The following is a 64,307-nucleotide window of genomic DNA, read 5'->3' as shown; positions in this document are numbered from 1 at the left end:
CTCTGTTTTTTTGCATTGGTTTAGGTATCAATGCCACATTTGTTTTATGTAAAGAGTTTGGTAACACTCCTTCTTTGCCTATTATTCTAAATGATTTATTTAATATTGAAATTAGTTGGTCTTTTAATGTTTGATAGAATTCACTTGAAAATTCATCTGTTCCTGATGCTTTTTTCTTAGGAACTCATTTATGGCCTGTTCAATTTCTTTTTCAAAAATGTATTTATTTAGACATTCTATTTCCTCTTCTATTAATCTAGGTAGTTTGTATTTTTTATAAATATTCTTCCATTTCACTTAGATTGTTAAATTTGTTGGCATATAATTGGGCAAAATAACTCCTTATAATTGCTTTGATTTCATCATCACTAGTGCTATATTCACCCTTTTCATTTTTAATAGTAATGATTTGGTTTTCTTCTCCCTCTTTTTAAAAATTATATTAACACTGGTTTATCTGTTTTATTAGTTTTTTCATAAAAACAACTCCTAGTTTTATTTATTAATTTGTTTAATTTGGGATTTGTTTTTTTAGTTTTTTTTGTAATTAAATACCAAATTCATTGGTCTGCTCATTCTCTATTTTATTTATATAAGCTTTTAGAGATGTAAATTTTCCTGTAATTACTACTTTTGCTGCATCCCATAGGTTTTAGTATGTTGCCTCATTATTGTCATTGTCCTTAATGAAATTATTATTTTCTATGATTTGTTCTTTAACCCACTCATTGAGATAAAGTTAGTCTCCAATTAATTTTTCATCTGTTTTTCCATGGTCCTTAACTGAATATAGTTTTTATTGCATTATAAACTAAAAAGAATGTATTTAATATTTCTTTTTCTGCACTTAATTATAAAATTTTTATGCCCTAATATATGGTCAGTTTTTGTAAATGTACCATGTATCTCATTCAGTTCTCTGCAGATATCTGTTATATCTAGATTATCGAAGATTTTATTCACCTCTTTAACTTTTTATTTATTTTTTTGGTTAGATTTATCTAATTCTGAGATGACACTATTAAAGTCCCCTACTATTAGAGTATTACCATCTTTTTCTACCTGTAATTCATTTAACTTTTCCCTTAAAAATTTAGATGCTATAGTATTACCAGCCTTCCACACTTACCTTCTTCTCCTGTAGCATTTCTTCCATCCACACCTCCAATAATTGCTCCATTTTATCTTTCCCTACCTACTTTTATTTTTTAGAATCATTCCATATACTCATCTCAACCCCAACCCTGCTATGTGTGATCTTTCAAACTATCCCAGTAATGATAACATTCCTAAGAGTGTAGATAACATTTTCCCATATAATAAATAAACAGTTTGACCTCATTGAATCCCTTTAATTGGATTTTAATGTTTACTTTATGTTTCTTATTTGTCATATTTTTCATTGAGTTCTGGTCTCTTTGTCACAAATACCTGAAAGTCTTTTAATTCATTAAATTTCCATTTTTTCCCCTTTTAGGATTATACTCAGATTTGCTGAGTAAGTTATTCTTGGTTGCAAACTCAGCTCCTTTGTTCTTCAGAATATCATGTTCCATGCCTTTCAGTCTTTTAATATGAAAGCTGCTGGATCTTGTGTTATCTTGATTATAGCTCCACAGTATTTAATTTTTTTTCTTTTTGCTTGCAGTTATTTTCTCCTTAACTTGGGAACTTTGTAACTTGACTATGATGTTCCTGTGAGTTTTTATCTTGGGATCTCTTTCAGGTGATAATGAGTGGATTTTTTCAATTTCTATTTTACCCTGTGTTCTAAAACTTTGGGGTAATCTTCCTTAATGATTTCTTCAAGTATGGTGCCTAATCTCTCTTATTTTTAAAATCATAACTTTCAGGTAGTCCAACAATTCTCATATTGTCTCTCCTTGGTCTGTTTTCTAGGTCAGTTGTTTTTTCTAATGAGGTATTTCACATTCTTTTCAAATTTTTCATTTTGAAAACAATTGTCTTAGCAATTTTGTGTCTTATAACATAATTAGCTTCCCCTTGCCCAATTCTAATTTTTTTCCCATTCTAATTTTTAAAGAGTTATTTTTTTTCTTTAAGTTTTTGGATCTCTTTTTCCAATTGCTTGATTTTCTTTTCATAATTTTAAAAATTTTCTTGGATTGCTCTTATTTTTTTCCCTTATTTTTCCTCAACATCTCGCATTTGATTTTTAAAGTTCTTTTTAAGCTTTTCCAAGAACTCTTTTTGGCCTTGTGACCATTTGACATTTTTCTTAGATGTAGGATTGGCTTTTTAAGCTTCATTATTTTCTTCTCTATCCCACAGTAGTATGGTTGGGTTCTTTCTCCTTTGCTTACTTATTATTATTATTTTTAGTGGCTTTTTACTATATTCACATTCTAGTTCCAAGGTATGGGGGGGACATGCCTCAGGCTTCAGGTTTTTTTTTACTTTTGTTTTCTAAGCATTGTCTGGGGGCCCTTCCTCAGGCACTATTTTTTGCCCCTGAGTCATGGCTCAGGCCCCCAGCCAGGCTGTCACTCTTACTCCCTGCCATCCCCTCCAAGACTGTAAACTTCAGCTCTCTTTTCTGCCTTGGAACAGAAACTAGGAACTCTGTTCTCCTGCAAGTGCCCATAGTCAATGGAGTCCCTCTCTGCTATTACATTCACTTGGCATGAGCTCATTCCTCCTTGCCCACAGCTGCAGCCCAGTTCCACTGTCTGGTCAGTGCAACTGGGCCTGGTATCCTGAGACAGTGGACAGTCCTTTAATCTTCCCCTACTTAGCTGTCCAACCCCTACACTGTTCCAGAGGTGAAAATTCCTAACTGGCAGAGAAGGAGGTGCAGCTGCCCACAGGGCTTGTGGAGTCAGTGGAGTCCACCTGGAGGTGTTTGCACTTCAGTCTGGTCAAAACTCCACCACCAGAGGTTGAACCCTTCTTAAAGTCCTCTTAAGACTTAAGAGGACATCTGCTTTACTCCAACTTTTAATGATTTCTGCCTCTCAAAGTTTAATTTGAAGTGATATTTTGTCTGTTTTGTGAGAAATTTGGAGAGGCTCTTTTCCTTTCTTATTCCATTATCTTGCCAGAATACTCTCAGCTATTCATTTGTGCTAGTACCTAGTATTCAGTCAGTCAATCAACAAATATTTATTAATTACCTGCAATGTTCCAGACACTGAAATGATCCTTATTTGCAAATAGTTTTCTTTCTTTTGAGGAACAGTCCATATTCGTTGCTTTCTACTTTCCTCCAAATTCATTTCTAGTGTCCATAATCACTTGGTAACTATTTGATATTTATATGTGCACATATCTTCCAAATAAAGTCCTTAAGAGTAGGAATTGTTTTACTCTTGTATTTGTATCACTGAAGCTTAGCACAGAGCCCGGTACATAGTGAGTCCTTCAGAAATGCTTGTTGATAGGATACTAGGATACTATTCAACACTCATTTATCATTTAAAGTCTTTGAGCTCAAGTTTGGACTCATACTTTTCTTACTAGTTTTTTCTCCCATTCTTGCTTTGTTTCAAGGATTTCAATTGCTTCTCTTCAATATCTTCAAGGAGAAAGTGGAAGGAGTCCTGACTTCCCTCCTGGAGGAACTGAATCTTTGCTTTGCCACTTGGGTGACCTTGGTCAAGTACTTTTTCTCTTTGTACCTCAGTTTTCTTGTCTATAAATGAGAGGCTTGGATTAGATAACTTCCAAGATACCGCCCACTTTGAACTCTGTTATCACTGACATCCAGCTTTTTTAGGTGTGGTACTGCAATACATACTTATTTCCTGGTTTGCTTTAGTTCCAAGATTCTGTGATAAAACTCTTGAGAAGGGCTTTCCCTTTACTCACTTCTCACACAGTAAGATACACGGGCTTTTGAAAGAATAGGTAGAGATGGAAATGAAAAGTCAGCTGTTTAGAAAAGTAAATAGTAGTTAAACAATTTTTAATAACTGTTGAAATGTAAATAATTTGCATAGGAGGAGGCTCAAAGACTTCACTAAAATGAACATGAGATGGTTGAAAAGATAATTGGAGAGAAAAAAAATACTATGAAAGCCAAATTACAAAATCCCTGAATTAAAAGCACCCTTTAATTAACTCAGAGGCTGCTTGTGATAGTTAATAGTTCTGTTGTTACCCATGTGGTGACACTCTCCATTTGATTAGAAATGTGCGCAGAAAAAAATAAGTTATAAAACAATTTCAACTCTAACAGAAACTGGACTCTGCATCCCATTCTCTGAATGACTTCTAATGTATTACAGACTTGATTGACTGGTGGCCACTTGTGGAGTGCCCTGGTTATCTCTTCCTCCTTGCTGTTTCTTCCAGCCATCTAGCTATTTTTTACTTGATGATTCCTCATGTCACTCTGTTGTCAGTGGCTTGAGGAACTGAGTACACTATCAATTTAGAAACAGTTACCTTTTCTGATTTATTAAGGTAAGCAGTGGATGAAAAATAAAAGGGCAGTAGTGTAAGTTATTTCTCTATTCCACTCAAAATGAAGACATACTTAGTGCTACTCTAAGGGGGCAGGAAAGATAATTTTTAGGCTTTTGCTTTCATCTTCACTAATCACTGTCATCATCATTATTTTTCATGTTCAGTATTACTAGAGATTCTGAGTAGATGAGTTTAATGCCCTAAATATTAAATAGGGGCAGCTGATGTAGGGCATTATATTTACTATTAGGAATCCTTCCTGTTCTTCTAGTCTGAGGAGAAATTTTAAAGTAGAAATTTTAGTAGAAAGTTTTCTCTCTAATGTTACTAATGGTCTCTTAACTGTTAGATCATGGTTAGCCACCTTTCTTCTGGACAGTCTCTTCTTATTTAATTTCCTTGACAATTCTCTCCCAAGGTCTTCTACCTTTCTGATCACTACTCATTTTAATTTGTTGGATCATATCCATCTGCCTCAATGTTCTCCCTGGATTCTCTCCAGGATCTCATCATCTCTTAAAGAGTTTAATTATCATGACTAGTCTGATAACTTTCATATCTATATATTCAACTTCAATCTCTTTAAACAAACAAGCAAAAAGTCCCACATAGCCAAATTCATAATAGCCAAATAGCTTTACCTGACTGTCCCATATTCATCTCAAATTCAATATGTTCAAAACCAAACTCAAAATTTCCTCTAACTGTATCCCTCTTCCAAATTTCCAAATTTATATTGAAGGCACCACCATCCTTCCTTTTATCTAAGTTTCAGATTCATTCTTGGCTCTTCCCTTCTTCTCACTATTCTGCTCTCGCATGTCTCCCCTTGCCCACTGAATCAACTGCCAGATCTTGTACATTCTACCTCCATGATATTTTTTTCATTTTGTCCCTTCTGTCCATTCACACAGCCGCTACTCAGGTTCAGTCTCTTATTACTCCTCTCCTGGACTATTGTAATATCCTCTTTGGAACAACATGTCTGAGCAGGCTGGTTTCATAACCCAAGTTTAGTATTAGAAGAGAAAAGGAGACAATCATAGTAGAACTACATGATGGCCATCAGATTAGGATCTTTTGCTGTTTTTGTTTTACTAAATGTGCCTCTGATTGAATAATGGATGAAAGCAGATCTTACTGACCCATTAATGGACCTGGCCATTTAGGAGAGTTTGATTAAGGAAGATTTGTAGGAACACCCACAGCTTTTGTTAATGAGGCACTGGTTCTCAAGGGTTGGGATGCCCTCTGGCTCTCAAAAAGGTATAAATACTCTGAGGGTGAGGTTTTACTTTGGGGCTTAGTTTTTGTAATAAGGTTTTCATGTCAGATGAGGACTCTGAGAAGCTACTAAGGAGCCCCCCAGCTTTGACAACCCAGATGTCTTGCTTCCCTCTCTGGTAACTATGGTCAGACAGTTGGGGTCCAATTGTCTGTTGAATTTGGGCAGAAGAAGTCATATCTGTTGATCTTTTGATTTCTCGGTATTTTCTTTGAAATTCAGGGTGCTGACACCCTGAACTAGCTGAATGATATATGTACTTGGTTAAAGGAATGATTCATGTGCTTGATTAAAGTGATTGTTAACCCCTCAAAAGTTGCCTTTCCTTTTACCAATGCAGATCTAAGAACCTGTGTAGCAGACCCCCCTGTGTATGTTGGGGTGCTTACTGATACATTATAGCATAAATTAAAAGGAAAGTATGGGGTTTTGTGAGACTGGGAAAATTGTCTGTTGTTTCTCAGTTCTGGTGACTATTGTTCTGTGGAGCTACAGGAAGTAGGGAGGGCCAGAGACAGGGCCCAGCTCCTTACTCTGCTGGAGGAGTGAAGGCCCTGGAAGTGTATTGTATTCAGAAACCAGACCAGAGTAGTAAGAGCTTGGAATGGAGCCCTGGAACCCTGCCAGAAACCTGTGTACTGAACCACCCAGCAGAAGTGAAGAAAGGTCAGTATGCTGACTTTGGTGAGGTGAGAGGAATGGAAATGCAGGGCTGCCTGCATACAGACTGGGGCAGGAGCTGAGTGGGTGGTTCTTGCTGGAGGAGGAGGAACCCAGGAACTCAGAGTTCAGCCCTGGGGCAAGATTGGGAATGCTCAGCCTGGCACTGAATGTGCCTTTTTTCTGTGTTCTCCTGTGACAATTTGGGACCCAGGGGGTGAAGTTGTCTATGGTAGGTGGGGGAAAGTGCCATATACCTCCAACAACTCCACCCCTTAGGACTTGGAAGCGGGCTCATTAAGCCTACTGCTGAGAGTACAGGGTGAGGAGGACAAGCCCCCAAGAGGACTTTGCTTGGACATTTCTGTTTGGGATTGAGGAAGGAGGAGCTGATTGCTCTCTCCTCAGAGCTGGTGATAGTGATGGTGGAGATTTTGGGTTCTTCCCTACAATGTTTGCTTCCCAGGATAATGGCAAGACCAACTAGACTATTTGCTATTTCCCAAATTCAACATGCCAGCTTTTGCAGAACTGTCACCATGCTTAGAATACATTCTCCTTTCACTCTCTTAAGACATAGCATCCCTAGCTTCCTTCCAGGCTCAGCTCAAGTGCCATAGCCTCCTTTAAGCTCTTCTTATTTGTCCCAGTTGTCTGTGCTCTCTTCCTCTTGAAATTATTTTGTATTTGCTTATCTGTGTATCTGTTATACCCTCCAGTAGAATATAAATTCCTTGATGACAGAGATTTTTTCATTCCCTACGTCCTCCTGTTTCTACACTCTATCACAGATAGTAGATGATTAGTAATTATTATTATTTTTTCAAATAACAGGAGAGATGGTGTGGTAGAAAGCATAGAGATCTGATCTTGGAGTCACAAAAATTTGACTTCACGTCCCACTTCATACACACACATACACACATACATATACATACATACATACATAGATACATATATATATTCTGACTGTGTGACTCTGGGCAAATTCCTTAACTTCTCAGTGCACTAGATAACTCTCTTAATATTGTAGTTTCAGAGAAGGTACCAATCTGCTTTGGTAGAGAGAGTTTCCTCATCTGGAAGTTCCTTCTACCAATGATGATGCAAGTCAGGTCCCTATCTTAAACTGACAGAATTCCCGCCAAAATAGAATCTAGTCAGAAGGATAAGACAAATATACCAATATGATTTTCTGTGGAATCTAAAATGAAATGTGAAGGCCAGGTTTTATATATGAAATGGTGAATTGAGATAATTATATTTACTATTCAGCCTGATTGCTCTCTCCAGAAGAAGATATGTACCTGCACTTGCATTATTGAGGCTATGGTATATTTGTTAAATTTGCATTTTTTCTGATGTCTTTATGTAGAATGATGATGATGATGATGGGATGACATATCTAGAGTTGGAAGGGACCATCTGGTCTGATACCCTCATTTTAAAACTGAGGAAATGAAAGTTTATGGAAGTTGAGTGACTTGCCCAAGGTCACAAAGAAAGCAAGAATTGGAGGTAAGATTTAACCCTAACCTTTTCTCCTTCCACTGTACCAGAATGTACTGCTAAGCTGGCCCCCTCCTAAGTGTTGATCCATAGTACTTCTCATTCCAAAATGATTCTGGATCATAAATAGCTTAAATAGCTGCCTGAAGGTAGGGAAGATCAGCTTGTAGCTTGTGACAGGAGGCAGAATGGCCCTCTAGACTTTTCTCCCTTGCCATGTACAGTTTTCCTACTACCACTGGAATGGCTGGAAACTACATTCTTACATCGTTGTGGATTGACCTCCAGGTTGTTGATTTCTCAACAGTTTCTGCAGTGTGATTAGAGGCCCCACAAGTTTTCCAGAGAGCATCACATAACATCTATACCCCAAAGCAGAACTTGTTTCTGCCAGAAGACCCAGTCTTAGTGCCTACTTGCATTTCAGTGGCTGTAGTCATACTGTAGACAAAATGGCCCCATTCCAGGTTAATTACATAGGGCTTACAAATTCAGAATAATTGGAAGAACTGATGCATTGCTAGTGTGAGTCAAATGATAGCTCCAGAGTTCTTTGAGCAACTTGGAAGAGGAAAGTTGGCAAAAAGAATTCTGTTCTATTGGTTGCATGATTTTTAAGTACATTTTCTCTCATAGTAGCTAACTAGATAAATACTGAGAGAATGGTTTCTTCTATGTTTTTTTGTAGTGAAAAGGATGCCATTGGTGTATGATAAACACTAAATCATTGTCATCCTAAATCATAAAGATTGCTTGGAGCCAGAATTCTCTCAGCTTTCTGGATTTGCACAGTTCAGTTAGCTTCTACTAGATCAAGTCCTAAGCACTTAAGCACACAATAAACCAGAAAATTAGTCCATAAATGGTACCCTTTACAAATAATCATGAGTATATAGTGTTGCTAGGTTTAATCAACTGTGTAATGTTTTTAAAAAATTGCCTCTTTTAGTTGATAAACTGAAATGGCTATGGGGCTTCATTCCAGCCTACAGGGTACACAATATGCATTTATAAATTCGTAATTAGGTGGTTCTTAAAGCCAAATTTGCTACAGCCACAGTCAAAACATGGCCAGCATCATAAGTACAAAATCTCTTTTGTTGTTTGTTTGTTTTGTCTCTTTTTCTTGGTGATGTTATTAAATCTGAGTAGCACAACTCAAACTTGGAAGATGGGTAACCTTAGGAGAGAATTTTGGGTTTCAGATAATTGCTTTCTTTATGTAATATTTTTCTAGAATGATCTGCTAAGAAGTAGTCTTTAAAAAAATGTCATTTAGCAGTTAATTTGCACATATTTGCTTACATGACAGGAATCTATGATTTTGTCAGCTTAAAGAATTTTTGGTGTGGGAGCTCTTTCTATGAATATAGATGGCAACCAATTTATGACTTAGTAGATGAGATCATAGATTTAGAGTTGGAAGGGAACCTTGAGGCTATCTAGGTCAGTCCTAGTACTTTGGAGATAATAAAACTAGGAGCTATAAGGGTTAAGTGATTTGAATCACATAAGTAGTAAGGACAGAATTAGGATCTCTGCCTCCAAATTCAGTGTACTTTCCCATATACCATACTGTTTTGCTTAAGGCACATAGAGTCAAATGTCTTAGCCAGTAGCATGCAACTAAGTGTCAGAGATAGGATTTCAATGTAGGTCACCTTGATTCCAAGATTATCATTGTATCTGCTCTATGAATCTCCCTATATCTTATACACAAGAGTGAAAAAAAATCAGTTAAAATAGCTAAAAACCTGTTCTGACATTCCTAAATTCTTGTGACTTAAATTAAGCAAATATCAGAACAAGAAAGTAAATAGCACTATTTGTCAGACTTTCAAAGAGATGCCTATAAATTCAATTCTGTTTAGTTTAGTTCAGTAAATCATAATGTTTATAGGCTGGGACCAAGGTTCTCCCATGACATAACCAGGCAACAAGCATTTATTCTTATTTTTTTCTTAATTTATTTTAAACTTAAATGCAAAATAAGAAAAGAAAACAAGCATTGCCATGTGCACAACAGGATATAAAACAGGATTCAAAATATACAGCAATGCATTTCCTTTTCAAAAAAACCCATATAGTCAATAATACACATTGTGCTCAGAGAAGCCCATCTTTTCTTTGCTTCCTTGTAAATGTTCTTTTGTTCTCTTCTCTACACCTTTTACTTTGTTCTTTTCCCCCTCTTCCTCCTCCTCCTCTTCCTCCTCCAAGAAGGCTACAATTAAGGGTGGATTAACACACGCACACACATCCACACACACACACACACACACATATACACACACATATACATACACATATACATGCACCTACGTATACTTAGATATTTATAATCATACTCATATATAGACAAATACATTCATATGCATCTATGCAATACCACACTATATTCTGTTTCTTTGAGGGTAGATATCCTCTTCCTCGATAAGTCCAAGTTAACAAGAATTTATTAAGAGTTTACTATATATACTAGGTACTGTGCCAAGTGCTGAGGATACAAAGAAAGGCAAACATATGGTTTCTCTCCTCAAGGAATTCACATTCTAATGTAGGAGAAACATACAAACAACTATGTATGCACAAAATCAATACAGTGTAAGTGGGAGGTAATGTCAAAAGGAAAGCACTAGTGGTTGTGGGAGGCACCTGAAAAGATCTTTTGCAGACACAAACTGAGGCTTCTCAGACTGCAGAGCAGTCAGGAAAAGGTCTTGACTGAAAGGTTCCCTGGAACCCAGGGTCAGTCATACAAAACACATGATGGGTTAACCAGAAATATGGAGGTGCTAAAAATGTGTCCAGAGAAAAGAATTAGGGTATGATTTAGGAGAATGAGTCAGGCCCAGAGGAGCAAGTACAAAAACAAGGCAAAGACTTGTGGACTAGGTAGAACAGTTTAAATTGATTAAAAAAAGAAAAAAATCAAGACAATTCAAGACACTTAACACCTTGTAGACCTATGTGTATTTTTATTAGCAGTGAAACTAGCACTGTCTTCCAGTTTTCCCCAAAGAAATTCAACCGAACCAATCTCACCACTAGAATTATTGCTATGTCTAAGCTATTGGAGAGAGCTAGGTAATACAGTGGATACAACACTAAGCCTAGTCTAGGTTCAAATCCATCCTCAGACATTTATGAACTGTGTGACCCTGGGCAAATCACTTAACCTCTCTTAGCCTTGGTTTCCTTAACTATAAAATGGGAATAATAGTAGCAGCTACCTCACATGATTGTTGTGAGGATCCAATGAGATAATATTGGCAAAGTGCTTATCACAATGTCTTGCACAAAGCTGGTGCTTAATAAATGCTTCCTTCTTTCTATGCTGTAGCAAGCACAGTTTATTAAGTACCTGTCCTATACAGAGATTGATCCATTGAGAAAGCATTTATTAAGCATTCATTGGAGCCCAGGCACTGTGCTAAACAGGGAGGATGCAATTATAACCAAACTAGACAGTCCCTTCACTCAAAGAACTTACATTCTGATAGGAGCAGCCATACATAAAAGGAGGCTCAGCATTTATACTGAGACCTGGGGATGGCATTGGAGAGTAGAGCAGAGATACAAAGCTTAGAAAAGACAGTCTGATCTCCTTTTAGAACATGAAGAAATGTACACAAATGATTGTTGTGTTTGTCCTTCCTTTTTTGAAGAGGACCATGACATCAATGAAATGATGACATGACTTTGATTTGAGTGAGGGAGGTCACCAGCCTCATTTTCTCTTCCAGAGCAATCTGTGGCCAGTGACCAGATATTCATCAAGATGACTAGAGATGGCCCAGGATGCAATGGGAGACCCTGGCCCTTTTAGGCTAAGGCCTTTTTAGGTTCTCTCTTTGAGTGATGTAACACTCCTTCAGTGAATAGGCATCTTTAAGAAATGAGTCAAGGGATGGCCCCTTTAATTAGAAAGAAAAAAGGAAAAAAGAAAAAAATCAAGCTGGGAGGGGAAGACCCTCTCAGGGTTGCTGTTCCAAAGAGAAACAGTTACCATTGACATTCACTCTAAGCCAGGAGGGCCCAAAATACACAGTAGACCCAAGCTCCACACAAATGATTATACTACAAAAGAATGCATGTTATGTAAGAAAAGTGTAGGAAAAGTACAATGGGATGTCTAAAGGAGAAAGGCCATTAACAAGTAAGGAGTTAAAAAGAAAGCTTCCAGGAAGAGATGTTATTTAAATTATACTCTAGGAGAGGATTCTGGGAAGATAGCAAAATAAGGAAGGAAATTACCTGCCTCTTCCAAATTTCCCAACAAATAATTAAAAAATGATGCCTCAAAATGAACTTTAGCATGGCAGAAATACTTAAAAGTTGGAGTAAAGTAATTATCCACCTGAGACAACCTGGGAAGACATGAGGAAAGACTTGAACTCCCTGGGTGGTGTTCTGGCTTGATTGAAAGACAGATAACTCAGGGCAGATACCATCAAATGAACAAACAACAAGCCCTGGGAGCAGCTGTGTCAAAGGCACCCTCAGCTGCAGGATTTTTTGAACCACTGAGTTTGCAGAGGTTGGTTGGTTGATCAGGGAAAGATTGCAGCACCCTCTGCTGGTACTGGGCTCAGGAAGCATATGTGGTGACCAGCGGTCCCAGGCCACAGGCTGGAGGAGTGAGCACACTCTCATGAGTGTGGTTGCAGAAGGCTGGGTCCTGCTGGCTATGGGCACAGGACGGAGGGGTGAGTTGAAGCTTGCAGCTGAGGGAGGAACCTCAGGAAATAAGAGCATAAGGAGTGCCTGAGGTCAGGCTTCCAGTAGAAAACAATAGCACAAAAAACCTGAAGCTTGAAACATTGTCCCCCACACCTCAAGACTAGAGTTCAACTCTGATACAAAGTTAAAAGTCAAGAAACAAGCTACTAAAAAATGAGTAAGCCAAAGAAACAGAACCCAATCACAGATAGTTACTTTGGGGATACAACAGATCGGGTTCAAACTCAGATGAAGACAGTAAAGTGAAAACACGTACTTTTACTTCAAAGAAAAATGTAAAAATGGTCACAAGCCCCCCAAAGAGTCAAATAAAAGAAGTTGAGGAAAGATTAGGAAAAAATAAGAGTGATAAAAGAAAATCAAGAAAATTATGAAAAGAAATTCAACCAATTGGAAAAAGAGATCCAAAAACTTAAGTGAGAAAATGACTCCTTAAAAATTTGAATTTGGCAAGGGGATACTAAGACAAAGTGTTTAAAAATGAAAAATTAGAAGAGAATGTAAAACATCTCATTAGAAGAAAACAGAGCTGGAAAACAGATTGACATAAGACAATATAAGATTGTTGGACTAACTTAAAGTTATGAAACAGAGTCTAGACACAATAATTCAAGAAATTATTAAGGAAAATTGCCTGAATTTTAAAATTAGAGGGTAAAATAGAAATTGAAAAAAGATTCAGCGATCACCACCTGAAAGAGATACCAGGATGAAAACTCACAGGAACATTATAGCTAAGTTTTGAAGTTCCCAGTTTAAAGAGAAAATAATACAAGTAACTAGAAAGAAACAATTTAAATAATGTGGAGCTATAGTCAGGATAACACAAGATCTAATGTAGCTTCTACATTAAAAGACTGGAGGGCATGGTACATGATATTCTGAAGAGCAAAGGAGCTGGGTTTGTAACCAAAAATAACTTACCCTGCAAAACTGTGTGTCATCCTGCATGGAAAAAATGGATATTTAATGAATTAAAACATTTTCAGGTATTCATGTGGAAAAGACCAGAACTAAATGGAAAATCTGACCCATAAGAACCAGGAGAAATATAAGGCAAATGTTAAAAGATCAATTATAGGGCATTTAATAATACCAAATTGCTTACTTCTTACATGGGAAAAGATCTATAATTCTAAAGAATATTATCATTAATAGAGTAGTTTGCAAAGGCTTGAGTTAGGTATGATGGGATGATTCTAAAAGATAAAATTGGGTAGGGAGAGGCAAAATGAAGCAATTATCTCATGCAAATTAAGTGTGAATGGAAGAACTGTTACAGTGGAGACAGGAGGGAGTGGAGGGTTAGTAGAGCTAGAACCTGATTCTCATCAGAACTGGGTTAAAGAGAGAATAACATACATTTAGAAGTCTTAACTTAAGAAGAAATAGGAGAGTGATGGGATAGGATGGGGGAGGGACTATTAGAAGGGTGACCACATCAAAAAATTGGATGATAGAGGGAGAGGATAATGGGGGGATTCTTGGAAGGGTGTAGATTAGGGAGGCAGTGGTTAGAAGTAAATTAGACATCTGAGGAAGGACAGAGTGAAAAGAGAGGGAGGGAAATGAACAATTAGTAATTATAACTTTGATTGTGAATGGGATGAACTCTCCCATAAAATGGAAATGAATAGCAGAGTGGATTAAAAACCAGAATCCCAAAATATGTTGTTTACAGGAAACACATTTAAAAATGAGAGATATACATAGAGCAAAAATAAAGGGCTGGAGTAAAATTTATTATGCTTCAGCTATTGCAAAAAAAAAAAAAAGTGATGGTATCAATTATGACCTCAGACAAAAATAAGCTAAAATAGATTTATTTAGAAGAAATAAAAAATACTACATTATGATAAAGTATACAATAGATAATGAAGCAATATCAATATTAAGCCTATATGCACCAAATGCTATAGTGTCCAAATTTTTATGTTCAAATTTAAATGAATTACAGGTGGAAACAGACAGGAAAACTGTAATAGTTGGAGACTTCAACTTTTGCCTCTCAGAACTAGATAAATCTGACAAAAAAAGCCAAAGAAGTTAAGGAGGTGAATAGAATCTTAGATAATCTAGATGTGATAGATGTCTGAAGAGAACTGAATGGGACACATGGTATCTTTACAAAAATTGACCATATATTAAGGAATAAAAACTTTATAGTTAAATCCAGAAAAGCAGAAATATTAAATGCATACATTTCAGCTCATCATGCAATAAAATTGTATTCAATTAGTGTTCATGGAAACACAGATTAAAAATTATTTGGAGACTTTATCTTAAAGAATGAATAGGTTAAAGAACAAGTCATAGAAATAGTCAATAATTTTATTAAAGTGAATGACAATGCAACAACATACCAAAACCTATAGGATACAGCAAAAACAGTAATCAGAGGAAAAGTTATGCCTCTAAATGCTTATATCAATAAAACAAAGAGCAGATCAATGTATTGTGTATGCAATTGAAAAAACTAGAAAAAAATGAATTAAAAATCCCAAATTAGAAATTCTAAAAATTAAAGGTGAGATTAATAAAATTGAATGTAAGAAAACCATTGATTTAACAGGTTAAATTAGGAATTGGCTTTATGAAAGAAACCTTAGAAAACAGATAAACCAGGGAGCAGAGCCAAGATGTCAGAGTAAGAGCATGAACTTCCTAGAACACTCTGCTAAACCCAGACAAATACCTGTAAAAAATGGCTCTTAACAAATTCTGGAGCCTCAGAACCCACAGAATGATGGAGTGAAGCAAGTCTCCAGCCCAGGACAGCCTGGAAATTTGCTGGGAAGTGTCTATTGTGCCACGCAGGGGTCAGGGGGCAGTCCAGCATGGTCTGCGAGTGCATAGAGGGGACCTGAACAGGCCTTAGGGAGACTGAATCTCTCATACTTGTGGCAGTTGTCAGACTTCAGGACCCCAAAATGCCAAAGACAAATTGGAAGGTCAGTGGAAAAAGCCTGTGGGACCCGTGTGGGAGAGTGGAGTGGTCTGGCCCCAGCCCCAGGGTGACAGAGGGGGAAGAGGGTGGAGGAACTCACAGCAGCCACAGCAGCAGTAGAGACAGAGACAGCAACTGTTTCCGGAGCTCTAGGCCCATAGATTGTGGAGGAATCAAGCAGCTGACAGTATATCCCTCCACCCCCACTAGAAACAGAGAGCTACCTTGACAAAGAACTCAAAACTCAAGTAAGTGGCTGGGAAAATGAACAAAAACCAGAAAAAGAATCAGACTATAGAATTTTTCTTTGGTGACAAGGAAGACCAAAGCATGGAAACAGAAGAAAATAAAGTCAAAGTTCCTCCATCCAAAGCCTCCAAGAAAAATATGAATTGGTCTCAGGCCATGGAAGAGCTCAAAAAGGACTTTGAAAATCAAGTAAGAGAAGTAGAGCAAAATTTGGACAGAGAAATGAGAGTGATGCAAGAAAATCATGAAAAATGGGTCAACTGCTTGCTAAAGGAGACCCAAAAAAATGTTGAAGAAAACAAAACTTTAAAAAATAGACTAACCCAAATGGCAAAAGAAATCCAAAGAGCCAATCAGGAGAAGAATGCCCTAAAAAGCAGAATTGGCCAAATAGAAAAGGAGATCCAAAAAGTCATTGAAGAAAATAATTCCTTAAAGGTTAGAATGGAGCAAATGGAAGCTTATGACTTTATGAAAAATCAAGAAATTATAAAACAAAACCAAAGGAATGAAAAAATAGCAGACAGTGTGAAATATCTCACTGGAAAAACAACTGACCTGGAATGGAAAATAGATCCAGAAGAGACAAAAAATTATGGGACTACCTGAAAGCCATGATCAAAAAAAGAGCCTAGACATCATCTTTCATGAAATTATCAAGGAAAACTGCCCTGTTATTCTAGAACCAGAAGGTAGAATAAATATTGAAAGAATTCACCAATCACCTGCTGCAAGAAATCTGAAAAGAAAAATTCCTGGGAATATTGTAACCAAATTCCAGAGTTCATAGTTCAAGGAGAAAATATTGTAAGCAGCCAGAAAGAAACAATTCAAGTATTGTGGAAATACAATCAGGATAGCACAAGATCTAGCAGCTTCTACATTAAGGGATCAAAGGGCTTGGAGTATGATAGTCCAGAAGTCAAAGGAGCTAGGATTAAAACCAAGAATCAGCTACCCAGGTCATTCAATGAAATAGAGGACTTTCAAGCATTCTTGATGAAAAGACCAGAGCTGAATAGGAAATTTTCTTTTCAAACACAAGAATCAAGACAAGCATGAAAAGGCAAACCAAAAAGAGAAATCACAAGGGACTTACTAAAGCTGAACTGTTTACATTCTTGCATGGAAAGATAATATTTGTAACTCTTGAGACTTTTCTCAGCATTTGGGTAGTTGGAGGGATTATATACATATAGATAGAGGGCTCAGAGTGAGTTGAATAGGAAGAGACAATATCTAAAAAAAATAAACTTAAGGATTGAGAGAGGAATATATTGGGAGGAGAAAAGGAAAAATGGAATGGGGCAAATTATCTCTCATAAAAGAGGCAAGAAAAAGCTTTTTTCAGTGGAAGGGGGAAAAGGGGAGGTGAGAGGTAAAAAGTGAAGCTTACTCTCATCATATTTGGCTTAAGGAGGGAATAACATGCACACTCAATATGGTATGAAAATCTAACTTACATTACAGGAAAGTAGGGGAGAAGGGGATAAGTGGGATGTGGGGGGAGTGTTAGAAGGGAGGACAAATGGGAAGAGGGGGTAATTAGAAGTAAACACTTTTGGGGAGGGGCAAAATCAAAAGAGAGAATAAAATAAATGGAGGACAGAATAGGATGGAGGGAAATACAGTTAGCCTTTCACAACATGACTTTTATGGTAGTCTTTTGCATAACTACACATGTATAAGCTATATTGAATTGCTTGCCTTCTCAGTGGGGATGGGTGGGGAAGGAGGAAGGGAGAGAAGTTGGAACTCAAAGTTTTAAAAATAAATGCTAAAAATTGTTTTTATATGCAACTGGGAAATAAGAAATACAGTAATGGGGTATAGAAATCTATCTTGCCCTACAAGGAAATAGAGGAGATGGGGATAAGGGAGGGGAAGAGTGTGATAGAAGGGAGGTTTGACTGGGGGAAGTGGTGATCAGAATACACAGTATCTTGGGGTGGGAAGAGGGGAGAGATGGGATGAAAATTTGGAAGCCACATCTTGTAGAAATGAATGTTGAGAGGGCGGAGCCAAGATGGCGGAGTAGAAAGACGCACATACACATAGCTCTGAACCCACAACCCATAGAACATCTGTATAAAGTAACTCACGGCGAATTCTGGAGCAGCAGAGGCCACAGAACAGTGGAGCGAAGGAGATTTCTGTTCCAGAGGGATCTGCAAACCTCTCGCAAAAGGTCCGTCGCGCTGCAGACGCGGAGCCCAGCCCAGCCCTGTGGCGGCCAAGGCACGGAGAGGAGCAGATCCGAGCAGGCTTCAGGGATGGGATCTCCAACGGCTGCACGGGTCCCTCCACCCACAGGTGACAGGGGTCAGTGAGAGGGTCTCTTTGGCGGGTCCAGAGGGGAGTGGGGTGCCCCCATAACTCAGGCTCCCTCGGGAGGCAGAAGCTGAGGCAGTGGCAGACCTGGGCTCCCCAAGCAGGCAGGAGCCTGGATCCATTGTTGAAGGTCTCTGCATAAACCCCCTGAGGGAACTGAGCCTGAGAGGTGGCCTTGCCCCCACCTGAGCACCTGAACTTAATCTCACACTGAATAGCAGCCCTGCCCCCGCCCAAAGCCCTGAGGCTGGGAAGCAGCATTTGAATCTCAGACCCCAAGTGCTGGCTGGGAGGATCAGGAGGCGAGGTGGGTGTGAGGAGAATATTCAGAGGTCAAGTCACTGGCTGGGAAAATGCCCAGAAAAGGGAAAAGAAATAAGACTATAGAAGGTTACTTTCTTGGTAAACAGGCATTTCCTCCCTTCCTTTCTGATGAGGAAGAACAATGCTTACCATCAGGCAAAGACACAGAAGTCAAGGCTTCTGTATCCCAGCCCACTCAATGGGCTCAGGCCATGGAAGAGCTCAAAAAGAATTTTGAAAATCAAGTTAGAGAGGTGGAGGAAAAGCTGGGAAGAGAAATGAGAGACATGCAGTCAAAGCATGAACAGCAGGTCAGCACCCTGCTAAAGGAGACCCAAAAAAATGCTGAAGAAAATAACACCTTGAAAAACAGGCTAACTGAATTGGCAAAAGAGGTTCAAAAAGCCAATGAGGAGAAGAATGCTTTCAAAAGCAGAATTAGCCAAATGGAAAAGAAGGTTCAAAAGCTCACTGAAGAAAATGGTTCTTTCAAAATTAGAATGGAACAGATGGAGGCCAATGACTTTATGAGAAACCAAGAAATCACAAAACAAAACCAGAAGAATGAAAAAATGGAAGATAATGTGAAATATCTCATTGGAAAAACAACTGACCTAGAAAATAGATCCAGGAGAGACAATTTAAAAATTATGGGACTACCTGAAAGCCATGATCAAAAAAAGAGCCTAGACATCATCTTTCATGAAATTATCAAGGAAAACTGCCCTGAGATTCTAGAACCAGAAGGCAAAATAAATATTCAAGGAATCCACAGAACACCGCCTTAAAGAGATCCAAAAAGAGAAACTCCTAGGAACATTGTGGCCAAATTCCAGAGTTCCCAGGTCAAGGAGAAAATATTGCAAGCAGCTAGAAAGAAAGAATTCAAGTATTGTGGAAATACAATCAGGATAACACAAGATCTAGCAGCTTCAACATTAAGGGATCGAAGCACATGGAATAGGATATTCCAGAAGTCAAAGGAACTAGGACTAAAACCAAGAATCACCTACCCAGCAAAACTGAGTATAATATTTCAGGGGAAAAAAATGGTCTTTCAATGAAATAGAGGACTTTCAAGCATTCTTGATGAAAAGACCAGAGCTGAAAAGAAAATTTGACTTTCAAACACAAGAATGAAGAGAAGCATGAGAAGGTGAACAGCAAAGAGAAGTCATAAGGGACTTACTAAAGTTGAACTGTTTACATTCCTACATGGAAAGACAATATTTGTAACTCTTGAAACTTTTCAGTATCTGGGTACTGGGTGGGATTACACACACACACATGCACACATGCACACACACATAGAGACAGAGTGCACAGAGTGAATTGAAGAGCATGGGATCATATCTTAAAAAAATGAAATCAAGCAGTGAGAGAGAAAGATATTGGGAGGAGAAAGGGAGAAATTGAATGGAGCAAATTATCTCTCATAAAAGAGGCAAGCAAAAGACTTATTAGTGGAGGGATAAAGAGGGGAGGTGAGAGAAAAACATGAAGTTTACTCTCATCACATTCCACTAAAGGAAGGAATAAAATGCACACTCATTTTGGTATGAAAACCTATCTTACAATACAGGAAAGTGGGGGATAAGGAGATAAGCAGGGTTGGGGGGGATGATGGAAGGGAGGGCATGGGGAGGAGGGAGCAATTTGAGGTCAACACTCATGGAGAGGGACAGGATCAAAAGAGAATAGAAGTAATGGGGGACAGGATAGGATGGAGGGAAATATAGTTAGTCTTATACAACACAACTATTATGGAAGTCATTTGCAAAACTACACAGATTTGGCCTATATTGAATTGCTTGCCTTCCAAAGGGAAGGGGTGGGGAGGGAGGGAGCTAAAGAAGTTGGAACTCAAAGTGTTAGGTACAACTGTCGAGTAATGTTCTTGCCACTAGGAAATAAGAAATACAGGTAAAGGGGTATAGAAAGTTATCTGGCCCTACAGGACAAAAGAGAAGATGGAGACAAGGGCAGAGAGGGATGATAGAAGAGAGAGCAGATTGGTCATAGGGGCAATTAGAATGCTTGGTGTTTGGGGGGGGAGGGGACAAAAGGGGAGAAAATTTGTAACCCAAAATTTTGTTAAAATGAATGTCAAATAAATAAATAAACAAACAAACAAAAAAAGAAATGAATGTTGAAAACTAAAAATAAATAAATTAACCTCAAATAATAATAGATAAACTGTTCATTAATATGATTTATAAGAGAGAAGAAAAACAGCATTAAAAATGAGAAGGGTGAATATAGCACTAGAGATGAAATCAAAACAATTATTGGGAGTTATTTTGTCCAATTATATGGCAATAATTTTTACAATTTAAGTGAAATGGAAGAATACTCACAAAAATAAACTGCCTAGATTAACAAAAGAGGAAACAGAATATCTAAATAATCCCATTTTAGAAAAGGAAACTTTTTTCTTTTAAAAAAATTTTTAGAGAAAGAACAAACCATAAATGAGCTTCCTAGAAAAAAATCAGTAAAATCTACCAAACATTTAAAGATCAACTAATTCCAATATTAAATAAATTATTTGGAATAATTGGCAAAGAAGGAGTCCTATCAAACTCCTTTTATGAAATAAACGTGGTGTTGATGCCTCAACTAGAAAGAGTAAAAACAGAGAAAGAAAATTATAGACAAATTTCACTAATAAATATGGATGCAATTACCCAAAATAAAATACTAGCTAGGAGACTCCAACAACATATCACAAAGATTATACATTGTGACCAAGTGGGATTTATACTAGGAATGCAGGGATGGTTTAACATAAGGAAAACTTTTAACGTAATTGATTATATTGAAAACAAAAACATGATTATGTCAACAGATGCAGGAAAAGCTTTTGACAAAATACAACACTCAGTCCTATTAAAAAAACACTTGAAAGCATAGGTATAAATGGATTTTTCCTTAAAATCATAAGAAGCATCTACTTAAAACCGTCAACAAGCATTATCTGTAATGGAGATAAGCTTCAAGCCTTCCTAATAACATCAGAAGTGAAATAAGTATTAGAAATTTAACAACAATAAGGAAAGGAAAAGAAACGGAAGGAATCAGAATGGGCAATGAAGTAATAAAACTATTTCTTTGTGCAGATGATAAACTTGTTTTCCTAGAGATTAAACTAAAAATGCTAAGCTAAATACTGAACACTAAACTAAAGAATACTAAGCTAAATACTAAACACTAACCTAAAAATAACTAAGTAATTTAGTTGAAACAATAATTTTAGCAAAGTTAGAGGATATAAAATAAACCCATGTAAATTATTGGCATTTTTATGTATCACCATCAAAATCCTTCAAGAAGAGATAGTAAGAGATACCCCATTTAACAGTATAAAATACCTGCTAAGACAAACCCAGGAATTACATGAACATAATTATAAAACACTTTTTATACAAATCAGATTTAAATAATTGAAGCAATTTTAATTGTTCACATGTATGCAGAGCCAATATAATAAAAATGACAATTCTACCAAACTAATCTACTTATTCAATGCCATCCCAATTAAATTACCAAAAAATTATTTTATTGAGCTAGAAAAAATAATAACAAAATTCATTTAGAAAAACAAAAGGTCAAGAATATCAAAGGAATTAATAAAAATGCAAAAGAAGGAGGTTTAGCAACAACAGAACTTAAACTGTATCTTAAAATAAACTATATTATAAGGCAATAATTATCAAAACTTTCTGATAGTAGCTAAGAAATAGAAAGGTGGGTCAATGGAACAGACTAGACATGTGGTACAGAGTAGTAAATGATTATAGTAATCTTGTGTTTGACAAATGTAAAGATTCAAATGTTTGAGATATGAATTCTCTATTTGGTAAAAATTGTTAGGAAAGCTAGAAAGAAATCTGGCAGAAACTGGGTAGAGACCCATATCTTAAACCACTTAAATAAGGACAAAATGGATATATAACCTAGATATAAGGGGAGAAATCATGAGAAAACTAGAAGAACATGAAACATTACTTAGATTTATGGATAGAAGAAAAATATATGAATATACAAGAGATAGCATTGTGAGATGTAAAATGGATAATTTTGGTTACATTAAATTAAAATGGGTTTATACAAGTAAACTAATGAAGCCAAGATTAGAAAGAAAGCAGGAAATTTGGGGAAAATTTTATAGTTTCTTGGATAAAAGTCTCATATCTCATATATATAGAAAACTTTGTCAAATTCATATGAATATGAGCCATTCCCCAATGATAAAGGGTCAAAGGATATGAACAGGCAGGTTTTTGATGAAGAAATCAAAGCTATCCATAGTCATGAAAAAATCTCCTAAATCATTATTGATTAGAGAAATGCAAATAAGAACAATCTTGAGGTATCATCTCATATCAAATTGGTAAAATGATAGAAGTGGAAAATGACAAATATTGGAGAGGATGTGGGAAAATTAGGACTCTAAAACACTATTGGTGGAACCATGAACTGATTGAATTGGAGAGCAATCTGGAATTATGCTCAAAGAGTTATTAAGCTGCCTATATCCTCTGACCTAGCAATACCATTACTAGATCTATTTCCAACGATGATTAGGGAAGATGGAAAAGAACCTATATGTTCTAAATATTTGTAACAACTCTTTTTGTGGTGGCAAAGAACTGGAAATTGATGGGATGCCTATCAAAAGAGGAATGACTAAGCAAGTTGGGGTATATGATTGTGATGGAATACTAAGAAATGATGAGCTGGCTGATACAAAAAAAGCATGGAAAGATTTGCATGAAATAATGAAGAATTAAATGAACAGAACTAAGAGAAGGCTTTGTACAGTAATACTGTTCAAAAAATAACTGTGAATGATTAAATTATTCTGAGCAACATAAATACTACAAAGGACTTATGAAGGAAGACGCTGTCCATTTCCAGAGAAAGAACTGACAAATAAAAGAATACACTATGGTTTTAGATAGATAGATGGATTTATCTGTGTCAAATGGTAGCCTTCTCTAGTGTGTGGTAAAGAGGGAGGGAGGGAATGGAGGAAGATACTTCAGAACTTAAATATAACAAAAATAAAATAAAATTGAATTAAAAAAGAAATGAAAAAAATTATAGTCTAAAAAATGAGTAGGAATGAGTAAGAATTATACACCTAGAGGGAGTAGTGGCTCAACATTCCAGGGATAAGGATTAATGTGAACAAATTTGCATGGGTTATGAGGAATAAGGTGCTGTGTATATAAGGAATGGAGATTAGTTCATTTTGGTTGAGGCATATAGTATGTGGATGGAAATAGTATGAGATAAGGGTAGAAAGCTAGGGTAGTCAGATTAGGTAGGCCTCGAATGCCATTTCCGAAGAAACTTCAACATATAGAAAGCAATAGAGGATCACTGAAAAGTTTTGAGCAGGGGAGTGATATGACCAGATGTATGTATGAAGATGCTAAATCTGGCTGCAGTGTGAAGGATGGATTGAAGAAGGAGGAAGGCAGAAGCAGGGAAAGTCTATAATGAGGGTATTGGAGTAGTCTAGATGGGTGGAAATGAGAGTCTGTAATAGGTTGGTGGCTATAGGAGTAAAGAGGAGGGGATTAATTCTAGAGATGTTGCAGAATTGGAATCAATTTGGTTTGTAAATGAACTGGGTGCAAGAGATGAGAGACAGAAAAGAATAAAAAACAGCCAAAAGGATATGTGATTTCTTTGTTAAAAAATAAAAGAACATGGTCTTAATACCTAAACCAGAAAGAGTCAAAATAGAGAACGAAAGCTATAGAAACCAATTTCTCTAAAGAATCCTTCCTTCCTTCCTTCCTTCCTTCCTTCCTTCCTTCCTTCCTTCCTTCCTTCCTTCCTTCCTTCCTTCCTTCCTTCCTTCCTTCCTTTTTCTCTTCCTTTTTCTTCTCTATCTTTCTCTCCCTTTTCCCCCTGCCCTTTCTTTGGCAGGGCTAATGCAGAAATTTGTTTTACATGACTATACATATTTGCAGTGAGTTTGGTTTTTACTGACCTCTCTATAGGTCTGGAAAGGGGAGAGGGAGAGAATTGAGAAATAAAAATAAAATTGAATTTCAAAAAAAAATGAGAGGTTAATATGGAGTAATAAATAGAGAACCAGCCTTTGAGTCAGAAAGACCTAGGTTCAAGCCTCTGACACATTTGCCAGAGGCAAAGCACTTAATCACTTCATCTTCCATGTAACTCTTCAGACTACAAATGCTAGAACAGTTCTAGAACCTTCTAGGACAGAGGGAGTTTCCTCTCTGGGAGTTCCCTTTATCAGTGAAATCATAGATCCAAGTAAAACTCAAGCAAACAAAAATCTCTTGTCCCTACACATGCTAATAAACAGTGATTGATATTTTCCTATCAGTCAAGCCACACAACATTTTATGAAGTACCTCTATTTTGGAGTCAAAAATGAGATTAAATTGCAATGATTGAAGCTATCCAGTGAACTATTTAGTGACAGAGACAGACAAGTTTATTGATTGTTCCTAGAGTCTTTGTGTTTGTTACCCCAAACAGTACTGTGACTGATGTTGGTCCCAGACAAGAAATGATGAAACACAATTTCTCCACTCAGGGGAGAGAGGTGAGGGAGTGATGCTGAAGTTGCACACACTGTCAGACTTAGTCAAGTGTGTACCAGTGAATGTTTAACAATCAGCTCTCTGGGGAGGAAAAGCATTCACAGCACACTTTTAAGTTTAATTTGCACTATTAGCATTTTCTCCATTACTTTCTCAAACCTAGATAATCACAAAACAATAAATCAAGCTCTGATTTGTAGCCTTTGCTGATTTCCAATGCTCACAATGAAAATTTAACACCTACCTCCTTCATGGAGCTCAAGCTGCCTCAGCATATCCCTGGACTCAGTCAATGTGTTGGTTTTATGTTTTTTGGGGGCACATGTGGAAAGTCAATGGAAGGCTATATTGGGAAATGACTATGGTGTAAAAAATGAAAGGCATCAATAAAACTTGCCAAAAAGAAATTAAGGGAATGAAACAGAGGAAAGAATAATGTTTTTCCTGTCAATTGATTCATTATTACCTTTCAACAAATTTTAGGATTAAGCTGCCTTTCTTATGATGACTCTATGATAATATTGAAATAAAAGTCCACTTTTCATTTTTTCAACTAAGAAATCTCCAAATTTTGTTGTTAGTGTGTCTAATAAAGTCAGACTTCCTCTAAATATCATGAGTATTTTAAAATTTGCTCAGCAAAGAGAAGCAGTATAGTCTAGTAGGTGGACAAGCTGCCTTTGGAGCCAGGAAGACCTCAGCTCAAATCCCATCTCTGATCAATACTGGGCATGTGATCCTGGTAAGTCATTAAACCTCTCTGTGCTTTAGACCAGTGGTTTCAAACTCAAATAAAAATGGGGAGCCACTAATCCATACATAAGGATTCCCACAGATAGCATATTGATTTAAGTTTTAAATTTTAATATTATCTCTACAAAAAACAAAAAAAATCTCTGTTTTATTGTATTTCTGTTTATTTTGTTAAGTATTTCCCAGTTACATTTTAATTTGGTTTGTGCAACACTTGGGAGTATTAAAGATCCCATGCAACCTGCTGGCAGTGTGTTTGAAACCTCTGGTTTAGGCAAATCTCCAAGTTGAATAGATACCAGCCTAGACTGGTAGAGGGTTTTTCCTCATTCAGTAGATCCTGATACCAGTGAGATCACATTTCTCTTCCCTATCTTACAGACTTAGAGAAACGTGTTGACAAGAACATTTTGTAGATATCAGGGCTTTATAATCATGAACTAAAACAAGCATTATTTGTAGAATTAAATGACATAACAAAGGAAGCCTGAAATCCTAGGAGGTTATAGAAAAATGGCGTTACAAATTCAATTTAACAAACATCCATTCAATAATACTGTGTAAAGGATACAGTACTAGGTCTTGGGGGAGATACAAATTTTCAGAAGATATAGGCCCTTCCCTGAAGAACTTTACATTCTAGTGAGAAAAATGGCATGCAGTAAGAGAAATGATTATTTTTTTCTTATATTAATAACCAGTTACTCAATCAGACTAAAGTCTTTTCCATTTCCTCATCCAGAAATCAACCATTGTGGGAAATCTTGGGCAAGAGTTATACCCAACCAGGCAGGCCAAGATCTAATCAAAGAAAGTAAAGAAATTCTAAGTTTAAGTGAATTGTGTTTAGTCAAACTGGTTTGGGATAGAAGTGGATTCCCTCTTTGATATGGATATTGCTAAGTAGTTTTAACTAAGAGTGGGAGATCAGTGTTACATCCCCCCCAAACCCTCATTGGAATAAGACCATTTCTCTTTATAATATTCATTCTCTCATTATTTATTAACCAATCAGAGTTGATTTCCACTCTCAGGTGCATCCCCTTTTCAAAAGGCTTTATAAATAATGAAGGTTTGACAGGCTAGTTCTCTTTGCTCACCAAGGAGAAACAATGAACTTATTTTGTTGACTGCTTTCTAGATGTAGTTAATAAAATTGATTATAATTTACCCAGAAACTCTGTCTCTTGGAAATTTTCAATCATCACATCAGTTAGTTATTATGTCCAATATTGTAAGGTATGTTACCTAGAGAGATATAAACGGGTGTGTTGTGTGAGGTCCATAGGAACAGGTTGTTACTGACAAGGGGATGCAGAGACAGTCTTGTGGAGGAGGCAGCATTTAAACTGGGCTTTAATAGATAAGTAACAGTTCAGCATGTGGGGAAAGAGAGCATAGGCCCAGACTCATGCAACTGTAGAATTGGAAAGGGTCTCAGAGGCTACTTATTTAGTTGAGCTCTTTTTGTGGAGGAACAGAACGCCCTCCCCCCACCATTAGTCATTTAGCTTCATCATGAATATCTCCAGTGAGATGTCTAGTTCTTCTTCTGAGTCAGTCCATTCAACTTTTGCATTGTTCTCATGGGTAGGAAGTTTATTCTTTCCTCCCATCTAAATTTTACTCTCTGTAACTTCACCACATCATTTCTAATCTTGTCTTCTGGGACCAAACAGAACAAATCTCATACCTTTTCTTTATAAAATCCTGTTAAATACTAAAGACAGCTAAGTACTCATATATTGGCTGTGTGATCCTGGGCAAGCCACTTAATCTATCTCAGTTTTCTCTTCTGAAAAATGGGGACAATAATAACATCTGCATCCCAGGGTTGTTGTGAGGATAAAATGAAAGATATGTGAAGGACTTTGCAAACCTTAGAACATTATTTAAATGTTAGCACTCCTCCTCCTCCTTCTTCTCAATCTCATTCTCCTCTTCCCCCTCATATGCCATGGTCTCTTCATCACCAAAACAACTATCTCCCCCCCGCCCCCACGATCCAGCTTGTCAATGGACTTTCTGAAATAGTGCCCAGAAATAAAAACTTTAAAAAGTAATCATGTATATATATAACCCTTTAAGATTTGCAAAGCACTGTATATGTTATCTCATTTGATCCCCACAGCAGCCATAGGAAGTAGATGCCTATATTATTATCATTTTACAGATGAGGAAACTGAAGCTAGGAGAAGTTAAGTGACTTGCCTAGGGTCACACAGCTAGTAAGTGTCTGAGGCCAGATTTAAACTTAAAACTTCCTGACTCCGAGCACAGCACTCTTACCCACTGGGGAACCTAGCTGCCACAACAACAACCATATAGCAACAACAATCTCAACAACCAATACTCTAGATGTGATCTGACCAAGGCATACTACAGATCCATTACATCTCTTGTTCTGGATACTATACCTCTATTAATGTAGCCCATGATTACAGTGCACTATTAACCAATATTGAACTTATTGTCCATTAAAAGTCATGTTTTTTCCATACAAATGATTTTTTTTGGTTGTATCTCCTCTATTCTGTACTTGAAAAATCTATTTTTTTTTTACATTCCAAGTATGGGATCCTTATACTGATAAAGTAGCATATTACTTGATTTAATTAAATTCATTTCAATGAACATTTATTAAACTTCTGCCATGTGTAAGGTACTACGTTGTGAACTGGGGATATAAATACAAAAATTTTAAAAAATCCCTGCCCTCAGATTATATTCTATTGGGTTCATTCCATTATTCTACACTACTGAGAAACTTTTACATCTTGACTTTAAATTAATGAAAGAAAAATCATTTATTAAGTGTTTACTACGTGCCAGATATAGTGTTAAACACTGGGAGTACAGTTAAAAAAAAGACAGTCACTGCTTTCAGTGACTCTAATGTAGGAGAGTTCATCTGCAGGATGGAAAGAAAAGCCTGAAGGTCCTAAGGGTTCAACTATAGGGCAGATGGAGTTCTTAGGATACTTCAGGGTATTTTCCCCTTAAGAGTAGCCATTATATATAAAGAGTCAAAGATCAGAGTAGAGAGAGGATTCTGGCATGCAAGAGGATAAGGGTGCAATGTCTTTCCAGGAGGGGAAAACGATAAGAAGGCATTGGCCAAAAGGTTGGATGATGAACTCTGGGACTGTATCAGTAAGCACCCCAACATACACAGGGGGGCTTGCTATCACAGGTTCTTAGATCAGCATTCATAAAACGAAAGGCAACTTTTGAAGGGTTAACAATCACTTTAATCAAGCATATGTATAAATCCTTTAACCAAGCACATATATCATTCACCTCTTTCAGGGGAGTCAACACCCTGAACTTCAAAGAAAATACAGGGAAATTAAAGATCAACAGACATGGCTTTCTCTGCCTGAATTCAACAGACAGTGTGACCCCAACTCTCTGACCATAATTACTAGAGAGGGAAGCATGACATCTGAGTTCTCAAAGCCAGGGGGCTCCTTAGCAGGTTCCCAGAGTCCTCATCTGGCCAAACAAAACATTTCCAGTCAGTAAGCCCCCAAATTAAACCTCACCCTCAGAGTATTTATACACTTTTTAGAGTCAGAAGGCATCACATCCCTTGAGAACCAGTGCTTCATTAACAAAAGGTGTGGACCTTCTTAAAAATCTTTCCAGGCCTGACAATGGGTGGGAAATATCCTCCCCAGTCATATTCAAAGAGAGGCATTATACTTCTTAATTATACTAAAACAAAAACAGCAAAAGATCCTATTTTACTTGCCATTACAGGGGCACAGAAGGGGGAAGTACAAATTGGGCACTAGTACTAGCTGGGGCCCTCTGGGCACACCTTATAGAGTTTGGGGCAGCTTTTTGGCCCATTTTGTTAAGTCTTGTGCTCTCTTTTATGTCATTTAAACAATTTTGTAATTTATTTTTAGTTTTCAACATTCATTTCCACAAGATTTTGAGTTCCAAATTTTCTCTTCATCTCTCCCCTCCACTCAGCCCAAGACAGCATGCATTTTGATTACCCCTTCCCCCCAATCTGCCCTCCTTTCTATCATACCCCCTCCCTTCTCTTATGTCCATCCCCTCTATTTTCTTCTAGGACAAGATAGATTTCTATACCCCATTGTCTGTATATCTTATTTCACAGTTGCATGTAAAAATAATTTTTAACATTTGTTTTTAAAACTTTTGAGTTCCAACTTCTCTCCCTTTCTCCCTTCCCATCTATCTCCAATGAGACGGTAAGCAGTTCGATGTATATTACACATGTGTAATTATGCAGAAGACTTCCATAAAAGTCATGTTGTGAAAGATTAACTGTATTTCCCTCCATCCTATCTTGCCCCCATTTATTCTATTCTCTCTTTTGACCCTATCCCTCCTCAAAAGTATTTCCTTCCAATTATGCCCTCCTCCCATTTACCTCCCTTCTATCATTTCCCTACCCTTCTCCCCTACTTTCCTGTAGTGTTAGATAGATTATCATTCCAAAATGAGTATGCATGTTATTCCTTCCTTAAGCCAAATGTGATGACAGTGAGCTTCACTCTCCCCCCTCTCACCTCCCCCTCTTCCCTTCCATTGAAAAATCTTTTTCTTGCCTCTTTTATGTGAGGGATAATTTGCCCCATTCCATTTCTTCCTTTCTCCTCCCAATATATTACTCTCTCACCCCTGAATTTCATTTTTTTAGATATCATCCCTTCCTATTCAACTCACCCTATGCCTTCTGTCTATATGTATATAATCCCTTCAACTAACCTAGTACTGAGAAAAGTCTCAAGAGTTATAAATATTATCTTTCCATGTAGGAATGTAAACAGTTCAACTTTAGTAAGTCCCTTATAATTTCTCTTTCCTGCTTAGCTTTTCATGCTTCTCTTGATTCTTGTGTTTGAAAATCAAATTTTCTATTCAATTCTTGTCTTTTCATCAAGAATTCTTAAAAGTCCTCTATTTCATTGAATGACTATTTATTCCCCTGAAGTACAGTTTGCTGGGTAGCTGATTCTTGGTTTTAATCCTAGTTTCTTTGACTTCTGGAATATCCTATTCCAAGCCCTTTGATCCCTTAATGTAGAAGCTGCTATATCTTCTGTTATCCTGGTTGTATTTCCACAATAATGGAATTGTTTCTTTCTGGCTGCTTGTAATTTTTTCTCTTTGAACTGGAAACTCTGGAATTTGGCTACAATATTCCTAGGAGTTTTGCTTTAGGGATCTCTTTGGTGATTGGTGGATTCTTTCAATATTTATTTTACTCTCTGATTCTAGAATATCAGGGCAGTTTTCCTTGATAATTTCTTGAAAGATGATATCTAGGCTTTTTTTTTAGAACATAGCTTTCAGGTAGTCCCATGATTTTTAAATTGTCTCTCCTGGATCTATTTTCAAGGTGATTTGTTTTTCCAATGAGATATTTCACATTTTCTGCTTTTTCTTCATTCCTTTGGTTTTGCTTTATAATTTCTTGATTTTTCATAATGTCATTAGGTTCCATCTGCTCCATTCTATTCTTTAAGGAATAATTTTCTTCAGTGAACTTTTGGATCTCCTTTTCCACCTGATGAATTCTGCTTTTTAGGGCATTTTTCTCTGCATTGGTTTTTGGATCTCTTTTGTCATTTGGATTAGTCTATTTTTTACAGTGTTATTTTCTTTGGTGTTTTTTGGGATCTCCTTTAGCAAGCAGTTGACCCATTTTTCACGATTTTCTTGCATCACTCTCATTTCTCTTCCCAAGTTTTGCTTTACTTCTCTTACTTGATTTTCAAAATCTCTTTTGAGCTCTTCCATGGCCTTAGACCAATTCATATCTTTCTTGGAGGCTTTGGATGGAGGCACTTTGACTTTGTTTTCTTCTGTTTGCATGTTTTGGTCTTCCTTGTCACCAAAGTAACATTCTATGGTCTGAATTTTTTTCTGGTTTTTGCTCATTTCCCCAGCCAGTTACTTGACTTTTGAGCTGTTTGTCAAGGTGGGGGTGGGGGATATGCTGTCAGTCGCTTGATTTCTCCACAATCTGTGGGCCTAGAGCTCCAGAAACAATCTCTGTCTGTGCCCCTGCTGCTGCTGTGGCTGCTGTGAGTTCCTCCACCCTTTTCCCCCTCCGCTGCCCTGGGGCTGAGGCCAGATCACTCCACTCTCCCACACTGGTCCCACAGGCTTTTTCCACTCACCTTCCAATTTGTCCTTGGTGTTTTGGGGTCCTGAAGTTTGGCAACTGCCACAGGCATGAGAGATTTAGTCTCTCCAAGGCCTGCTCAGGTCCTCTCTGTGCACTCGCAGCCCATGCTGGACTGTCTCCTGCCTCCTGTGTGGCTCAATAGACACTTCCTGGCAACCTTCCAGGCTGTCTTGGGCTGGAGATTTGCTTCACTCCATCATTCTGTGGGTTCTGCAGCTCCAGAATTTGTTTAGAGTCATTTTTTACAGGCATTTGGCTGGGCTTGGGGGCAGCGCTCTAGAAAGTGAGTGCTGTTACCACCATCTTGGCTCCACCCCCTCTTTTATGTCATTTACAAATTTGATGAACATGACATTTATGCCTTCATCCAAGTTACTGATTAAAATGTTTGAACAGTAAAGGGTCTAGAAGAGTTCCCTGGGTCATTTCACTAGATACGTTAGATCTTTCCCTGTTGACATTGACTTGCTAAATGAATAGTCTTTGAGTCTAATCATTTAAACCAGTTCTTAATCCACATAGCTTAGATAGTATGATAGGGTTTGTCAAAGGTTTTGCCTTAGGTGCAGCTAGGTGGTGAAGTGGATTGACCACCTGACCTGGAGTGAAAAAGACCTGAGTTCACATCCAGTTTCAGAAACTTTTACTAACTGTATGATCCTGGGCATGTCACTTAACCTTGGTTGCCTCAGTTTCCTCATCTGCAAAATGAGTTGGAGAAGGAAATGGCAAACCACTCTAGTAAGCCACTTAACCTGTTTGATTCAGTTTCCTCATCTGTAAAAGGAGCTGGAGAAGGAAATGACAAACCACTTCAGTATCTTTGCCAAGAAAACCACAAAAGTGCTTAGGAAGATTTGGATATGACTGAACAACAACAAAATAAACTTTAGTTCTTGAGTACTTTTTAGCCCCATAACAACCCTGTGGGGCAAGCAATACAAGAATTATATTCCTATTTTATAAATAAAAAAATCCAAAACTTGATGGTATAAGTGACTTTTATTTGGGCCACTGTGTAGCTCTTTCAATGATTTTAACTTGTCCCCTGACATAAAAATATCCTTTTAACATAAATATTTTGAATTGATCATGAGAATCAATAGAATAGATATAAATATATTTCAAAATCAGTATAGTTCCTACTGGGAAGGAATAGAGAGAGGAAAGGCAATATGTGCCAAGCCTAGAGGCCTGTATTGGGCTACCCGAGTCTTTCCTACCTCACCTCCGAGGTCTTCGGCTGGCCACGCCGGATGCACGTATGAGAGAAAGGACGTTCCAGAGTCGAACAAGGGTTGAGCTTTATTACAGGGTTTCGGTTACAAGTGCAGGGGAGGTCTTCCTTAGGAGGAAGAGGGGGAGATTTCCTAAGGAGGCTAAGCTTAAGGGATTGGAAGTAGAAGTACAAGCGGGGAGAGAGGGGGAGGGGAGAGAGGAAAGAAAAGAAGCGGAGCCCTACTGTCCTCTTTGGCTCCTCACGTGCTAAGAGAGAGCTTTCAGGCTTCCTCAATCCTACTTAACCTTCAGCAGCATAGTTTGCATCTAAATACCGTGCTGTTAGATAACAATAGTGTGCCCAGATCCGGGACGACCTCGAGGTCAGGGAGACTCCACCCATCACGTATCTCCGGGGGAGAGGCGGAAATACCCGAGCTAGCCGAGCTAGCTCAGTCTAACCTTCTCGAATCCCCTCTGTTCATGGAGGGCCTCGTAAGACTCTAAGATTTAGAAGTCCCACTTTTACCCGCCCGAGACCGTCCACACGGAATTGAGCTTCCAATCCCAACAAATATGGACTGATATTATATTTTCTGCATAATTTCCTGCAAGACCCAGAAGAAACAGGACAGGCATTTCTATTTGTAAATTTGATTTTTCATTAAGTTTGTTTTTTGATCTTAAAAAGGTAGAGATAAAGTTTAGTGTTAAATAAAAGTTTACATCAAAGTTAATGACAAATGTAATAATGAGTAAAATTGTTAATATGTTTCCTGGAAATCAAGCATTAATTATAAGCCAAGAATATTAATAAAAAACTGGAATATTTTTTAATATATTCAAGTTAAGTGCTCCTAGTACCAATTTAGGAAAGAAGAAAAGGGAGAAAGTTGTCAAGTTTGTGGCCAGGAGGGAAGACTCAGTTCTCATTCAAGCCTCCAATGGCATCTCTTCCCCCTACCCTCTCAGATCAGGACAGGAAATATACTTGATAAATAAACCTTTGTATTTTCAGTATTTATTAAGTGTAAATGCAGCTACTTTTTAAATGAATGAAATTGACAGCATTACTTCCAAAATGACAAAGAAGAAAAAGAGTTGGCTTTTCATAGAATTATAGAATTGGAGCTCCCCTTCCCCCATTTTGTAGACAAAGAAACTGAGGATCACAGAAGTTGTGACATCCTCAACATCTCAAAGCTAGTTGGTGGAAACTAGTTAGTGGTGGAATCTCTAAGACTTTTGGACAAATCTCAGTTAAGTTCTCTCTTTTGACCCAATCCCTCAGAAATTTGAACTTCATAACTTTAACTTTACAGACAAATTAAGAAAAAACAACTTCCTGGGCTTGAAAGTTTATCATTGGCTCACTAGGACTCTACAACCCTGCCCACATTTACTCAGTGTTCTCAGCTCCCTCCTTCCTACATCAGTTTCCTCTTACTGATCCCTATAGCAGGAGGCCAAATGAACAAGATGCACAAGGCTGCCATCAGTCCCATCGGTTCCCTCCCAGACACTCAAAATGCCTGGTTTCCTTTAGAAATAGAGCACACGGTTGTGAGCTGATTTCTGGAACTGAAAAAAAAAATGAAAAACAACTCTCTTAATATAAATATAGTTTATATTTAACATATTTAATATATATGTGACATATATGTCTTAAAAAAACCAAATGTTTTACTACAAACTTAATACCACGCATCAATGCAACAAATTGAACATTTGTAATGGCAGGAGAGTGGCCAATGAGAATCTAGTCCTAATCATAGTGATGATAATTATGATGATGACAGCAACAATTAGCATTTATATAGTGGGTTAAGGCTTGCAATATGCCTTGCATTTGTTATCTTAATTGGTGCACATGCAGAGGACTCGCTGATGTATTCTTTCAAACGAACTTCAGAGTATGTGCAGACATCCTACAACTGTCTCTTTCTGCTTGCCTGTGTGGTGAAAAAAGGACTTTTGATTGTTTGCTGAGTTAGAATTGAAAGGGTGTCCCCATGATTGAGTTAGGAGAACTGGGGGACTTAGTCTTTTTCTGCCTGATCTTTGAGGATCTTGTCAGTTCTGACTCAGCAGCCAATCAAAAAAAAAATTCTGTATTCCTCCATTTACCAAAAAGTAAGTAGACATTGAACACTTACAGTCAACATAGTCCCACAGTGGTTCCCCTTTCCCCTGTGATCTCTCTTCATTCCTTTGCTACTCTTTGTTCTAGTGTTATATAATATATTACAAGGCATGAACAATTATTTGTGTCATGTTGTGTGGACAATAAATTGAAAGTCAATTCAATCTGGAATAAAGTGTTATTATTGCCTATTGAAGAGACAGGCACTAGATAGAGAAGTGGGTGTGTGTGTTTGTCCTTCATTTCAGAAGAAGACCATGCTATCAGAGAAATAATGACATGACTTGCACTTGACTTTGTTTTTAGTGAGGGAGAGCTGTGCAAGGTCACAAGCCTCACTTCTCCTGTAGAGCCATCTGAATCCTTGTTGCTGAAGACTATACCATCAGAGAAATGATGACATCCCCACACCAGAAAGCCAAATCCATCATAGCAATCAAGAAGTCAATACACATTGTGTTCATCCTTTGTTGCTGAAGAAGACTATACCATCAGAGAAATGATGACATGACTTGCACTTGACTTTGTTTTGAGTGAGGGAGAGCTGTGCAAGGTCACAAGCCTCACTTCCCCTGTAGAGCCATCTGAATCCAGTGACCAGATATTCATCAGGATGACTGGAGATGACCCAAGATGAGGCATTTGGGGTTAAGTGACTTGCCCAAGGTCACACAGCTAGTGAGTGTCAAGTGTCTGAGGTGAGATTTGAACGCAGGTCCTCCTGTCTCCTGCACTGGTGCTCTATCCACTGCATCACCTAGCTGTCCCAAGGTAGAGAAGTGACTGAACAATGAACTCTCCTCAGGAACTCCCAAACCCAATGGTGCTTCCTGAGACCATTTTCTAAGTCAGCCCAGGGTGATAAATATGAGAAATAAAAGCAGTAGGAAAGATCTGTAATTTGAATCCATAAATTAACTCAATTATTGTTATTGACAAGCCTGAAGCACAGATTTTACAGAGAGGAATGTTCTCTCTCTCTCTGGGAAACTTTATGGAGGACCTTCCTCTCCTTTATCCTCTCCTTCTTTTCATTGCTACTCATAAAGTTATTCTACCATCAAATCTATGTTGTACTTATATAACATGGTATAGATACCTATTACATGTAAGGAGAGAATCCCTGCCATATTTTAATTTTTAAGTATTTTTACTTTGTTCTAGTTTTTCTTGTTGCCTTCTTTAAATGTTGAGCTCTGTTTTCTTCATTCTATTTCTCATGGTATCAACTATTTGGGTATAGTTGTTCACTTTTTACTCCAAACAATTCTTATTTCAAGTATTCTAATTTCATTTAAAAAATTTACTGTTTCAGCTCTTTCTTCATTTCTCATATAAATTCTTAGAGACCTTGCAGATGATCCATATTTTTTGGAGTTTGTATAGTTATTTCAGTTATTTTCTTCCTCTAGCATTTTATCTGGGGATTTCTGTAGCCTATAGTGTTTACTATGAGAATGTTGATTATATGTAGAACCCCAATTCTTGAATTAGGACTTTATGCCAGAGTCAGACTCTGCTTCTCTTGCATTATTATATGAGGTACTTAGGACCACTAGCCCTTCCTGGTGAAGCTCTTAGCTATAATACCAGGGCTTAATCATGCCTCAGCTATAAGCCATTTGCTGCCTTACGGACTCTGAGTGGGAAACCTTCTTTCATTGCCCTGGCCTCAAATCTCAGTTCTGGCTTGAGGTCAAGAGTTAGATGAAGCATTGGCACCAAGTCCTGAACACTGTGTTAGTCTAGAATGCCCCTCTGTCTTCTGTGGTCTTTCCAACCAGTAGTGTTGACCATGTCAATTTACTTACTCAGAAATCCTACTCAATGTTTGTGACTTCAGGCCTTGATCCCTGAAAGGAAACCTGGACTAGATCATTTGACTTCAGTCTGGTCTCCTGGACCATCCCTCAACTCCTAATTATTCCCACACTGCCAGTTTCCCTGTTTAGTAACCTAGTTGAGGTCTATGACTCAAGCTTTAGCCCCAGACCTTGGTCCCTGCAGAGCTGGTGTGGATTTGAAGCTGATCTCTTTGGGAGTCCCAGGCCATGAACACATTAGTGTTGGCCTGATTTCCTTGCACTCTCCTATCAGAAACTTCAAATTCAGGAGTTACCCTTAGGTCCTATCTCCTTGTGTTGTCTCTTATGGAACAGAAGATCTCAGCGGTATTTTTCACTGATTCTAACAAACATTCTGTTTGGAACTTTTATTCATTGTTAATAGGTATTCTGTCCTGGAGCTGCATCTGCTTAGAACCCTTCATGCCACTGTCTTAACCAGAAGTTGACAGCTCTGTTGAAAAAGACAACTTTAAATAATCTGTTAAAAATTTATTTGAAAAATTATTTTTCTCCATTTTTTGTTTTGGTTATTTTTACAGTCTTGTTGCCAACAATTTAAATGTTAGTCCACTCTAGCCCTGTCTCATTTATTTTAAATCACAGATGTTCCTATATTGTCACTTTAATTCTATTATCTTACATCTCAAATGCCAGAATACCTAGGCTAGTTTGCAAGTATGATTTTATTGAATCTTCTATGTAAATATAGAGCTGACTAGAAACATGTCCTTCAAAAATAGCTTTGGCAAATAAGAAACTGCTTCAATTCAAATGTTCTTCCAATCCTTACTTATCATCCTTACAATGAGATGGCAATAAAATGGAAGTCAAAGCAAGGTAGTAGAAGCTGCATCGTATTTTTAAAAATTTTAAATATTTATTTAGCTTCCTGAATTTAAAATTCCACCTAAATACATGAATATCATAATAACTAAGGAAAAGTGGTTAAAAAAAGACTTGATCCTTTTTTGTAGTTTTAGAATAACATTTCATCCCTTTGTTTAGTTTTGTGCTTTCTCAGAGGGAATACAGTATCTCTAGGCTAAGACTCTTCCTTGCATTTATATAGGATTTAAAAGTTTACAAAGGATTTTACAGTATATTGTGTCTTTTGATTTTTACAACATCTTTGTATGATAGATGGGAGTAAAATTCACATTATACAGAGGAGGACACTGAGACTCAGAATACTTGAATGACTTTAACGTGTTAACACAGTAGGAATGTGAAGCTGGATTTGAATTCAGGTCTTTCAGATTTCAAATTCAGTGTTCTATTCATTATACCATGCTGCTCCTCTTGATTTCTCACTTTAATAGCCTAGAAAAGTGGCAAATCACTCTTTCCTGGAAGTAGTGGAGTAGGAGGAGCAAAGGGAGTTGATGGAAGTTACTAATATTAGAGCTCTCTAGATGGATCTGTGACACATAGGATAATAGAATCTTATTGGTAGAAAAAAGGCAGCTGGGTATCTCAGTGGATAGAGTGTTGGGTCTGGAGTCAGGAGGACCTGAGTTCAAAACTAGCCTCAGACACTTACTAGCTGCATGACCCTGGGTAAGTCACTTAATCCTGTCTGCCTCACTTCCTCATCTATAAAGTGAGCTGAAGAAGGAAATGGCAAATCACTCCAGTATCTTTGCCAAGAAAACCCCAAGTGGGGTCACAAGAGAGTTGGATGTGACTGAATGACTCAACAATCAAGTGGCAGAGAAGACCCTAAATACCATTTAATAGAATTCCTCTACCTGAAATGTGGTAGATGCTTATTTAATAGATGCTTATTAAATATCTGTGTAGACAGGGCAGAGAGAAACCTGATTGTCATCTGTTGGTGGAGGGAAATGGAGCAAAGTCCTTCTGGTTTTCTCCAACCCGTCCAGCCTTTGGAATCTGCAAGGAAGAGAGAAGCCCGACATTAAAATGTTAATGTTGAAAGCAGTTTCTTCATTGTGGTGTATATTAAAATGAATCCTTCCCAGTCTAACTAAGGAATCTCAAGTCTATACCTCCTTGAACAAGCAAGTTATGTTTGGTGCAATAATTTTGCCTTTGAATAAAGTCTGTACCTGGCTTAGAGAATCCCTATGAGTAAGAAAAGCAATAGCTGAATGACTTCATGGGGAATAAGAAATTAAGGTAGATTGCATCCTGGATGTTTTCCAGTTTTACAGGACATCTAGAATCAGATGTGATTAATGACTGTTGCTGCCATACCTGGTATCTGCATTTCAAGAAAGTATCTTTTTAGACCATCTTTAAGATACTAGAGGTCACCACTGAGAAATTCTCAGACTTGGGTTTAGAGCACACAGAACTACTCTGGATGGCTTTATTTATATTTGCATCATTCTTGCACCCCGGTCATACCCCATGTGGCTTAAATATGGGGACAGGGGAAGGCAAGGGACAAACATTTCTTAAGCACTTACTGTGTGCTAAGTCCTTCACAACTATTTTCTCATTTGATCTTCACAACCACCCAGTAAGGCAGGTGCTATTTTTATTCTCATTTTACAGTTAGAGAAGCTCAGACAGGCTAAGTGACTTGCCCAAGGTCACAATGCTAGTAAGTGGCTATGGTTGGATTTGAACTCAGATTTTCTCTATCCATTGTGCCAGACAGAGTCCCTGACTTCGAGTCACCCAGTCTATGAAACAGCTGTACACATGAACAGGTAGTTGGGGAATGTGTATCACTTCCACCACTTACATAAATATGGAGAGGTACCTTTTATTATGCCAAATGAGTAACAAGTTGGTAGCCAGGAATATCTGCCTTTTGCCCCATGCTTGAGCTCTTAGGAGGGCTAGAGTTGGATTTAATAGTATATTTTCTTATAGAAAAAGTGATAAATGGTGCTTAGATGTAGTTGAAGCAATACTATTATTTCTATGGATGTATCTTGCATATTTTCATTAACTGGTTTAAAAACACATAACATAGGGAAAACAGTCTTACAAATATAATGTTATAGTGGGCTTTTTAAATTTTTAATCACTCAAAAATCAATCAGTAATAGCTAGGTGGCACAGTGGATAAAGCACCTGCCTTTGAGTCAGGAGGAACCTCAGTTCAAATCCAACCTCAGATACTTCCTAGCTGCGTGACCCTAGGCAAATCACTTAACTCCAATTGTCTCTAAAATAGAAAAGAAATCAACCAATACACATTTATTACATGCTTGCTCTGTGTCAGGACTTGTGAATGCAAAGACAAGAAAGCAAAGAGGCCATATTCTCAACAATCTTACACTGTACTGGTAAAACAACATGTATATATGTAAGCAAAAACATGATGCAATAAGTACAAAGTAATTTGTAGGCGGTGAAAACAAGCAGCTGGGGAGGTGAATAGGAAAGATCTCATACATGAGGTAGAACTAGAGTTGAACTTTGAATGAAACTAGGGATTTTAAGAGATGGAGGTAAGGAGTAGGACCTTCCGGGAATAGGGGACACTCTGTGCAAAGAGAAAGAAATGGGAGATGGAATGTCACATATGCTGAACAACAGGTAGACTAGTCTGATTGGACTATGCAGTACATGAAATGGAATGATGGATAATAAGCCTGAAGAAGTAGGCAGAATCAGCTTACAAAGGGTTTTGAATGTTAAAAAGAGCAATTTATCTTTTATCTTAGAGGGTACAGGGGTGACTCGATATTAGGGTAGGGTCTGGTTATTGCAAAATGATGTTGGTCAAGGCATTAATATGATGGATATTTCTAGAGTATGCTATAGCTATGTTGCAAATTAGACTTTTGTTGTGTGTATTGTTAATGTATTTTTGCTTAATTTGAAGATCTTTCCCACCCATTAATAGGCCTATGTGATCTGCTTAAATCACATGGAAGCCTAAGTCATATGTGACAGTAGGAGGAGTTTGCTGAATGGGTAGAACAGGAAGGGTGGAGCAGAGCTGGGAGGAAGTCAGTGAGAGCAGTTAGAATGGAGGGAGAGAGAGGACACAGGCAGGCAGACACTAGGATTGTGAGTGTTTGCTTGTGGAAAGGCCCCCAGCAGGGGAAGGGGGGAAGACTTGGGAATGATGGTATCCCCTGCAGCGATAATGTGTATTGACTTCTTGGTTATCATGACGGATTTGACTTTCTGGTGTTGGAATAAATGTTTTCTTCTGCCTTCTAAAAAAAAAACATTAGCTATATGAATACCCATGTGGAAAAATCAAAATTGGGAAATTCATGGCAAACAAGTCCAGGGCAAAGAATTATGGGAAGATATATGGGGCATGTCTTTGGTTACTAATTTGTCAGTTTTTCATGTAGATTCCCCAATGTGGCCCTCACCATGCTAGAATGTGAGTGCAATGTACATGCCAATAGACTAGTAAAAATTGCTGCTCAACATATTGCCCTTACTCTAACACCAACTGATGATCTGGTACTAGCAAAATAGGTCCATCAAATGGCCAGTCATTTGGGGTCCAGGTCACACACCAGTAGGCACAAGACCAAGGTATTAGTATCTCTCATTCATTGTTAAAAAAAGTAGCAGAGGAATGTTATATATGTCAATTGGAAACAGAACAAACCATTCCTTGGGTAGCAATTGGAGAGGTAGAGAGGGGCAGAGTACCAGCCCAAATTGGGAAATAGATTATATTGGACCCCTACCCCAAAATAAAGGATGCAAATTTATATGTCCTTGTGTTGACACCTATTCAGGCTTACTAGTGGCTTGTCCCTATAAGAATGTGACACAGAAAAATACCTGTAAAACTCTAAATGTCATAAGACTGTATTTAGACTGACCTCAAAGCAGATTCAAAGTGACTATGGGTCATATTTCAAAGGTAATGAAATGGGATATTATGTATTAAACAATAGAGAATGGATATATCATTCTATATTACCCATAAGCATCTGGGTTAATTGAAAGAATGAATGGATTATTGAAAGAACAGTGACAGAAGTTAAATTCTAATAATTCTTATCAACGTTGGAAAGATAATTTGCTTTCTGCTTTATGTAATTTGAATAATAGTCCATTGGGAAGAAATACACCTCTAGCCAGAATGATGATCTCAAATATACAAATTAGAAAACAATAAATACATAAGATCCCAAATATTGAGTATAGGACTGTGAGGCCAGATGCCCCAGCACCATATCCAGGGACGTCTGTTTCAGCAGGATATGAATTACATTGTTTAAAGGACTTTTGGTTGGACAGAAAAGAAATAAGAAAAATCTCTCCTGGAATATGTATAAAAATCCCTAAAAATAATTTTGGACAGATATCTGAATCAGGATTAGCAGCTCAAGGAGTACATGTATGAATGATAGAATATAATTATCAAGGAGAAATTATTATGACATTCCACAGTTTAGGTGAAGAACCCATACAGTTTTGTAAAATAATAGAATAGTTCAAGTGATTATTATTCCTTGTGAAACAACACCCATTGTGAAAACTGACCCTCCTTCAGAAATAACTAGCAGAGGAACTGAAGGGTTGGATTCTACCAATAGAATAAAAGTGAGAGCTAAAGTATGAGTAAAATGAAAATCAGAAGGTGTTCCAAAGGCTGTGGAAATTATAGTACATAGAAAAGATAATACTGTACCTGTTGTTTATTCAGGAGAAGATGATTAACACATTACACCCTTAACTCATATATTCTACTGTGAATGAGTGATGATAGTGAGTTCATGTACTTCAGAAGCACTGCTGACCCTATATCTACCCTGCTTCTGGTTGTTGTCTCCTTGTTTCTTTTTGGCTTCTTGTTTGTTAAATTTGTTTGCTGGATCTGTTTCCTACAGGCTTAATACCCTCTGAATGCAGATGCCTGATCACTTAAGCCAGATGTCACTCTATGTCCACAACTGTGATGTGTCACCCCTGGGCCTGCTGTCAACTGAGCTCCAGATGTCAGCTAAAGAACTGACCACTTGAATGGGACTTCTTGGAATAGGGACATCTCTAAGTCCAATTTCAGCAGGAAATAGCTAAATAGAAGAAGAGACCTTTGCCCCTTGCCCCAAGATTTTAGATTCCATTTGTTCATAGGGAGAATGATGGGGTGCTTGTGCTCAAGTGTCACCCTAAGATATTGTTTCATGTGTTTATTTCATGTGATTCCTGTAATATTGTTGTAAAGTTCTGTTGACACCAATTGCTCCATTGACTTATGTACCAGATAAGAAAGATCTTGAGGCCAAATGTATTGTTAATGTATTTTTGCTTAATTTGAAGACCTTTCCCACCCATTAATAGGCCCATGTGACCTGCTTAAATCACATGGAAGCCTAAGTCATATGTGGTGGGAGGAGCTGGGTGAATGGGTGGAGCAGAGCTGGGAGGAAGTTGATGAGAGCAGTTAGAGTAGAGGGAGGCAGAGGACATAGGCAGCCAGACAGCTAGGACTATGTTTGCTTGTGGCAAGGCCCAGCAAGGGTAGGGTGGAAAGTTTGGGAATGGTAGTATTCCCTACAGTGATAATGTTTATTGTCTGAGCTTCAGAGTACAGTAGGCTCTAGGTTCAGGAAATGGAAGGGAAGGGAAGGGAAAGAAGACTAGCCAGTAAAACCCAAGTCAACTGGGCATCTTTTGGCCATCCAAATTCACCTTCCTTTGGAGAGAAGAAGGAAGGGGAGGGGGAGACAGACAGGAGAGGAGGAACTGAGTCTACTCACAGGATTGTGTTCATCCTTCGCTGCCGAAGAAGACCATGCCATCAGAGAAATGATGACATGATTTGCACTTGACTTTGTTTCGAGTGAGGAAGGGCTGTGCAGATCACCAGCCTCACTTCTCCTCTGGAGCCATCTGAATCCAGTGACCTGATATTCCTCAGGATGACTGTAGATGACCCAGGATGCCTCCTTCTCTCCTGTCTGTCTCCCCTCCCCTTCCTTCTCCTCCCCCCACATGTACAAAATTATTTATAGCAGCTCTCTTTGTGGTATGAACTGATGCTGAGTGAAGTAAGCAGAACCAGAAGAATATGGTACACAGTAATAGCCACAGTGTGTGATGACTGATTTTGATAGACTTAGCCCTTCTCAGAAATGCAAAGACCTAAAACAATTACAAAGAACTCTTGATGGAAAATGTCATCCACATCCAGAGAAAGAACTATGGAGTCTGAATGCAGAGAGAAGCAGACTATTTTCTTTTTGTTTGTTTGTTTTGCTTTTTCTTTCTTGTGTTTTTTCCCATTTGTTATGATTCTTTTAATCAACATGAGTAATGTGAAAATGTTTGATGGGAATATATATATATACATATGTAAAACCTGTATCAGATTGCATGCTTTCTTGGGGTGGGAGGAGAAAAAATTTAAAACTTATGGAAGTAAATGTTGAAAACAAAAAATAAATTCACTTAGTAAAAAAAATAGTCATATAACCAGTACCTTTCAGGGAAGCCCCTTCTTCTTTAGGATTGCTCTAATTGTTAGAAATTTTTTCCTTAGCTAATCTTGCCTCTTTGAAACATTTATTCACTTCCTCCTTAAACAAGTGCACTCACTCTTCCCCATGACAGCCCTTTAAATACTTGAAGACAATCTTCATACCCGACTTGTGTACTCTTCTCATCCTCAACATCCCCAGTTCTGTCATTATTGCCAATCTGAGATTGTAAGCTACCAGGTTGCAAGGACCATCTTCCTGGAGAGATACCTTTTGTTATGCCAAAATGGGTAAACAAGTTGGTACCCAGAGATATCTGCCCTGTTCCCCACCCTTGAGCAGTGGGTAGGGCTAGAGTTGGATTTAATAGTATATTTTCTTGTAGAAAAAAATGTGATAAATGGCGTTCAGGTGCAGCTGAAGCAAGACTATTATTTCTATAGACGTATCTTGCATATTGTCATTAATTGGATTAAAAACACACGACATAGGGAAAACATTAAAGGGACAATCGTTCAATTAAAACAGTTACAAATACAATGATGTTACAGTAGGATTTCTTGATTTTTAATTACTCAAAATTCAATCAGTAAAAGGGTGGCTAGGTGGTACAGTGGATAGAGCACTCACCCTTGAGTCAGGGAGATCTGAGTTCAAATCTAACCTCAGATACTAGGCAAGTCACTTAACCTCAATTGTCTCCAAAATAGAAAAAAAAATCAACAAATAAACATTTATTAAATGTTTACTGTGTGCCAGGATCTGTGTATGCAAAGACAAGAAAGCAACTCATTTAACCCTGATTGCCTCCAAAACAAAACAAAAAAAAATGAAAGGTTTGTACATGGAGATGCTTACTAACTACATGTAGATGATTGCCTTTCATCTGTGGGAATTTTCTACTTATTCTCTAAGTAGCTTGCGCGTACAATAGTTTGAGTTTTATCTCCCTGTGAGTTCCTTGAGGGCCGGGACTATCTTTCGCATTTCAATAGGCAATTAAAACTGCTTATAAACTGACTGGTAATTCAGTAGTCTGAACCAGTTTATTCTAATGGACCATCTAGTTTACAGACTGATCAATTTGTCTATAATTATGAGAATTGCTTGGGTCCTGTGTCCTAGTAACCCAATGCAGCAATAGAAGGTGCTGTGTTCTACTCTACTCTCACATCTCTGAACACAGAGGCATCAGTTGCAAAGTCCAGTTCTGATCTCAGAGTAAGGACAATTTTTTTTTGTAAGTGGTATTTTATTTTTTCCATTTACAGGTAAAAATAGTTTTCTGCATTCATTTTTATAAGATTTTGAGTTCCAAATTTTTCTCCTCCCCTCTCCCCATTCCCTCCTCTCCAGGACAGCAAGCAATCTGATATAGGTTATACATGTTAAACATATTTACACATTGTGTGTTCGTCCTTCGTTTTGAAAAAAGACCATGCATCAGAGAAGTAATGACGACTTTTGCGCTTGACTTGGTTTTGAGTGAGGGAGGGCTGTGCAGGTCACCAGCCTCACTTCTCCTCCAGAGTCATCTGAATCCAGTGACCAGATTTTCATCAGGATGACTGGAGATGACCCAGGATGAGGCAATTGGGGTTAAGTGACTTGCCCAAGGTCACACAGCTAGTGAGTGTCAAGTGTCTGTGGTGAGATTTGAACTCAGGTCCTCCTGAGTCCTGCATTGTTGCTCTATCCGCTGCACTACCTAGCTGCCCCTTATTTATACATGAGTAATGTCATGAAAGAAGAAACAGAACAAAAGGGAAAAACCATGGAAAAAAAAACCTGACAAAAAACAAAAAAGTGGAAATAATATACTTTGATTTAGATTCAGATTTTATAGTTCTTTCTCTGGAGATGAATAGCATTTGCCATTGTGAGTTTTTTGGAATTGTAAATTGCCATTTTCAGTGGCATCAAGCAAGGCATGGACGTATCTAGGGGCTGACACTCTCCACAAACCCTATGGTTTCTCTATTGGCTTATGCATAATAATGATAATCATAGCTAACAGATTTCTTTAAGTTTTGCAAAACTTTTTATGTATATTACCTCATTTGATTTTCATGTCAACTTTATGAAGAAGATTCTTATCACCCCTGTTTTACGATGAAAGAAACCAAGAATGAGAGACTTGAGTGACTTGCCCAGAATCACTCAAATACCTTGTAAGTGTCTGAGGTAGGATTTGAACTCAGGTTTTCCTGACCACAAGTATAGCGTACTGCACTGTGACAGATTCAGGTACTCCATGGGTAACAGAGCCAACCACTTACAGGAAGGGGAAGTTTCAGTTTTATGTATTACAGTTCCCAAGGGGAAGGTTTCAAAGTTAGAATGTTGGATAAGGACCTAGAACAGAAGAATTTCATCCAGGCTTATTTATGTCCGTTTTCATGAACTATAACATCAGAAAAAATCAACCTTCCTACAGTACATTTTACTTGAACTCTAGTGGATTTATTTATACTCTTTAATTCTCTGACATGCTCAGTGGATCCCCTCCCTCACCCCCACTTTAAACCTAGAGGTTTAGAGGGGGAAAAAATTTAACTCTAAATTGTTTAGCTGTAACTCATGATTTCTTTCACTGCAGCTTCTCTGATGAATCATATTACCAAATAAATGAAGAAATAAATAAAGACGCTACCCAAAGAGGTTCCACTTTCAAATCAGTAGATTTTTAGGTAGCACAAGGGACATGCTCAAGAGTTCTAATAGATCTTTAAAGGGAAACAATTCTATCTGCCAGGAAAAGAATATAGATGGTTAGAGAAAGGTTATTCAGGAGAGAAAAGAGGAAGAAAGTAAATTTTCATTAGTTTAAATTGGTGCATTTTATTGTCCAAGTGCCCAGCTCAGATTTCAGTCAATAGATTCTTTGAATGCCTAGAGAACCAAGGTCATATTTAACCCTTTAAAATCTCTTAGAAATTACCTAACAGTGGCAGAGAGGGTTTGTGAAAGCTAGGTGGATAATATTGAATTTGGAGTCTTGTGGACCATTTTAACTCCTGTCTCAGACACGGACTCAGCTATAAGACCCTGAGAAGGTCATTTAACCTCTCTGAGGCTGTTTCCTTCCTCATCTGCAAAATGAAGATAATGAAGGAATATAGCAACAGGGTTTTTAGGAACTAAATGATATGACATATGTAAAGTGCTTTGGAATTCTTAAAGCACTTTACACATGCTATTATTATTGCTACTATTATTATTAATGTCATGTATCTCTTTCCTGTATTGGGATGGGGTGTGTGTGTATGTGTGTGTATTTGTCTTTGAGGGGAAGGAAATGCGCTAAGAATTAGCAGGTGATCAATGGGCTCCAATACACTAAGTACAGTAAGTTCAGCTATAATGGACATACACATTCCTAAAAATCACTAAACCTCACAAAATCATTCAATCATAAAAAGTATAGGGCTTATGGGAAAAATGAAGTTAAGGGCACAGCACTCAAGGGCTTTCCATTAAAAAAAGGAACTTATTTAAAAATGACAGCACAGTTTTGCATATGTTAAGTAGTTAAGAAATATAGAAATTCTACACTACAGAATGACAGCATCCATGGTCTTAGGCTGCTACTTGATCTGCTTCCAAGTTCCCACAATGCCAGGTTGGCAAAATCAATGGGTATAGGTGAGAGGGAAGCCTCAGTGGGTAGCAACTCCCAGAAGCAGGCATGGCAGAAGATGAGGATGGAGAGTGGAGTGCATAGATTTGGACCAGCCCTCTGCAGCTCTTACTCTTGCATAAGACATACAATAAATGTGGTACTTTACCTTGAAAAATAACCTGACATGCTTATGGAAGGGGGTATCAGAAGGGTTGCAGTTTGTGAGTTGTGAAATGTTGCATTTGTTTGCATTTTCCCTATTTTTCAAGTTAGAAATTGCGTACAAGCAAACATGAAATTCACATTATGCTCAAATTGTTCCCTAGTACTTCAATCACACTGGGACAAATTTGCATTTTCAAACCAAACTGAACTAACCATAAGTATAAATAGGGGCCAAAGGACCAAATTGTGTTTTGTGCAAACTGAGTGATCTAAGAGACAGAAATGAACTCTTCCCATTACTGGAATTATTGATTGTTAGCTCAACAATGCCATCTTTTGCCCTTGACCTTCCCTTGTTACGTAAACAGGGTGGGAGGGTGGTGGTGGCCTTGGGATAATGGGTATGATGGCAGGAGTATGCTGGTAAATATTTCATAACTACTTCTCACAGGAAAAACGTTCACAGGACAGATTCAAGTTTAATTTGCATTATTAACATTTCTCACCATCACTTTAAGTCTAGACAATCAACAGAACAATAAATCAAGCCCTGCTTTGTAGTCTTTGCTGATTTCTAAGGTGTAAATGCTGACACTGAACATTTAACAGTTGAGCTGGCTCTAGCACAGCTGTGAATGGTTATAACCTAGAATTGAAAGTCAAAGGACAACAAATGTAACAGGTCCAGTGAGCTGGGAAAGAAAAAAATTACCATATTCCAATAGTAAAAGCTTCTAAGTTGGGGTATTGGGAGGAGCAAAGTTTTACTGTTGCAAGGTTAGGAAAATACCTCAGAGGAGAGTAAGAGAACAACACAGAGACCTCACCAACTCATAACTCCTCTCATGCAATTAAGAGGAATTCAGTAGAAATCACCTCTTTTTTTAGGGCAGCAGCATACTAGCCATGCCTCTTTGTTACTCAACTGAAGGTCTTCCACTGTTGGGTTCAAATAAAAAATATGATCTTAAAGAATGTGGACAACTTTGATTACAGAAGTGGGGGACACCTGATGTGGTGAACACCCAATGTGAGGGACATTTGATATTCAGTTTTAACAGGAGATATAGAAGAGGAATTGAGCTTAGACCAATGTAGACGGCTTAAGGAAGAGTTCCCTTCCAAGGATGGTTGACATTGTAAGTAGTCACCTAAGAGAAGTTATTGAATTTCTTTCCTGGCTATCCTTAAAGCAGAAATTTTGGTCTGAGAAAGTGTGAGTGAAGTTGTTTGAAGAAAGGAAGAGGAATTATATAATAAAGGTTGAGATTGTTTCTTGTTCCAAAATTATATGGTAAATATGCTTCCTAATGGGCAGCTGGGTGTGTAGCAGATAGACCTGAAATCAGGAAGACTTGAGTTCGAATTATTAGCTGTGTGACCCTAGGCAAGTCATTTAACTCTGCCTCAGTTTCCTTATCTATAAAATAAGCTGGAGAAGGCAATGGCAAAACGCCCAAGTATCTTTTCCAAGAAAGCCCCCCAAAGTGGTCACAGAGAGTTGGGCATGACTGAAACCACTGACTGAAATCTTATACAAAGATAGACAGATTGATAGATAGGTTGATTGACAAAGCATTTATTAAGTGTTTACTATGTGCCAGGTGTTGTACTAAGTGTCGGGGACACAAAAACAGAATATTTCCTACTCTCAGGGAGTTTACATTTCAGTGGGGGAAGGTAATAATTAGGGGAAGTGAAAAGGGGGTGGGACACTTAAGCTAGAGCAAGGCAGCAGATGGGGAAGTGGAGAAGATTGCAGAGTGGGATGGGAGGGAAATGAACAATGTGGCTGGGACTTCTGATGTGGCAGTTGCAGAGGAGGACTTGTCAGTCATGGAGTCAGCCTCAGGGTGGAGTCAGTCTTGAGGTCAAGGCACATAGTGTGAGGTTGGAACAGCTTTGAGAGTGATCTAGGGGTAAGGGAGGGATGAATATCTGGTCAGAGTGAATTGTTATTGGTCTCAGACAAGCTGGAATTCTTGAACTTGATTTAAGGCATTGCTCTGTAAAAGGTATGAAAAAGTAGGAGAATCAGGGCTACCTCTGTGTCCTTGTTGGACCTTTTCCATTGTTCAGTAGTGATTAATATACCTCACCCTCTATGGTTAAATAAAGATGTTAAAAAATGACACCAAAAGATCTCCAATAGTCACACTAGTAGGAGACCCTACTATAAAGGATTCTTCAACTCTCTCTGAAGGCTTGTCCAGGTGAATTTCTACAAATATTTTCTGAGTTTAGCTCATCCCTCCTGCTAATTATATTCCTGAAGCTCACAATCATGAAAAGCGGGGTGCATACCAAGATTGGGGAAGGCAGTTTGGTAGGTTCATTCTGAAGGTCTAGCTAGGATCAGCAGGACAGGGAAATGGATAAGCTACAGGACCGTTTGTTAGAAATTCAGACCTGTTGGAAATCTGGGGATTCTCAGTGCTCTGTTATTCAGAGAATGTTATACTTTTGTGATTTCCTGGATAGTTACTTAGATGAATGAATTATTTATTGATTGCTGATGTGGATAGAAACAGTGCCCTAAGAGTTAAAAACAATATTAAGGATTGATTTTGTGAAGCCCCTGGTTTATTTTCTAACTTGAAGGTGCCCTAAAGTATCCCCTTACCACAAAACTTCCCCTTATCCTGGACCCTAAAATTCCTTAGCCCCACCCCTCCTCCTGGGGATTGGGATTTTCTTATCTCCCTTCTCTTGTCTCATCCAGTATGTTTATCGCTTTATCTTACAAGACTTACCCTAGATCTCCAACCCCCATAAGGAAAACCTAAAATCATCCTATAGAGGTCTGGTCCTTTTCCTGTATCACTGCCTTTGTTTAGCTCCTTGCTAAATCACAGACCCACTGCTTTTGTGTCAATAAAGCTCTCAGTGGCTACAGAGAAGGTCTAAGTGAATTTATTCACGTTTTGAACTAACTCTCCCATCTCTGTTTTCAACAATTGCTATGTGCAAAGCATGGTATCCTCAATGTGGATGCTTTTTCTATTAAAATAGACTATAACTCTTGCAAATCTTATTCTGTTTGATTTTTATCCTTGTCTTTCCACAAAATTATCTCTATACAATTTCTCCAATTTGTCAAAGATCTCCTGTTTAGGAGTTCCAAGTTAATACCTCTTGGATTATCCCTGTGATACCCTAGCTCTGTGACCCTGGACAGAAGTAACAATCCCTCTTAGCCTCAGTTTCTGGAGGATGGGGATAATGACAGCACCTTATTTGACAGGGCTTTTGCACAGATGAAATGAGAAAACATAAAGTACATTGCAAACCTCCTAACAATATAAAGGGTGTTCAAAAAATATTAGTCGAGTCTTAAGCTATGATTATTACTATTATTTTAAATTTTAGGGGAACCAACACAGTGTTAGCTTACAAATCTTACATATTTCACTTTCACTCCATGACCAGCCCATGTCTTTTTACAGTTTTACATGATCTTCATAAAATTAAAGAACTTTGGAGTTGGAAAAAGACTTTACAACAACGATAACAAATAGTCATCTACCCTTTGCTTAAAGAGCTTTATTGGGGTGAAGGGTGAGTAGCCTGCTGTCTCTTGAGGCAACCCATCCCCCTTTTGGCCACTCCAATTGTTAGGATATATACATTTTTTTTTATCACTTCTAAAGTGAAATTTGGCTCTTTGCAAGATTAATATGGATTGATTCCATCCATTTCTTCAATTTGCCCTCTGGGACCAACTAGCAAAACAAAGCAAAGCCCTCTTCTATATGAGAATCTAATACTAATCATTTCTCTCCCAAGCCTTCTCCTCTCTAAGGTGAATGTCTCTTGTTTAATCAGTCATTATGGGACATGGTGTCCAATTTTTTCAGCACTTTTCAGCATTTACTCTTAAGATATCTGCTTCAGTTAGTCATAGTTCTTCCAAAAACTCAGTATCCAGAACTGAACCTAACTCCAAGTAAGGTTTAATCAGGATGTCCTTTGGGGTTGGTTATTAACATGATGAACTCATTAAACCCTCAGATATTTTCTCTCATGACCTGAGAACACTGGCCTATGAGTCAAGAAGCCACTTACTAGCAATGTGTCACTGGGTAGATCCCAAAGTGACTGACCTCTGGTTTCTTTATCTGCAAAATGGAGGTAATCTTTACAAGTACTTTAAAGGGTATTTAAATAATTTTCTTATTTTAGACAAATATTAAAACTTAAATACATAATAAGAAAAGAAAAAGAAACATTACAAATTTAAATATTAAATTTAAATATAAAATGAGAAAAGACAAAAAGTCATGTGCACAGCAGAACATAGGAGAGAATCCAAAATATATAGCAATAACCTATCATTTCAAGAAAACCCACTGTGCATTAAGTTGAAAGCTGTCCATCTTTTCTTTGCTTTCTTGTAGGTTTTCTTTTGTTCTCTGCTGTATATTCTTTATTTTGTTCTTTTTTTCCTCCTTCCTCTCCCTTACTTACCATCCCCAAGGCTACAATTGAGCATGGATATAATTATATATAAGTATTGATATATACATACATGCATACACAAATACATATGCATACATACATATAAAAACATATACTTTCCCTAAGAGATTCTACTCCTAATCTTGTTTTTATGTTTGCGCATATCTCTTTTTTCCCTATTGCTCCTAACTCCTCTGCTTTACTTCTACTTGCTACCTTACCATCCTATTACTTAACCTACTCCCACCTTCAGAAATCCCTCTTGTATCCTCCCATTGCCCTAAATCTAAATACCCTTTTGAAGACCTCTTTGATTCTGGATCTCCTTTTCTAATTGGTTGACTTTCTTGTCATAACCTTATTTTTCTTTTTAATTTTCCTTCAATCTCTCTCATTTAATTTTTAAAGTCAATTATAAGTTCTTCAATGAATTATTTTTGGGCAGGTGACCAGTTGGCCTTACTTTTTGGGGTAGAAGAGGGTTTCTTTGCTTTAGTATCCTCCTCTGACAATGAACCCTGGTCTTCGCTTTTCCCACATTAGCTCTCTATGGTTGGATTCTTTCTCTTTGCCTGTGCATTTTTTTTTGATAATTTAGTTTTTTATAATCACCCCTAGTCCTGGGATATGGGGGATGGTGCCTCTGACCTTTGATCTTCTTCAGTTTTCCCCTCTGATCTTGAACTCAAACCAAGACCTCCTGTAAGTGCCCACTGTCTGCCCCACTGCTTCTGGACTCACCAGGCAAGCGCTCCCATCACTCTCCACAGCACAGTTGAGTCTGGCATTCCTGGTCAATAGCGGTTCCCTAGATCTTCCCCAGGTCTGATGCCCAACTCTCCTCACTGTACCAGGGATAAAAGTTCCTATGGCAGATAGAGGCAGTCTCCCAATCCAGCTAATCCTGGGACTTGCCCTTTGTTTAAGCAGCTTGCCTCTTCTTGTTAAAGTGGGCGTTAGCCTGGAGGTGTTTACTCTTTGAATGGAGAAAATCAAGTCCTGGGATTTTTCTTTGGGTCTTTTCTGCTTGTCCCAAGAGGACCCCTGTTCTGCCCCTACTTTTACTTGTTTTTACAGCTCGATGTTTGCCCAGAGGAACTATTTCATCTCTTTTGTGGAGGAAAATCTTGAGAACTTGAAATTTTCTCACTTACTCCACCATCTTCCCAGAATCCTCTCCCCCTTAAAGGATACTTTGAAGAAAATGTTTTTAAATTAAAGTGTTTGATCAGTGCAAACGGTTTTGACTAAAGAAACTAAATATTGACCCTGCTATTTATCAAATTTGAGTTAGAAGAGAGTTGTGAATGAGAAACGTTATAATTGATAAAGACTGGAATTTTCACAAGGCCAAGTGACCAGGCAGGAGCAAAACAATATTACAACAAATTATGTCTACCACCTTCTTGTCACGGGAAAGCAGGGTTGTAATATTTTATATTTGTATAATTACAGTTAAAGGAAACATTTTGTTTTATGTTTTTAAAGATCAATCAATTAATTAATTAAAGATTAATTTTCAATATTTACTTTTATAAGATTTTAAATTTCAAAATTTCCCCCTCCCTCCTCTCCTCCTTCCCCTTAGAGTTTTATCTTTTTTAAATTTAGAAGACTTTTATAGTCTTCTAGCTGTATATGTATCCCCCCTTAAACTCATCCTTGCCACTACAAAAACGCTACTATAAATATTTTTGTACATGTGAGTCCCTTTTCACTTTTTCATCATCTCTTTGGGATGCAGACCTAGTAATGCTGGATCAAAGGGCATGTGCAGTTTTATAGTCCTTTGGGCATAGATCCAAATTGTTCTCCAGAATGACTGAATCAGTTCGCAATTCCACCAATGATGTATTAGTATTCCAATGTTCCCACATCTCCAATATTTATGATTTTTCTTTTTTGTCATGTTAGCCATTCTGATAGCTTTGATATTATATCTCAGTGTTGTTTTAATTTGCAATTCTTTAATCAATAGTAATTTAGAGTATTTTTATATGACTATAAATAGCTTTAATTTCTTCATCTGAAAACTACCTATTCATATCCTTTGACCAATTATCAGTTGAGTAATGATTTGTATTCTTATAAATTTGACTCAGTTCTCTATATATTTTAGAAATGAAGCCTTTATCAGAGACACTGACTATAAAAATTATTGAAGGGAGACATTTTAAACTACTAAGTCAGATGGAGGAATTGAAGGGAGAGCCACTTCAGAGAGTGGACTCAGGAGGCTTGCTGCCCTTAAGGAATGAGATATTCTCTCTCTCTCTCTCTCTCTCTCTCTCTCTCCATAATCAGGAATTTTAACATATTCCTTCAAAATGTCCCAAAGAGCCCTGGGACATTTATCTTTATTTTTCTATTTGTTCTGTCTTTCCTATAGGTTTTTTTCCCAGAAAATTACAGCCTCTAAGTATGTCCCTGTTTTATATGTGTAAGTAGGGTATCAAGGTCAGCTACCTCACTGATGGTAAATTCTTCAAATTGAAAAGGTTACGAGCCAAGACCAAAGCAGAGGGAGTATTGGTGCATGATTTTCTGTTTGTGGAGGATTGTGCGCTCAATGAAGCCTCTGAAGTTGAGATGCAACAAAGTATGGATCAATTCTCTGCTGCTTATGCTAATTTTGACCTAACAACACCAAGAAAACACAGGTGCTCCACCAGGCAGTACCACACCACCCATATGTGGAACCATCAATGACAGCAAATAGAAATTTTGAATGCTATAGATATGTACACTTACCTTGGTAGTGATGTACACTTTTAAGGATGTACACATTGATAATAAGGTTCATGCACTTATTGCCAGAGCTAGCTCAGTGTTTGAGAGGCTCCAGAGGAAAGTATGGGAGAGAAGAGGTATTAGGCTGACTATCAAACTGAAGGTCTACAGAGCCATTGTGCTGACCTCATTGTTGTATGCCTGTGAAACCTGGACCATGCCAGGAAACTGAATCACTTCCTCTAGATTTGTCTTAGGAAGATTTTGATGATGCCCTGACACGCCAAGGTACCAGACACTGAAGTCCTTACTCAAACTAAACTGCCAAACATTCAAACTCTGCTTGAGAGAGCACAACTCTGATGGGCTGGCCATGTTGTTCAAATGCAAAATGTACTCTTGCCAAAAAGACTATTTCATGGAGGACTCACACAGGGTAAGCATTCATATGGTGGTCAGAAGTGATACAAGGACACTCTCAAGAACTTTGAAATTGATTGTGCGACATGGGAGACACTGGCACAGGACCACTCAGCATGACATGCCCATATCAGAGAAGGTGCTATGTTCTATGAGCAAAGCAGAATTGAAACAGCTCAAAGGAAACACAGGACGCTCAAATTTAGAGTATCCACCCTGAATGTTCACATGGACTATTTGTGCCCAACCTGTGGTAGAGCTTTCCGAGCTCATATTGGTATGATCAGCCACAGATGGACACACTGAAACTTGATTATAACATAGTGATGTCATTTTGGTCCTCTCTAAGAACAAAGGACAACCACCACCACCACTACCACCACCACCACTGCCATGTGTAAGTATGTATGTATTTATTCCCTCTCTTTTGTGAACTTACCATTCATCTGATCTTCTCTGTGTTTGTATTTTTTATAACTGTATTTTGTTACTGTTGGAAATTATTAAAGCTAAGTTCCTCTTATAAAGTAATTATCTCATTGAGCTAATACTGTGACAACGACAATCCCAAGAGACAGAGTTCATGGGTTAATTAAGTCAATTTATTAATTGGACTAGTTAATAATCAATAAACTGATGATCATTGATCTCTTTTGACAACCAAAGACAAAACCCTTGGAGATCATCGAATGCTTAAATACCTTTGGAGAGGTAGACACCCCTGATAGTCAGAGATCAACACTGAATGGTGAACAATCAGTGAGGGAGAGGACATATTAAAGAGGAGATGGGCTAAAAGTCTTTACTTTCTCTTGCTGAGAACTTGACTTGATCATGAGATTCACTTGCCTCCAGTAATCTGGACAAAAGAATCCATCTCTACCCAGACCACTCTGGTTGGTTTTCTCCTTCATAAATTGTCACCCTAAATTCTAATGGAAAGTTCAAAGGACTCAGGTTTATATCTGAAGGTCAAGAACTCAAATACACTGGATTCTATTTATAAGGTCTTCTGGTTGGGTGAGGTCCTGCCCCAAATGGAGAAGCATAAGGATTTGGGCAATCTCATCTATCAGCAATCTCCTTCAGAGATTGGATGAATGACCTATAGGGGATGGTCCCTCAATGAGGAACTAGAAAGTGAAAACAATCCTAATTTAATAATTGGTTATTGATATAAGAAAAAAACAATTGTTTCTCTCATTCCCATTTTGATGAATGATGCACATTTCTATTTGAGCTAAAATTTCTACAAGGTAATTAATGTATCATTGCCAGGCCTAGAGGCCTGAGGGCTACCCGAGTCTTACCTTACCTCTATCGCAGGTCTTCGGTTGGCCAAACCGGATAAACGTATGAGATAAGAGACTTTCCGGAGTCGAACAAGGGTTAAGCTTTTATTCAGGGTCCTGGTTACAAGTGCAGGGGGAATTCTTCCTTAGGAGGGAGCGAGGAATCTCCCAAGGAGGCAAAGATCTTATAATAAGAGATTGGAAGCAGAAGTGTAAGTGGGGAGAGAGGGGGAGGGGAGAGCAAAGAGAGGAAAAACGGAGCCTTCTGTCCTGTAACGACCCCTCCCGAGCTTAAGCTCGCCTTCAGGCTTTCCTGATCCTAATTAAGCTCTCTGGCCGCATAGTTTGCACCTGAATACCGTGCCTGTTAGATAACAATAAGTGTGCCCAGATCCGGGACAGTCTCGAGGGGGATGCTCCTCCCATCACATTTCTCACGGGAAGAGGCGGAAATACACGAGATTGCTCGGTCTCACTCCTCGATTCCCTGGTGTATTATGGGGGGCCTCATGAGAACTCTAAGATTTAGAAGTTCCCACCTTTACCCGCCCGAGACTGTCCACATGGAATTGAGCTTCCATCCCCAGCATATCATTTCATTCTGTTTTCAAAAATGTCCTAGATGAGTGTGACTTGTTGAACAGAGTTTGCCAAAACTCACCCTTGATAAAGCTTAAAGATCCAATGTTCAATTGATTCCTGGAGCACATGTAAAAGCAGCGTATGCAGAGAAGCAGGCTTGCTGATTCTATGGAAGGTTTTTCTTTTTTTGTTTGTTTTGAAGGAGTACTGCCTAAACCTGTTATTTCATTGGTGTAAACAACTCGCAGTGTGTAAACTTCTATAGGCAATTTGTAACTTACAGATTTAGACAGTTGCCTGGAGCGCTGAGAAATTTAAGTGATTTGTTTCTAGTGACATCATTAGTATTTGTCAGTTTCAGGATTTGAACCTAGGTCTTCCTGATTCTGGGGTAAGTCCTCTCTGCACTATACCATATTACTTTTCATTGAAGTATAATATTTATATTTAAAAAAATCTTTGTTCAATGTCACAAAAATGTGATTTATACCTTTCATCCATTTATCGAAAGACTTCTTCATATTTCAAACACCTGTGATTTCATTGATCTGAGTACTCCTTCCACTAAGGGTCATCTAGGAGAACTGCCATGGCCAAAAATATCATCATTCTGTGGCCATCATTGTAATGAGCCCCTGAAATAAAGCAAATCCTTCTTTCAGAAGTTATTAAAGGTAGACATGAAGATGCTATGAGAAATAAGTATAATAATATCACCAAAATGATAGCCATGGAAGCCAACCAGTGTGACTGCTGTTCTTTCTCACTCATTAATATTTGTTTTCTTGAAGAAAAGGATGTGACTACAAAGTGCAGATTAAGGCTAGACACCAGCTAATTTATTTTGCTTGATTTTATTCTTGTGAAAGTGTACTTTGTTGACTGACAGAAACCTGAAAAGAAGTCTACAAGGTATTTTTGTACAAAAATATATTTTAAGAAAACTAATTTTATACTACACTGAAGACATTTTTATTAAGAAAAACAACAGTAAGTTTATTGTCTAGTTCTAGTATCTTATTCTCAAACACTGAGAAAGCTTTAGAAGGTTCATGTGAAAACATGTGCCCTTCTGCATCATGTTGTTTATGTTCCATGAAAGATACAGGAAATGATATTTCTGCAATGGATATTGATTAGTGCTTGTGTTCAGGAAGATGGTTCAAGGAGATTAGTGTGTCACTCTGAAGAAGTCACATTATGCCTCTGGGTCTCAGTTTCCTTATCTGTAAAATGAGTGAGCTAGACTAGTTGACCTCCAAATTCCCTTCCAACATTAAAGAATTATGATTCTATGGTATTCAAATGATATTAAAATATCATAAAATTCTGATATTAAAATATTAAAATTAAAATTTTAATCTTTCACATTAAGAGGAAATAATCTATTGATTCTTATTCACAGAGTAGGTACAATACTAATCCAACAACCAAGGAGAAACTTTACATACGAGATATATATATATATATATATATATATATATATATATATATATATATACATACATACATACATACATACATATATATATACTTCATAGAGTTAGACAAAATAATAAAAAATTCATTTGAGGGATTAGAAGTTCTAAAATGACAGAGGACATGATGACAAAAAGTAGAAATGAAGGGGGAATATAATTTCCAGACCTCATATTATACTATAAAACAATAAGCATTAAGAATAATTTCTGAGAAAAGTAGATCAGTAGAAAACAAGAATCAAATTATTTGAGGAAGAACTCCCTATTTGACCAGGACTGCCTGAGGAAACCAGAAAGTGGTTTTGCAGAAATTAAGTTTAAGCCCATTGTTTTCTATCATATCCCATAATTATTTCCAAAGGGATATAAAACCAGAATATTAAAGGCTTTACCATAACAAAAAGTCAGAAAGGAAATAGTTCCATGTGTATATCAAAGCTATGACTATGTGTAAAATTCTTAACCAAAAATGGGGCAGGAATGATTACAAAAATTAAAACAGATAATTTCAGTTACATGAAATTGAAAAACTTCTGCTGCACAAACAAAATCAATACAACTAGCATAAGAAGGGAAATAGCCAGTCAGCGAGGAAAAAGCATTTGTATCAACTATCTCAGATACACACATATGTAATATATATACATACTTATATAGGTACATAAACATATATGTGTGTGTGTATATGTATATGTATATATATGAGAGAGAGAGAAGGGGGGAGAGAGAGAGAGAGAGAGAGAGAGAGAGAGAGAGAGAGAGAGAGAGAGAGAGGGAGGGAGGGAGGGAGGAGGGAGGAAGGGAGGGAGGGAGGAAGAGACGGACATTAATACAAATATGTATGGCTAAGGGCCATTTCTCAAATGACTATATGATTAAAGGATATAAACAAACAGTTCTCAAAAGAACTGCAAATTGCTATTAATAATATGAAAGACTGCTGCAAATCACCAATAATTTTTGTTCAGTCATTTCAATTGTATCCCAATCTTTGTGACCCCATTTGGGGTTTTCTTGGCAGAGATACTGGAGTGGTTTGCCATTTCCTTCTCCAGCTCATATCGTAGGTTATAAAACTAAGGCAAACAGGGTTAAATGACTCTCCCAAGGTCACACATGGTATAAGTATCTGAGGCTAGATTGAAACTCAGGAAGATGAGTTTCCCTGACTCCAGGTCCAGCATTGTATCATCTAGCTGCCTCAGCTAATAATGAGAGATGCAAATCAAAGCAACTCCAGACTTTCACCTCACATCCAGCAAAATGACAGAGAGGATAAGAGATGTGAATAGTCAATGTTAAAGGAATTATAGGAAGACAGGTACACTAATGCAATTTTGGCAGAGTTGTGATTTGCAAATGTCCAACCATTCTTGGAATCAATTCAGAACTATGCCAGGAAAATAACCAGAATAACCCTATCTTTTGACCTAGAGAGCTCATTGCTAGCTTTATACTCCAAGAAGTTAAAGACAGAAACATGTCATATGCACCAAAACATTCATAGCTACCACTTTCTGTGGGAGAAAAAACATTGAAAGTAAAGTCCAACAACTGGTAAGTGGTTTAACAAATTGAGGTACCTTCATAAAATGGAATATTATCACATTAATATAAGAAATGGAGAAGACAGAGAAACATAGGTGGACGTATATGAACCATGGCAGAACAAAGTAAATAGAGCAAGGAAAACAATATGCACAATAATCACAGCAATGTATATGGAAAGACCAATAGTAACCACAAATCAAAATGAAATGTTACGTAAATGGGTTAGCCTTGAACTCTGAAGAATAGATGAGAAATTACACCTTTCTACCTTTGCAAGGCGGTGTGGAACTATGAATGTAGAACCTTGTACTATCAGACTTGTTGGATGGAGTTGTTAGTTTCATTGGACTGCTTTGCTCTCTCTCTTCCTATTGCATTTGTTCTGTAGAATAACTTGGTGAGTATAGGAAAGGAAATTCACATATTTGGAGGTGAAAATATAAGAACAAGAAATATCGTTAAAAATGAAAACAAAGGATGCATTGATTCATATAGAGAGCTATGGACACTTTCCTTTCTCTCTTTTCCCACTGTGCCAACCTAGCTTTGAGGCCAGTTGGATGGCTCAGTATAGAGAGTTCTGAATCTGGAGTCAGCAAGACCTCAGTTCAAATCCAGCCTCAGACACTTGCTAGCTTTTGGACACTGGGCAAAACCTTTAACCTCTATTTATCTCAGTTTCCTCAACTGTAAAATGAGGATAACAGTGGCACTTACCTCACAGTGTTGTGAGGATCACAAGATATAATTTGTAAAGTTCCTGCCACCTAGTAGGCACTGTATAAATGCTTATTTCCCTTCCCTTTTTTGAGTATGTACATATCTATGTATTTCACCTTGAAATGAACTTACAATTGACCTCCAGATGATGCTATTTAATTCAAGTCAGTTCAATCATTTTAAAGCATAGTAATAATGAGGATATTTGGTCTCTAGGACAAGTTGAGAGCAAGGGTGGGAGACAAAGACATAGGGTGCTATGGGCAGGCTGCCATTGCTTCACTGCAGTGTCTGCCTATGATCTTGAATGTCCTGTGTGATGTGACTTCCCAGGTACAACATAGGGAATCTGCCCCATCACATAATGTTGTGTTTGAGTGGCAGTGGCAGGTCAAGGAGCTAAAAAGGGGCTTTCACCAGTTGCTGTAGGAAAATGAAGCACAGGAAAAGCCTATCCCCTCCCCCACTCCACCCTGCACCCCACACATGTTAGGAACAAAGCAGAGCCATGATTGCTCTGTGCTAATTAAAACTCTAGTTAAGCATTTACTTTGTTAATTATTCATGCATAGTTTTAAAGGTGCTATTTTGTTGTCTCAAAAAAATTGCATGAGGGTATCCACTTAAAATGTTGAGCTTCTAGAGGACACTATTATCTCTGTATTATGGTTATTATTTTGCATGGCATCTGCATAGAACCATGCACTATGATGAGACTTTAGGGTTTGGTCTGAGAAATATCTTCATCTATGTTTTTATAGGTTTTCCATGAACTGTCTATCTCAGTATTACTTGGAATATCTCTACTACAGGCAATTCCACTCATTTCCTTTGTGCACCATTACACTGTCCAATTAACTACTGCATTAAAAAAGGCATTAAAATTTTAAGAACCAAAATGTCCTTTTAAAAGTTTAGTCATTACTGTGGGTACTTGTGTGAAGGACTGAAAAGAGCTCCTTTTATGTTTTGTTGCTTTCTTGCATACAATTAAACTTTATCATCCCCCTTTCTTTTAGTTGTTTTTTTCTGAGATCGGTGAAGAATTTGGTTTTGCCTTAACAAAAGATGATTTACACCTTTTCTATTTTAAAATTAGATTTTTTTTTACTTTGTTTTATCCAGCCTCCCACTAGGGATGCTTTTTAATGTGCCCAGGTAGTCCTGGTAAAAGTATACTTTTCAACTGGATGAATTTCTGCTGCAAGCAATGGAGTTGTTTGCTTCAATAATATATAATATGCTAAAATTGGAATAAGGCAATTAGCTTAGCCCCTGTGAAAGGATGACATGCAACAAGTGAAGTGTTCTATATTTTTAAAAAGACTGTTAATAAAACAATACAACACATGAGCTTGTGTGTGTGTGTTGTTCAGTCATTTTTCAGTCACGTCCAACTCTTTGTGACCCCATCTGGAGTTTTCTTGACAAAGATGCTGGAGTATTTTGCCATTTCCTTCTCCAGCTCATTTTACAGATGAGAAAACTGAGGCCAAGAGGATTAAATGACTTGCCCAGGATCACACTGCTAGTAAGTGTCGGAGGCTGGATTTGAACTTGGAAAAATAAGCCTTCCTGATTTCAGGCCTGGCACTCTATCTACCTCACCACCTAGCTGTTCTACATGCATAAGTGTGTGAATATAATATATACACATATGTATACATACATATGTGTATATGTAAATAAAATATGTATGTGTATATATCTATCTATCTATATCAATCTGTCTATCACCTATCTATCTATCTATCTGTCTGTCTATCCATCTATCTATAGATATATACACCCATATATAAATGAATAGAAAAATAAGAAGTTCAGAAGGGAACAGAAATGAACAAGGCAACTTTGTTGTTACCTTTTAAAATTTAATAGACTTTTACAAAGCAAATTTTAATATATAATCTTTCTTGTTCTTCTTTGTATATTGACATGTTTATGTTTGTTGGGTATTAAGCTTATAATTAAAAAGCATATTTTTGAAAAGAGAAAACTAAAGGCAGCAGAGCATCCTTACCTTGGATTTTTGTTCCTGTAGTTTACAGTTGACCACTAGAGGTCACACATGCACCTGAAATGGGAAACATCCTGTTCCTTTCAGTTATTCAATGGGGTCTAGGTAGGTTCAACAAGAATAAATGACAGTATCAAGGTAGAAAGAAGCTATATAAAGGAGAGATCAAAAGAGCATGAATAGAGGAATCAGCTCCCTGGTCTTCTCAGACTTGGTGCTCAGGCTTTCTTATGACTACAAAAAATCCTGGGTGTTGTTATATGGCAACATTCTGCGGGCAGTGAGAGTGTGCCTGTGTAAGATCATAGCCTTTAGAACTACATGAGATTTCAGTGATCATCTCATCTAGTCTCTCTGAAAGAGGAGGTTTATTAAAGTCAAGTGACTTGACCAAGGTCACACAGTTAGTAGGTATCAGATCCTTGACTCACACCTAGGTCCTCTGACTCCAAGACCAAATTTCTTTACATTATATCATGTTTCACTGAACTATGCATCCAAAGACCTTAACTCAAATCACTCTGCTACTAATTTGTTGTGTGATCTTGGGCAAGTCAATACACCTCTGGCAGTTAGTTTCTTCATCTGTAGGAGCTATAGGATAACAATATCATAGAATCATAGCTTTTAAACTGAAAGAGGCCTTAGAGATCATCTAATTAGAGTCTCTCATTTTACATATGAGGAAACAAGCCCAGAGAAGTGAAAT

At 37.7% G+C, this 64,307-nt stretch overlaps 1 long non-coding RNA gene and 1 other non-coding gene across 2 annotated transcripts; both read left to right on the top strand.

The window, feature by feature from the left end:
* The first annotated feature begins 5,634 nt into the window (after positions 1 to 5,634).
* Positions 5,635 to 43,367, top strand: LOC140534328 (uncharacterized). Its single transcript, XR_011977250.1, has 3 exons — positions 5,635 to 6,379; positions 7,749 to 7,891; positions 42,968 to 43,367. It is a non-coding gene; the product is annotated as an uncharacterized lncRNA (long non-coding RNA).
* Positions 43,368 to 62,798: 19,431 nt separating this feature from the next.
* Positions 62,799 to 62,900, top strand: LOC140497907 (U6 spliceosomal RNA). The gene has a single exon (XR_011964912.1). It is a non-coding gene; the product is annotated as a U6 spliceosomal RNA (small nuclear RNA).
* The last annotated feature ends 1,407 nt before the right edge of the window (positions 62,901 to 64,307 follow it).

The sequence above is a fragment of the Notamacropus eugenii genome, chromosome 3 (assembly GCF_028372415.1).
Source record: "Notamacropus eugenii isolate mMacEug1 chromosome 3, mMacEug1.pri_v2, whole genome shotgun sequence".
Lineage (NCBI taxonomy): Eukaryota > Metazoa > Chordata > Mammalia > Diprotodontia > Macropodidae > Notamacropus > Notamacropus eugenii.
The sequence above is the reverse complement of the archived record's forward strand: the minus strand, read 5'-3'. Positions and strand labels throughout refer to the sequence as shown.